The sequence below is a fragment of the Dama dama genome, chromosome 5 (assembly GCF_033118175.1).
Source record: "Dama dama isolate Ldn47 chromosome 5, ASM3311817v1, whole genome shotgun sequence".
NCBI classification, from domain to species: Eukaryota; Metazoa; Chordata; class Mammalia; order Artiodactyla; family Cervidae; genus Dama; species Dama dama.
The window spans coordinates 85,895,664-85,967,752 of record NC_083685.1 but is presented as its reverse complement, the minus strand read 5'-3'; the positions used below and the strand labels follow the sequence as shown (position 1 = coordinate 85,967,752).

General features: G+C 49.2%; 1 protein-coding gene and 1 non-coding gene across 2 annotated transcripts; one reads left to right on the top strand and one right to left on the bottom strand.

The window, feature by feature from the left end:
- Window positions 1-38,641: 38,641 nt before the first annotated feature.
- LOC133055591 (ribosomal protein eL22-like 1) lies at window positions 38,642-63,484 on the top strand. Its single transcript, XM_061140739.1, has 2 exons — window positions 38,642-38,646; window positions 62,947-63,484. Exons 1-2 carry the CDS (start codon window positions 38,642-38,644, stop codon window positions 63,482-63,484), a joined length of 543 nt encoding a protein of 180 aa, XP_060996722.1.
- TRNAC-ACA (transfer RNA cysteine (anticodon ACA)) lies at window positions 48,595-48,666 on the bottom strand. The gene has a single exon. It is a non-coding gene; the product is annotated as a tRNA-Cys (tRNA).
- Window positions 63,485-72,089: the final 8,605 nt, after the last annotated feature.

Here is a 72,089-nt window from a genome sequence, read left to right as displayed (position 1 = left end):
TGGGGGCTGGAGAGCATCACCCTTGTGCATCACGGGCTCCTATGAACGCCAGTGGGAGTAGGGAGAAGTGCTAGAAGTTTCCTCCCAGGTTGAGGATAATGAGGCTGGAGGAGGACCCGGGGGTGGGGAGACGTGACTTCAGGCCCAGCCGCTCTCACTAGAGCCACCCATTAGCTCTTCTCATCTGCAGTCTCAGGCCTGAAGGACAAGCTGGTATCAAGTATGAAGAGAAGTTTAGGGAGAAGCAGGCAGACCTGGGTCCGAGCCGCACCTACGACACATCACCTCTGAGGTTTTGGGCAAATAAAGTCACCTGTCTGAACCCGTTTTCTTCCTGGGCCTCCTGGGAAAGGAATACCTCTGTGCCAACTTCCAGGACTCCTGGGAGGCCCAAGTGAGAGAGTGCTGAGAATACACATTGTAAAACGTGAACCTTGGTGTCTGGTGCGGAGACGCTGCGATGGTTGTTCTGGAAGAGGCAGCATGGAATGCCCCCGCCCCCAGGAGACCAGAGGAAGGTGGAGACCCAGACATCGGGGAGCAGGAGGAGGTGGAGGGGGGCCACGAGGCCAGTGTCCTTCCCAGGCTGGGACAAGGGCAACCTCAAGGAGGGCCAGAGGTCCCGTTTCCAGCAGACAGAGTCCGCAGACTTGACTCACTGCTCTGTGGGCAGGTCCTGATGGAGGCCACCAGCCTGGGGCGAGCCAGTTCTGTGTGCCTGCCCATCCCCATTTACCTCTCCACCTTCCACGCTCATCCCCTTTGCCCTTCCCAGCGCTGAGCTCCACTTCTGGTCCTGATGACCCAGGCTCGGTGGTTGGACCAGCCTCTGGGAAGCCCTAGCAATGGTTATGGAGCTGCCAGGAGTGGTGGTGGTGAGGGGTGGGAAGGAACTGAGCCTCCTTCCTGCCCTTCCTCCCCTCGCCCACCTTCCCGAAACCTGTCATGAGGACTACACTCTGTTTCCTCACTACTTTGCTGGATAATTAAGTGTCCTTGTCCTTAGTCCCCTTCCTAATCTGTTCGTTGTGAGTCATTAGTGGATAATTGGACAGAACTGAAGAACCTTGACAGCTCCAAGGTGGACTCCAAGGCCCCCTCCCCAGGGGCTCAAGAGCCTCCTGCACCATTGCTCCCAGCCAAGGAGGCAGCCCATCTCATTCTCCTCCTGCTGCGTCTCCTCTTTCTCTGGGTCACTGTTCAAAGCTGGATGCTCCCCTCCATGCGCTCTGTTCCATGGCAAGGCTATGAGCCAGCACCTTGCATTGCACAGCTCAGCATCCCAGAATCCCGTTCCCCAGGCAGACACTAGGTGCTCAAGAAACATTTGCTGAATGAGTGAATGATGACATTTCACAGGTGAGCACTTCCCATTTCATCCAAAGGTTTCAATCAAAGTGTTTGCTGGCATCTATGACCAGGGAAAGTGTTAGTCACTCAGTTGAGTCTGACTCTTTTCAACCCCATGGACTGTTGCCTGCCAGGCTCCTCTGTTCATGGAATTTTCCAGGCAAGACTACTGGAGTGGGTAACCATTCCCATCTCCAGGGGACCTTCTCTACCCGAGGATCAAACCTGGGTCTCCCACATTGCGGTCAGATTCTTTACTGTCAGGGTGACCAGCGGGCACTAGTCAAAATATTTAAGAATCAGTACTGGGGCAGGGGTCCTGGGGTCCTGGCGGGCCAGGCATGAACCTTTTAGTTTCTGGATGCTAGGAGGATATTGGAGACCCTAAAAGAGGGTCCTTGGCACCTGTGATGCTACAGAGCTCTGGGAGGAAATGACTTAGCAGCGAATGGAAGAATCTTAGCATCTTCACGAATTACTGGTGCATCTGGGCTGAATGTCAGATTTGGATGAAAGAACAAGTGAATGAATCACTCTGTCTCTCGGTGGCTCTCCATCTTGTCTCTCTTTGCTTTGACTCCCTTCTTCCATTCTGCCTCTCTCCCCTTCTGCAATGGGGGTGGGAGGGTTATTTCCCTCAGCAAAACCCCAAGGAGCTGCTCCTGGAGTCAGGAGAACAGGGCAGGACAACCCACCTGCGGCATGGCCAGGCCGCCCCCATGGAGCCCAGGCAGTCTCATTACCACACATCCTGTGCCCAGCATCAGGATACAGAGGGGCCTGCGGGCTGGCAGCAGCACGCATGACCCGAACCCTCTACCTGGGAGTCAGGACTCTGGGAACCTGTCCCACCCAGACCCTGGCCTGCTGTGTGGCCTTGAACCAGCGGTTTGCCCTCCAGGCATCAGTTTTGCCAAAAGGTAAATGGATTCTCTGCTCCAACTCTGAAATATCAGTCAAGATCAACAAGCCAGAAGCCAAGAAGGCTGATTCTACACATGGCTGCCCAGGACAGGCAAGGAGTCTGCCTTCCCAATCAGGAGGGACAATCTGATGTTCAACGCTGTGGTCCAGGGTCTCCACCACCCCGATTCTTAGACCGGTTGGCCAGCAGAGCTTTTGTTTTTCTCAAAGTTTCCCTTGCTTCTTTAATGAGAATAGGTCACCTAGGGGAAGAAAGGTCTTTGTAGACATTATCTTGTGTCGTTATTCTCCATAAGCAGATGAGGCAACCATCAGCACCCCCACTTCACAGATGGAGAAACAAAGGTTCAGAAGGGCTCTAGATTTCACACGCACCAGTGATGACCCCAGGTCTGCCTGACTCTGCCCATGATGCAGAAGCCAGCACAAAAGAGAAGAGAGTTGACTGTCTGCGTGCCTCCTCCTTTGCTCCCCTCCCCACCCCCGGCCCCTGGCCCATCCCTGCCTACAAGAGAGCTTCAGTGGGTCCCTCTGCTGGGCTCCGGGCATCTAGGAGCACATATGGTGCTGACTTCCTGGGGGCAGAAGAGCTGCTGAAGCAGCCCTCTAGGCTTGGGGGCTCCAGCTGGTGCCAGGCCAGCTCAGTCGGGGGATGAACCAACCTGTGGAGGCTTGAGGCCAGCAGATAAACACTGGAAAAGCATCAGTGGGAAGAGCAGAGGTACGGTTCTCAGAACAGGAGTGAAGGCATGCTCTGATCCCTATGGAGGCTCTCTCAGCTTCCGTGGACCAGGATTTAGGAGCAGGAGGTGTCAGCAGGAGGTTAGGAGAGCGTTGAGCAGGCAGCAAGCAGCTGGACCAGCCATGGGCAGGATGTCAATCCTTGACTGACAGGTGCCCATCTGGGGTGCAGGTATGGGAGAGCCACACCTCTCCCGAACTCTGAGGTGATGGGCAGGAGGCGCAGGAGGTCTGAACTGAGCAGGACTCCAGCTCCTCTATCTAGCCTCAACCTCCTCTGGGTGCCCCTGGTTTGAGACGAGACTGCTCTAGAATGAGATCGAGTTGACCCCCGGTTAGAAGGGTTGGCATACTGGCAAGTCATGGCGAGCATAGAAAGATGGTTAGGTCACATCAGAAAGAATAAGCACATCCTCACCTGGCTTCCCAGGTGGTGCTAGTGGTAAAGAACCCACCTGCCAATGCAGACTTAAGAGATGCAAGTTCGATCCCTGGGCCAGGAAGATCCCCTGGAGCAAGGCAAGGCAACCACTTCAGTATCTTGCTTGGAAAATCCCATGGACAGAGACGCCTACAGCCCACAGGGTCCCAAAGAGTCAGACACAACTGAAGTGACTACACATCACGAACCTGGACCACACGAATTGTGATTGGAAGGACACCCCAGAGATGTTTCAACTCAGAGCACCACCCTGCTGCTCTGTGACACTGCCTGGAATCACACCCAGTCCAGGCACTCCTTGGGAAGACTTTTCCCCATTCCCTCTTAGGGAGGGTCCACGCCTTAAACCCTAATTATGATCAGATTAGCTGAACTGCAAACTTTAGGACAAAGCCTTGCAAACACTAGATGGGTGAATGCAGTCATGGCAAAAAGAGGAGAATCATGGAGAGGTAAACAAAAAATAGGAACAGCACTATACATGGCTTCATTTGTTTCCTTAAGAACTCTTCACAGTGGGAGTTATTTAACTTATTTTATTTATTGGCCACCCTTCATGACTTGGGGAATCTTAGTTCCCTGACCAGGGGTCAAACCCAGGCCTCCTGCAGTGGAAACAGGGAGTCCTAACAGCAGGATCACCGGGGAATTCCCTACTTAACTTAATTTAAAAAAAATATTTATTTATTTGGCTACCCTGGGTCTTAGTTGCAGCATGTGGGATCTAGCTAACTGGTGAGGGATCAAACTCAAGACCACCTGCATTAAGAGCATGGGGTCTTAACCACTGGACCACCAGGGAAGTCCCCTTAACTGATTTTAAAGCCAAGAAAAGCAAGTTCAGAAAGGTGACTTGGCTTCTCTGGATCACATGTAATGGAGACCATGTAAATATCACCTAAGAGATTTCTGGTTTTGATTCCCTGCAAGGCTAGTCAATGTACACAGACCTCCTTGTAAGGGGTTGATTTTTCTTCAAATCTTGTAGAGTCTTGTCCACACCTAACTCAACAGCAATTTTTAAAATTAATAACATTCTTCCCAAAGCATTAAATTAATTACCACAAAAGCATAGCTCCTTTCTCCACTTGTATTTAATTGACTTGGGTTACAGTTGATTCAATTATCTGCTCATGGTAACAAGCGCAACTGACATGAACAAGTTTGGGAACATGCGTAACACAGGCAAACAAGAAAGGAGTTGTCTGACAGCCAGGCATCCCAAGTGCTGCCCGCTGTAGTCAGCAGGTTTCACAGAGGGGATAGTAGTAGTTCACCCAGACAGCAGTTAAGTAGGGTTAGTTGGGAGAGGTTCCTCGTGGCACATTGAACCCTGGTCTGTTTAGCTCCAAAGTTCAGTTTCTTTTCACTACATCACGCAGACCCACATGGGCAGCTTTACATTTTTGTTCAGGGCCTGTCCTCTGTGGATCGAACTCTTGGGAGTTAGTTTTGTCAGTTACATGTAGGAGTTTTACCCCAGTCCTTGGCTTTCCTTGTCTTAACCCCTGCGTGCATGCTAAGTCACTTCAGCGGTGTCTGACTCTTCGCAACCCTATGGACGGTAGCCTGCCAAACTTCTGTCCATAGGGATTCTCCAGGCAAAAATACTGAGGTGGGTTGCCATGTCTTCCTCCAGCGGATCTTCCAGACCCAGGGATCGAACCCACATCTCTTATGTCTCCTGCATTAGCAGGTGGGTTCTTTACCACTAGCGCCACTTAGGAAAGCCCTTTCAACCTCTAACACTGTCCAACAACCTCTTCCAAGAAAAGGGTGGGGCAGGGAGCGACCCAGATGGAGGCTGGAAAGAGTCTGAGACTGCCAGGAAAGAAGCCTGGACCTCCAGGTCACATCAAGAAAGATTTTCTGACCTTCCTGCAGGCAGCAAGACCAAGGAAGCCTCCCCCTTCTCCCTGGAGCCAGTTCAGGCCTCTCTGCCCTGATCTGATGGGGGAGAACTTACACCCACACCATGGTGTGATGTGGCTGGGGGTGGGGAGGTGAGGGGGCGGGTGACATGATGCAGAACTGGGCACATGGGAAGAGCTTTCAAATGTCATTTCCTCTCTCCTCCCCACCCCTCCTACTTGCTTTAGAGAAGCAAACAGACTTTTAGAACTGGAGGGGATCTTGCAAAGGAGCGTTTATTCCACTGTTTTCTAAACTACGTCACATGTCCTTCCTTGGGATAAAAATGGGTGAGAAAACAAGGCCTGTCTGGGAAACACAGTGTCAGACAAAGTTGAACAGGTTTCTACACTCGATCTTAGCCAAAAGGCCGAAAAGCAATTGCTGAACAGGTTTCTGTGCTATGGAGCATTTCTGAGTCTGTCATGCATATTGGAGGATGGAAAGGACGCTCTCCCAAAGTGCTTTTCCCCTCGACACCTTACAGGAATAGGCTTCTAAGGGACCCTTTCTGTAAACCCTCGATCCATTCCTCGGTCCATTCCTCTCATCTTACAGAAGAGTCAAATGAGGCTATGAAGATACAAGGCTGCTTCCCCAAGGTCCCCAGATGGAACCTCATCCTCCGGGCCCTCATTTCATCACAGCTCCCCTCCTCCCGAGTCCCCGGCCTTGTCAGACCCTGATGATGAGCAAAGAGGAGTGCCAGGAGGGGTGAACGGGATGGATGGCTCTCCTGCCCGAGGAGCCTCTGCGAATGTTCAGGACCCGCCAGCTGAGGGGTCCCCAGGAACCTTCAGGATTGGGGCACTGCTGGAGGGGAGTTTGCTCCTGCTGGTTTAGCATAACCACACAGGACACCCACCTGACTCCCAGGCAGATGACCTGGAGCCTCAGAGCTTTGTCAGTCTTGCCCAAAGCTGTCCACCCCCTGGGCTCTTCTCTGCCCAGCCACAAGCAATGGAAGTAGACAGTGTCAGTGCCTGCGGCTCCTCTCTGTTGCAGGAGAGTTTTGCTCTCTTGCTGGTGGCGTGGAGGGGAGCTGTCTGTTTTCCACTAGTATTCGTGACATTCTGGTTGGGGAGCAGAGAGGAGGGTGAGGGTTAAGGTCCTGCTCATGGAGGCTTCCTGGCAAAGTTGGTCCAGTCCTGTCTGTCTGACTCCCTGACCCGGGGCTCCCCATGGTGGCGGCCACAGGTGACCCCAGGGTAGCGCAGGATGTCATGGTGGCAAAGCCAGCATCACTGCCTGCTCATCTCCGCACTCTGAGGCTGCTCCCACCTCAGCCGGGATCCCTCTGTTTCTGTCCCCGAGCCCCGAGCATCTCCGGTGTCCCCTCTGCACTGGGTGGGGCCTCTTAGCACCCTGGTTCCGCTTCCCGGGCCTCTCTGCCTGTGACCGACGGTGTCAGGTCCAAATCGGCCTCACTGATGGGCTCCCCATGCACCTCCCTGCCCACGCGCAGCACTGTGTCCCTCTGGCATTGTCTACTGGGGTTCCTTTTACCCTTTTCCCACTCATCCGTGTCACACCCTCCCTTTCTGGAGGCTGTCACCACTGCTAACACCGGCGTTACGACTCATGTCAAAGGCATTGCTATCATGGTGACATCCCAGCCATCACTGACCTGTGATGGAAGGAACTCAGTGGTCTGCCCTCTGAGTGTCCTTCAGAAGGCCCCCCCTCTGCCCTCGCCCCTCCACCTCCCTCTCCCCGCTCCCCAGCCCAGAGGCCCCTCCTCGGTGCTCCCAGGGCACCCCCCGCCCCCGATCAAAGCACTCGCCACATCACTGGAATTGTTGACTCTCATCTGCCTCTCCCATATGGCCGGCATCTCAAGAGAGAGGGGCTAAGCCTTTCTCCCCCTCTCATCTCGTCACTTTGGGAGGAGAGCTGGCGCCCCCGTGAGCCATCGCTCTTGAAACATCTTGATCAAACCAGAGCGTTTGTCTTTTTTTCAAATAACCTTACGGACAGCTGGGAAGGGTAGAACTAAGTCTCCTGAAAGTGCACAGAGGATGAGACATGTTCACAGGAAGGGCCTGGAGGCCTGGGAGGGGATGACACTGGCCGAACAAGCGGGTTGGAGACTCTGAAACTCAATGTTCCAATGCACTTTGGCAACCAAGGGCTGCTTGTCGTGCCAAGGAAGTTATTGACATTGAAATTGAAATTGAGATTGAGTTAGAAGAAAGGAGGGAGGCCTGTGGGAGCCATGCAAATCAGGGTGAGGGAGATGAAGACACTCTATTCTGGGAAGCCCTGTGTTATCCCAGGTTCCCAGCCCTGGATATTCATAACTTGTTGCCCCTAACTGGCCTTTTGTCTTTCTCTAGCTCGGTGGCTGTCGGGTCGGGCCTTGAGGTCACTTAGTCCAACCTCCATCCTGGTAACAGTTCTGGTTTTGAGCACCTGCTACAAGCCAGGCGCTGGTGTAACATGCTTGCCTTGGATTCATGATGGAGGTGGTCTTAAAGGCCGACCCATCTCCTTCACCCCAGCCTGACTCCCCTCACTTCTTACTCAGGAATCTCCATCATAGCAGCCCTGACAGGTGCAGGGGGCCAGCCCATAACCAAACTTCAGCCCGTTTTCCTAACTAACAGCCCATTTTCTTTGCTGAATAGCTCCATTGTGACAAAGGTTCTCCTTGAGCTGAAAAGGGCCTCTCCATTGGTTGCCATGGGGACTGTCCTTCCTCCTTCTCCTCCTCCTGGAGCCTGTGGGTGGGGGATGGGTCCCTCCTGTTTGCGGTCAGGGAGACCGACAGACGGTGCTTCAAGGTAGGGTGGGTGGTGTCCCCGGCTCCCCTCCAGGGCTGGGGAGACCTTGAGCGACCCTGTCTCAAGGAGGACAACCCAACTCTCAGTCCTCTGCATGCGCACGTGTTCCATCCCCCTTATGTGTGCTCCCGTCTGTCACTCTCTGTCACCCTCATTTATCACCTCTCTGTCACTCAGACATCATAAAAAGGAGCCCAGGTGCAGACGAGTCAGCCGCAATCAGAGCCACCGGGAGGCGGAGCGCAGGAAGACTGACAGATGGACAGATGCAGGCGGTCTTCTGCAGAAACGCGTGTGGCCGACAGGGACTAGTCTAACAGTCACCACCCCATCCCCTGGCCAGATGGACAGACAGTGGGGACAGAAAGACAGAGAGCCAGGCGTCAAGCAGGGTGGGCACCAGGCAGACATGGGAACTGGTGACAGAAGGGCAGGTCCCTCTGCCTAGGAGGTGGGCCTTGTGCCGTAGAGCTCCCAAGATGCCCTCCTGGCCTCTGAGCCTTGCTTGTCCCGAAGTTCCCAAGGGGAAGTCTGATATCTGCAGGGAGAGAGCTTTGCCGCTCACACCCCAGGTCCCCCACCCAGGAGAACCAGCCCCACCCTGCCAGAGGCAGCCCACTCCACTCCCATATCCTGTGAGCCTCGCAAAGTCGAGGAAGGGGTTAAAAAGGGAGTCAACCTCTTCTGGAAGCTTCCACTGATTGACCACTGTTCTCTAAAGTGACCACTGTCCTCTAAAGACCGTGTTCTCCAAAGTGAGCAAAACAACACAAAAAGGGGATGCGCAAGCGTTGGTGTTGCAGTGAGCATGCCCTGGCCTGGCCCCTCCCACTTACCGTCTCACTGAGTCACCCTTTCAGCTCTCCCAGGTATTTTTAGCCCATTCGAGGGAACGGAGTGTCAGAGAAGACAAATGAGTCACTCAAAGCCTTTCAGCTAACAAGGGGCAGAGGCGAGATTTGAACCCGCGTCGGCATAACGTCAGGAAGGCTGCACTCTCCTCTCCGCACCCAGCACCCTCTCCAAGGATGCCCATGTGCAGTGGATTCCCTCCCTCTTCTTGGGGAAATGAGGCAGTCATGAGAAGACCATGGTGATTTATGTGCTGAAGGAAGTTCCCACTGAAGGAAGCTGTGAATCGGTCCAGAAATAGCAGATGATGTCAGCCAGGGCATCCCTCCTCCCCGGGCCCTTGGCATCACCCTTCGGGGATCGTCACCAGAATTGATGCGCCAACAATTACGGAATTGGATTTGCCCTTTCCTGCTCGGTCTGCTCAGACGTCATCCCTGGAGCTCAGGAAACACCAGCCTATTTTCTCAGCTCCCTCATCTTCACGTACAGCCTGCTCCCTCTCCCAGGCCTCAGAAAGGCAGGAGGCAATATTGTATTCTGGCCATGTTGGGCTGGCCATGTGTCACTGGGCACAATGCAGTTTCCCTCCTGAACCACTTTCCCTGGCACCTCCCTGGCCATCAGACTTTCCAACCTGTTTCTCATCCTCCTGGAGTCGAACTTTCTGACTCTTTACAGCCTCACCTCTCACTCAAACCCAGTGCTTGGCATTGGGCTTTTTTTTTTTTTTTTTTTAAGATTTATTTATTTACCTACTTGGCTGTACTGGGTCTTCGTTGAGGTAAAGAGGGATCATGTATCTTCATCATAGCCCACAGCATCCTTTAGTTGTGGCATGTGGGATCTCGATCCCCCTGGGGACTGAACCTGGAAATGTGAAGTCTTAGCTACTGAACCACCAGGGAAGTCCGTAGCTGGACTTTTTTTCCCCTGGACTTTTGCTTCCTGCCTACCCTTGATTTCAATTCTTCCTCTTGCTGGGCTAACACTGGCTGTTTAGGATAAAGGCAGGGGTGTGCTGGACCAGCTCACAAGAGCCAACTGTGCACATCTCTTCTTGACTTCCTGTTCCGTGGCTCCACGTTAGTGGATAGAAATCAGTCATGGTGGCAATATTTACACCAGAGAAACTGGCAAACACTGCAAATTGGGTGTTTTTGTTTGTTTTTTCTTTCAGGGAACTAGTAGCTAAACTTACCATCACAAATCTGGATAAAGGATTTGCACAGGACTCCATATTGCTGCATCGTGGATAACAACTCCACAACAGGGATTCCAATGAGATGGCCTGGGCCCATTCTACACAGGGAAAAACTGAGGCTAAAAGAAGGTCCAGCCCCAGGTCATCTTGTGAGTCAAGAGGACCTACTAGATGGACTGGGGTCTTGCAGCCTAGGTGAGGCCTCTTAACCCCTGTAAAGCCTGCCTGCAGAGTAAGCCATGCCTCTTGGCTCAGGTCTCAGGAATGGCAGGATCAATGTGGCCTTGACCCAGGTGAGAACACTCAGGAGACCCTGTGTACGCTGTGGGGTGAGCCTTGCATGGTGGGAAGGGGACCTCACTTGTCCTTCAACCAAGAACTTCACCCACAGCTCCCATCCCTCTGCTAAAGAAAGTATTAGGGGACTTCCTGGTGGTCCTATGGTTAACAGTCCATCTGCTAATGCAGGGGACACGGGTTCAATCCCTGGTCAGGGAAGGTCTGGCCTGCCTCGGAGAAACTAAGCCCTTGCACCACAATTACTGAAACCCACACCCTTAGAGCCCATGCTCCATAACAGAGAATCCAGCTCAACGAGAAGCCCGTGCACCACAACTACAGAAATCCCGAGTGCAGCAACAAAGAGCCAGGGCGGCCAGAAATAAAGAAACAACAAAAAAGAAACAGGAAGGGTCGGCATTGCCCCTCCAGGTCCAGGCAGTTCCTGTGTCATCTAAGGGCCCACGGGCAGGAGTAAGGGATGGTAAAGCGGTCCAGCATGGGGGATGGGGACGCCCTTGGAAACGGGTGCACCCCTTCCATGGGTCCTCCGTGGAGGGCCCATGCTACTCTGAGAGGTGGTGGCAGGAGATCAGAGAGGGGATTCAGGTGGAAGGAGCCCAGTCCATCCTGGGGCTGTGGCAAGGTTTGCTTGCTTGCCTCATTTCCAAAGACCGAAAGCAGGGTTTATCAGCATTGCCTCTCCTCCTGGGTAAGATGTGTGTGTGAGGGCACACTCACACACACACACGTGTGCACACACACACACAAACACACACACATATACACGCAGAATCAAAGCCTCCGGATTCTTGGAGCAGGCATGCACACCCCTCCACAGCAAGACAAAAAGCTCACATACCCTTAGGCTTGCTGGCCAGCAGACACACAATAAACATATTCCCACCCGAATGTGTGCAAAGAAACAGACATTCATTTCGAGGTGTGCTCGCACACGTATGGAGCCTTCTGCTCTTAACCAGCACCTCTAGGCCTAACCCCCCTGGGGCTGCCAATATCCCTGGATCCTGCAGTGACTCCCTCCCTGGCCTCCAGCCTCATCCACTCCATCCGGCCTCCACGTGGCGGCCACATTGTTCTCACCTTGATCCTTTCCCACGTAGAAAGTTTCGGTGGCCCCTCGCTGCCTCCAGCATCAAGAACGGAGCTTGGCATTCAAAGCCCTACAAAATCTGGCCCCTTCTGGCTTCCCGGCTCTCTCCCCATCTCCCCATCCCTCACTTTTCCCCGTTCACATTTTGTCTTTCCTCCACCTCCCTCCAGCCAAATCCTCTTCAGTGCCACGTAATCCGAGATTCATAAACAGAGATAACCTAGAATGCATGGTGTCCTGTGGTTCTGAGTAAACCCATCTCCTTGCCTGCTCCCTTTTTGGGGTATCCTGGCTCCGTCCAGCTTGTACGAGAGGAGGATGACCATGCCTCATTTTACCCACAGCACTCCAGCTTCCCACAGCTCATTTTTGTCTGTCTGGGGCTCTGGCACTCACTAGGACTTCAGGAAATGTTTGTAGGCTGGTGGCTTGGGCCATTGTCCCATCTCAGGCACCTCTTCCCTTACCTTGGCTCTTCTCTCTTACTTTTAATATATATATTAAAATATTAAATGGCTGCACCAGATCTTAGTTGTGACCTGCAAACTCTTAGCTGTGGCACGGGGGGTTTAGTTCCCTACCTGGAATTGAACCTGGGTCCTCTGCATTGGGGGCTCAAAGACTTAGCCACTGGACCACCGGGGAAGTCTCCCTCTCCTCTCTTATTTTTGATGGGCTGGTTCTCACTGCTAGAAAAGGTTCTCTGGAAGTTCCTGCCCTCCCCCATACTCACCCTATGCTGGGAGGATTTGGGAAGGCCCATCAGTCACCCCACTGTCCAGAAGTGGTCCTTAGACTAGAGGGCGTCTCCAGGGGTCACTAAATGCCTCCCCTCCACGTTCAGGCACATGGTTGGTCACTCGCAGATCTCAGAGACAATTACAGACTCTCCCATTCCACTGCCAGATTTCTGCAGGAATCTCTGGAGAGTTTTGCTGTTGGAATAGTCTTCCTCGAGCTTGAGTTTGAAGACAGAGAATTGTAGTGCTGGGCAGGGCTTTAGCCAATCAAAAGGTTGATCTTACCCAGAGTCAGACTTTCCTGCCAAGTTATGTCAGCCCCTGGAATGTCTCCAGTGACAGGGAGCTCTCCCTACAGGGCTGGGTAACCCCCATCCTTAAAAAGCTCTCCTGGCTTTTTTGTGGGACACCAGTGACCCAGCCCAACCTGCTGAGACCACAGCAGTCACCAGCATCCCTCGGAACAGGCTTGTGAATATTCTGAGCAAGGGACAGAGCACTTAACTGTTTCCCACCTGACCCAGATTCCATGCCCCTTCATTTCTCTGAACACACGTCTATTCATCACATCTTTCTAAAAGCAGAAATTACAATCAGCTTTGCTCCTGGGGGCCAGCCTCCTCTCCTATCCTGGACTCAGCTCTCCTGCCTGACTCCAGCTTTTGTCTCTCATCCGACTGGTTTCTCACGTGCCTTTGCTCCATTTCAACGTTAACCCAGAGGGAGGTCTTCATTTACCCCCGGGGCAAGAGTCCTGAGTTTGGACTCAGGCAGATGGAGATTTGGCCTTGAGCTCTGCCACTAACTCTGTGAGCTGAGATAGGTCCCATCACCCTTCTGAGCCCATCTTTCCTGCTGAAATGAGGAAATTCATCTTTCCTTGAGTGTTGCCGAGATTGAATGGGTCAGTGGACCTAAAGGCCCCAAGACAATACCCTGCCCAGATGTTCATGACACATCAATCCCACCCATTCCTCCCACTGGGGATTCAGGGGTGCCAGCTTTGCCTTTAAGCCCGAATGGAAGGAATTTAGCAAGCATCTGCACAACCCTCTATCAAGGGCTCCGCTAGCAGCAAGATTCATAATGCCTAATGTGTTTCCTTCATCTGCTAATTTAATAATTCTGCTAAAAAAATGAGCACGTTTGGCCCACAATTTGCTTCCCAGAGGCCTAAAGCCTCCTACTGCTCATGACTTCATTAGCTGCCAGACACACACATTTCTCCCCCCACTCCCCCAATCCACCCTTGGTTTTTAAGGAGGCAAGGCTGGTGGATTTGAGGGATTGCAGTGGTCCTGGCCCCTTCTCTGTGCCCCTTCCCAAAGTCCTCTGGGAAGATCAGGATGGGCAGCCTCTGCTTGGTCTTCCAGTTTCTTCCAGTCTCACCTCAGCAGCTGAAAAAATGAGCTTTTTCACACTGGGCCAGAGCCTTCACAGCCCAGAGGACCAGTGGGCTCCCGTTATAACAGCTCAGCTGAGTGCGAAGACGGGCTTCCTTACAAACTGGACATTTCTGTGATAGCATCAGAGGATGCCCCGCAGTAAGTTTCTTGAGGCTGAAGATACAGTACACAAGGTGGCCAGCTATACGTCAGAGATGCTTGAGGGCGAGGCAGTCTCTCTCTCTTTCTTAAGTTTTGATTTTTAAGACCCCCAGCCACCTTGCACCACATTCTCCATCACTTTCTCAGCTCCAGTTTCACTAGCCTTGGGCAACTAAATTTTGAATCTGGTGTCACTGGATCTCTCAGGGATTGATGGATGGGATTCAAGGAGTCATTGGTTCTCACGAAACTAAATGCAAAGTGTCCTGTGTATGTGCATATATATAATCTCAAAGCTTTTTATCAAGGTCTCAAACATGTCTCTAGTCCAAAAATGATTGCGTCAATGCTAAAGAACAGAGGTAAGCAAACTTCTCTCTAAAGAGTCTGACAGGCTTTAAGAATCATATGGTCCCAGCTACTTAACTCTGTTGCTATGTTGCAAAAGTAGCCATGAGCAATAAGTAAACAGATGTGGCTGTGTTTCAATAAAACTTTATTCACACAAATAGGCATCGGACCAGATTCAGTCCATGGGCCATAGTCTGCTGAGTCCTGCCATAGAAGGAATCCTGGTTTTGAGTGGGAGCTTACATCAAGTTCCCCTTAAGAATCTCTCCAATTCATTCATTCATTTACTCATTCATTCATTCCACGTATTGTATAAATGTCCACCAAGCCCCTGCTAGGTGCTAGACCTTACACTTAGTGAAACAGATAAAAACAGAAATAAGATACTATTACTGCCCTCAAGGATTCTGCAGCCTAGTTGGAGAGATATGCCAGGAAACAATTGCCAGTCAGTGTGATAACGACTGTAGTGGAGATTTGTACCAGGGACAGCAGAGACCACACAGGGAATGGGTGGTGGGCATTCGAGCCAGGGTTACAAGGAGGAGGAGGAAGTTTCCAAGTAGCTGATGGAAAGGTATCCCAGGCCAAGGGAACAGCAGAAGAAGCAGCACTGAGGCATAAGCATGTTGGGGTAAGTATAAGATGCAGCCTAGAGTTAGAGGACATCAAAGGAAAGGGGAGGCTAGAGGGAAACATGGGGTGAAAACACATCATGAAGTGTCTTTAGATCCAAGCCAAGGACTTTGGTCTTGATTCTGAAGGGAACGGGGGCATAAAAGGATTTGACTTTTGACAACTATGATTCTTTAATGAAGTTACTGCTCACAAGTGAGCACACATATGTAAGTTCTTCTGACACTATTATATTTGATACTCATTCCAAGTATTACTCTAAGATCTCTGATTTTCCTAATTCAAGACAAATTATGCAAAGTCAAACTTTGTTGAGAGAGGGAATTTTCCTCCAGGTGATTGAAAAGCAAACCCATCTTGCCAAAATGAAGGGATCCAATCTTCCCCAGTCTTTCTCTCCTTTCTCTCTCTCTCTTATTCTAGTCTTTTTATTGATTGGATCAGGGAGCACAAGGATAGCACAATGTCCCCAGGAAAATGTCTGTAAAAATGTAATCAAAAGAAAACATTTCCATTAACAAGAGAGTATAACGTACTGAGACAACTTCGGTGCACCTTTGAGACTTCAGGGTGAATCTTTGGTTTTCTCCCAGGAATGTCTTCATTTACAGAGGCTTCTAGTCTTGGAGGGCATGGGTGAGCATAGAGGCAGGAACCAGAAGCCACATAATCTCACTGGACTGTGACTTCATTTGGGCAGCACCAGCCTTATGGCAACAGAAGAAAAGGCAGCAACTATCAGTGCAATTCTAGACCATACTGCCTCCTCTTTCCTTGGCTGGTCACTTTTCACCTTGAATCTAGGATATAAATCTTTATGTTATTTCATGCTTTACTGTTTTTTATATAATTGTTGCCTCCATCAGGGCAGGAGCTGTGTTCAACATATATTCCCAGAGCTCAGTACAGCTAGGCAGAGAGCTGTTACTCAATTTAATTTATATGCAACCTGTCTTCTCCCTTTCTCTTCCACAGGTCAGTTTATGATCTCAAATGAGTGCCATCCACAGGCTTGGAGCTCTGGAATGTGAGTCAGTAAAGATCTAGAATGTCAGTTGCTCCCCTCCCCCTTTGGTTCTCCATAACTAATTCTTTAATGACCCTCATTAGGGATATCATTAAGTATTTCCATCTATCTTCCAGGCACATGGTAGAATTGTATTTCCTGGTCCCCTGCTATTGGAGGTATCACATGACTAGTTCTGGCCAATGGGGTATGAGCAAAAGTAACCATGTGACTAGTTCAGGCCAATGAAGTATAAATGAAAGTGCCACTTTTCAAGCTATTTAATTGCTAGTGAGAGACCTCTGCATTCTCTTCTCTCAGCACAGTGACTGGTGATATCCAAGATAATAGCTGCTCCATCATCCTAGGTGCTTGAGTGACTACAGTGAGAAAAGTCTATACAGGAACTGCCAGTCTATATAGATAAGTGGTGTGAATGAGAAATAAACCTTTGATTTTCAAGCCACTGAGATTTAGGGCTTGTTTGTCATCTCAACATAACTTAGTCTTATCCTAACTTATCACTTTCCCCCTAATTCTTCTTCTTCCTTCCACTTGACCTAGCAACCCAAGATCTCTTTCGTTGGCTAGCTAACCACCTTTAACTTCTGTTCTCTGTCCAGTTATTCATTTCTTTAACAAACATTGGCCAAGCATCAGTTCTGAGGAGACATCTGGAGAGACAAAGATGAATCAGACATGCCCTCAGGGGCTCACAGTCTGATTGGCCCTGCCTGGCCTGGGCAGTCTCCTCATTCCTGAGAAGTTCTGTCTCAGTCACTCCAGTGTTCCCACCACTGCCATCTGGCTTGTCCTTGGAGATGGAGGTCAAGTTTGAGAAGCCATCTCCTCCTCCCACCGTGGCTCCTGCCACCACCAGGGCCTCTGATTACCCCTGAGCCTCCCTTGGAAGAAGTTCCATCACTGTGAGGTTGGATAGTCTAGGGGGCCTGAGTATCTGCATAGGAGAACCCCAGAACCCCACGGTCATGCATGATGATGGAGCATGGGTGGGGGCTGGTATGAAGTCGTTAGTTCTTTTATCAGTAAAGAAACCAAAGTGCAGAGAAGAGCGATGGTGAGCCCAGGGTTACACAGCAACATGGCCACAGGGTCAGAACTAGAGTTCAGATGGTGTGCCCTTGAAAGGAAGAATTCTTGCCTTGGGACTCAGTTCACTCAGATGGTAAAGAATCTGCCTGCAATGTGGGAGTCCTGGGTTAGACCCCTGGGTTGGGAAAATCCCCTGGAGAAGGGAATGGCAGCCCACTTCCAGTATTCTTGCCTGAAGAATCCTATGGACATAGAAGCCTGTTGAGCTACAAGTTGGACACTACTGAGTGACTTACACTTTTCACACTTTTCACAAGCCCCCCAACCCCTGCCTTCCAGGCTCCATAAGAGAATGGCCAGGGATACTGGAAAAAAACACTTTTTATCCTCAGATAAAAAGCCTGAAGATGCCAGCAATAGGCATGTGAGTAGATTGGGGAGAGTTTGAGGACACAATATCATCTCATTTGAGAGAGGTGACATACAGCCTGATGTCCTTATTGAGAGGTAATGCCAGGGAGACCTTGTCCCACCATTCCCCTGCTTCCAGACAGGTGAGTCTATGCTGCTCTGTGCCAACCCCCCAACCTTCCCATTGCATGCCATCTTCTGGAAAAGACTCTCCTCTGATCTGAAACAGGCTTGGCACATCCCCTGAAAGTCCAGGGCAAACTGGGAGTCATTCCTTTTGAAGGACCTTCAGATCCTGAGATGAGTCCTCTGTGCTTGTAGATACAGGAAAGGAAGAAGGCAGAGGGAGGTGGAGGCCGGATTTGGGTGTTCAGCCTTCCTTACCTAATTAAAGTCTTCCTGTGGCGGCCACAGTCCTGGTCGAGACCCACCCCCAACCCGCTCCCCACTCCTGGATGTGTGCCCCTCCCTCCTCCCCCTGGAGTAAAGTTTCATGGCAAGGTGACCCTGCAGTGGATGGGAGGCTAGAGACTAAGCAATTAACAGGCGGTGGGGAGTAAAGACGCCCAGGGAAATTTCCCACCGAGGCCGAGCCTGGCAGAAGGAAAGGCTCAGCAGGCGCAGGGCAGGGAAGGGGGATGGTGGGCTGGGGAGCCACAGGCAGCCTCCTCTGCACATCAGTGCTTTCCTGGAAAGACATCCCCGGTGCGTGGGTAGGGAGAGTGGGGCCAGGGAGCAGGAAGGTGCTGGTGCTGGACAGACAGGGGTCGCCACGGGGGCGCCGGAGCCCAGGCCACCCTTCTCGGCCCCTCCCCCAGGGGAAGGCACTCCCCTCTGTGACCTTTCTTGGGGAGGGGCGGTCACTGAGTCTCTGAACTTTGGGGGTGGTGGGACTCTCGATGGTGGGGGGAGCAGGCTGTGAGGCGCTCGAGAGGCCTCCAGTGTCAAAGCACATGGTGCCCTGCACACAGCAGATGTGTGTGTCCAGACACACGCTACACACGTGGGGGGGTGCACTGCACAGTCACATGTGTGTTCCAGGCACAGAGTGGTACACACACACACACACACACACACACACACACACACACACAAACATACACATACTCACACATGTACATGCACATATAAACACACACACATATAAACACACATATAAACATACACATAAACATACACACACACACATAGACAGACACGTACACACACATATACATACACTTACATACACATGCGCATAGACACACACGGACACACACATATAAACACACACATGTACACACACACAAACACACACATACACACGTGTATGCATATAAACACACATATACATATACACACATACAATGTACACACAGATACACATGTACGCACACATACACATGCACACACATAGACACACATGCATGTACACACATGTACATACATACACATATACACAGACACACACATATAAACACACAGAGAGACACACATACACACACATATACATACACACACGCACACATACATACACATACACATAGACACACACATGTACATACACATACACATAGACACACGCACACACATATAAACACATACACATAGATACACACACATATAAACATGCACATACACAGACACACACATACACACACATATACATACACACACATACACATACACATAGATGCACACACATATACATACACATACACATAGACACACATGTACACACACATATACATACACATAGACACACACACACACACACATATAAACACACACATAGACACACACACAGACACACACATGTAAACATACACATAGACATACACACACGTACACACATATACATACAAATACATACACATACACATAGACACACATGGACACATACATATACACACATATAAACACACACATATACATATACACACATACAATGTACACACACATATACACACGTACACACACATAAACATACACATAGACACACACATGTACACACACATATACACGCACATACATACACATACACATAGACACACATGCACACACATAAACACACATATAGACATACACATACATATACATACACATATAACACACATGCACACATATAAACACACATACATATACACATGTATGCATATAAACACACATGCACATATACAATGTACACACATATACACATAAACATACACACATGTATGCATATAAAATACACATACTTATACACACATACAATGTACACACACATATACACACACATACACACACATATACACATAGAAGTTCCACCACTGCTGACGCTTCCCCAAGGGCCCCTCCTGCAAGTCCCCAAGAAGGACCACGGTCCTGAAACCCACTTCTCAGAGAGGTGCCCACTCCTCGACCTGCTCCCCTATATGACTCACTCCCAGAAGGCAGCACAGGTGACTCAGAGCCTCACTCCAAAAACGCTGACCACGCAGGACCAGGTGTCAGGAGACACAAGGTCCAGGGCCTGATTTTGCAGCTCTCTGATGGGACATCCCTGAGTAGGAAGTCACGCCATCTCTGGGCCACAGTTTCCTCATCTGTCCCATGGGATCACTAGGAAGAAGAAGGAAGCACCCATTCACGGGATGGCAATGAGGTCTAATGAAAGTCTGTTGTGAGGCCATAATAAGCGCGACCCTAGACCTGGGCACAGAACCCCACCAACATGCAAACACAGGCTTCCAGGCTGTTGCACCTACCAGCCCACCAGGTCTGATCTTGATGAACCTCAATGCAAAATCCACGTCTACAAACACTCTCTCGTTCTGACTTGGACTTTGCTTCTCAACAGTCCTACGTTCATTCACCCAGCTGTGGAATCCTGGATGCAAGGTGCCCGCTCTGACGGCAGGATTCTGCACCCAGTTCCCAGCGACTCTCCAGCTCAACTTCCAACACTGTCTACCTGCGAGAGAATCAGATCCCTCAGGTTGTTGCTGGCCAAAATCATGACTTTCTCTGCCTACCAAAGCCAAATAAAACATATGGAGACAGAGTTTGGAGAAATAGATTTAATTTTTTTTTTTGTCCTCAGGCGGCAGAGAAGAGAACATAGTAGACTCACGCCTCGGGAACTGCACCTCCCTCCATGAGGGGCTTATATAAAACGAGGGCGGGCAATCAGGAGTTGGTGATGAGGAATGAAGGTGCGAGGATCTTGATTTCTTTCTTTTGCACATTGTTTCAAAGGCAGTCATAGACTGGCATCAGTAACCCGGTAATTGAGTCTGGCAGTTCTGTGGTCTGTGGCCTTCTTTGTGATAGACAACTACAAGGGGAAGGCAGTTATAAGGGTAAACACCAGATACAGGATGTATTTAGAGTCAAAGGAAAAATAGCTGTGAAGCGTAGCTCCCGCAGAGCTAGGGTGCAGAAAAGCAAACTTAGTTACAGACATTCAGAGTTAGGAGCAGTTAAAGTTAAAAAAAAAAAAAAAAAAAACTAGGAGGGTTCAGGCCTGCTCACTGTTCCCTTTATCTTCTTTGTTCTCAGGGAAGGGAAAGAGAAAAAGTCATTCCTCTTTTTTTCCTTTTCACTGCAACAAGGTGAAGGGCTTGGTCTTACAGGACTATCTCCCCCCAACACCCTGTTGGTTGTCACTTGTGTTTCTGATTTGACCAGCTGTCAATCAGAGGTTCCAAACACCCCACTCTTTGGGTTTCATTGGCAAGAGTGGCTCACCGCAATCAAGGAGACATTTTCCTTGCTAGATTACTGGTTTATTACGAATGGGTATAACTCAGGAACAGATGGAAGAGATGCATAGGGCAGGGTGCAGCGAGAGGGCAGGGAACGTCCATGCTCTCTGAACAAGCCGTTCTCTGTAAATCTCCACCTGCTCCCCAACCCGGAAGCTCTCTGGACCCTGTCCTTTTCAGCTGGAGCTTCATTACATGAGTACGATTAATGAAATCATTGGTGATTAAGTTCGGTCTCTGGCCCCTCTCTCCTCCCCGGAGGTCTGGGATGGGACTGAAAGTTGTGACCCTCTAATAATATGATTGGCTGCTCCAGTGGCCAGCCCCCTTCCTTAGGTGACCTAGTAGTAGTAGTGCTAAGTTGCCCAGTCCTGTCCCACTCTTTGTGACCCCGTGGACTGTAACCCTCCAGGCTCCTCTGTCTGTGGGATTCTCCAGGCAAGAACACTGGAATGGGTAGCCATTCCCTTCTCCAGGGGAATCTTCCCTAACCAGGGATCGAACCAGCGTCCCCTGCATTGCAGGTGGATTCTTTAGCATCTGAGCCACCAGGGACCTAGGGGCTTTCCATAAACCCCTCATTAGCATAACAAAAGACGTCTTTGTGTTCTCAACATTTAGGAAATGCCAAGAGTTTTAGGAGCTCTGAGCCAGAAATGGGACAAAAACCAAATATATATATTTCTTATTATAAATCACAGTGTCACAGATTAAAAAAAAAAAAGTGAACAGTGCCGAGTCTTTGCTCTCAGTCAGCTCATGGGCCAACTCTGCATTCTCAGCAGTGGTTATCTGATAGAATCCGTGGCCTGGGAGGCTTTGAAAAAACCACCTCCTGGGCTTTGTCCCCAAAGATGCACAGTCAATTGATCTGAAGTGGGGCCCAGACAGCCATGTTTTTTCAAAAGCCCCCCAGCTGATTCTAATGCGCCTTTAGAGCAGAGATCCACCCGTCTAGCGGAGACATTAGACATACACCAGAAGACAGAATGGGACATTTTTACAACAGGTGCACACACAGTAATCACTAACATTTACTGAGTCTCTTTTTGTGTGAGGCCAGCACAGTGCCAAGTCTTATGTCAACATATTTAATCTTGCCCCAAACCCTGGTGGTTCAGATGGTAAAGAATCTGCTGCAATGCGGGAGACCCAGGTTTGATCCCTGGGTCAGGAACATTCCCCTGAAGAAGTATTCCACTGCAGTATTCTTGCCTGGAGAATTCCATGGACAGAGGAGCCTGGCAGGCTACAGTGCATACAGTCTCAAAGAGTCGGAAACGACTGAGCGACTAACACCTTCACACCATCAAATCCCAGGAAGGCAGCCTCCACACCACCCATTCTACAGCTGAATCAATGAAGCTCAAGAGATCAAGTAACTTACTCAAAGCAAGACTTCTCTGAAAAGGGGACATTTGTGCCAAACATTGAAAGAAGACAGAATTTGACCCTGGAGAGATACTTTCTTGGTGCTCCAGTGGTTAAGACTCCAGGCTTCCAATGTAGGGGGCATGGGTTTGATCCCTAGTAGGGGAACTAAGATCCCACACGCCGTGCAGCGTGGCCAAAAATTTAAAATATAAAATAAAGCTAAAAAAATTTTTCAAAATAAATTTTGACCTGGAGAGACTGAAATGAAAGGATGCTAGTCTTTTCCACCCTGGTTGGTTGTTAGAATACAACCCATGACCTGGGGGGTCTGTTTAGAGTGTGTTTGGGGAGGGTGCAGGTTAGGGGAGTAGAGCCTTGCCAACTGGGACAGGGGTTTCTGAAAGGGAGGGAAGGGAGCTCAGATCACAGAGGGTGGCAGCGGCCAAATTATGGGAAGAGAATATTTTAGGACACACCCCAGGTAGAGCTACTTTTCCCAGCAGATAGCAATTATGTGCCTCTTGTCATTATCCCCAGAGGTGGCGGGAATGAAAATAGAATATCAAGATAGAGTCAGAGAAGCTAGACCCAGAAGAGTCTGTGCAGGGAGGAAGTTGGGACTTTAACTTTTTATAAAGAGGGAAATGGATGTCAACCACTTGCCTTCTGTGTGTGGGGGTGTGTGTTAGTCCCTCAGTCTGACTGACTCTGTGAGACCCCATGGACAGGCTGCTCTGTCCATGGGATTCTCCAGGCAGGAATACTAGAGTGGGTTGCCATGCCCTCCTCTAGGGGATCTTCCCAACCCAGGGATGGAACCAGGGTCTCCTGCATTGTAGGGGGACTCTTTACCATCTGAGCCATCAGGGAAGCCCCCAGTATGCCTTCTGTTTGGAGACAAAAAGGATGGAAGACTGTTGAACCTGGGGTGGGAGGCCAAGTTCTGGCCAATTTCCTCTCTTAGGCTGGGACTGGTCATTTGTGAAATGAAGGCAGGGATGGTTGCATCTCAAGGTTTTCAAACTGAGTGCTGGAGAATCAACATCTCAGAGGGAGGCTGGTCAGGGGAGTTAAGTGGGGACCCTCACCCCACCCCAACGAGGGCAGTTCTGCTTCCCTGGGCTGTACACATTGGCTTCCAAGGAAAGTTTGAACGAGACTTTTTGCAGCTCAAGAGGTTTTCAGGTGCGGCTCTGACTTCTAGATAAAGATGGCATTGTCACCCTTCTCTCCTAGAAGCCGTTTGGATAGCAAACCCTGAGCTCAGGCAACAGCCACACAAGAATGAGTGATGAGTGATGCCTGGGCTGGAAACTTGGGGAAAAAGTGGAAGTCTAAACAGAAATCACTGGGAGCCCCAGGCTTCTCACCCCGCAAAGTCATAAGACTCCTCCCTGCCATCTTTACTAGAAGAATGCACAGAGATTAAAAAAAAAAAAAAAAAGCCTACAATGCCAGTATGATCTCCAATTGTAAGAGCAAGCTCCGCAGCCCTTCACTCTATGATGAAACCCACATTTCCTCAAGCTTCGTCACTAACCACCCACTTTGTTGAGAAGAGGTGTCCGCATGAGAATCTGATAACAAGGGCTCTGCACCATGTGCTGGGGATGCGTGAGGTGTTTTGCCTGCGGTAACTTCTTTTAATCCTCCCAAAAAGTTTATGTGATAGGTTACTACCTCTGTTCCCATTTTGCAGATGATGACTCTGAGGAAGAAAGAGGTCAGGTTCAAAGGCCGTCATCTGATTAGTAAGCCATCGGATTGAGGCATGGCCCCAGGCAGTCTGCCTCCAACTCCATACCCCAGACCTGTGCTATGTGATGTACCACCAAGATGGGAGAGACCAGGCACAACAAAAATGGGTGGACAGCCCCCTGGGAGAAAAGAGATAATGTAAAGAATTTTTTAAAAAAATCTTACAGAGAAACTATAATAAATTTCTAATAGAGATAGAAAATACATTGCATTCATAAAATGGGAATTAGATACCTTGAAAAGAATTAATTAAAGAACAATAAAGAGCTCTAGAAAATTAACAATGTGAAATAAAATCCACAACACATAGTGTAAAACAGCATTAACAAAACCTTCTGAGATATGGACCAATGTGGCAAATGTGGAAAATAAGAAAAAACATTTAAAAGATGGTAGTAGTTTCCACTGGTTGTCCTAATTCTTTGTTGTTTAGTTGCTAAATCCTGTCCAGCTCTTCATGGACTGGAGCCCCTCAGGCTCCTCCGTCCATGGAATTTTCCAGGCAAGAATACTGGAGTGGGCTGCCATTTCCTTCTCCAGGGGATCTTCCCAACCCAGGGATGGAACCCATGTCTCCTGCATTGGCAGGTGGATTCTTTACCACTGAGCCACTATCAAACCTTCTCTCAAGTGATTTTGCAGCTTTCCCTCTAAAGAGGCATCTTGACTTTGAGTTCTGCTGTGTTGGTTGCTTTGGGCCCCTGGATGTTAGTTGGGAGGATGTGACCAAAAGCTTGAAAGCTCTTACATGATCAGGCTCTGCTTTCTCTTCCATCTCCCTGAAAAGAACATGCTTATGCTACCTACTGGTCCCACAATGAATATAAGAGCCATCTAGAACCAAGCTAAACTCCTCCACCCCATCCCATCCCAGGTTAACTATCCCCTACCCTACTTCCAGTTCTATGGGTAAGCCCAATCAACATAAGCCACTTAGTCAATTTCAGCCTAAATCAGTGATGAGAATAAGTAACTACGTCTTAAGCCACCAAGTTTTAGGTTGGTTCATTATGTAGCATTTTTGTAGTCATGGTTCATGCAAGTATCAACCCAGGAGCTAGTATCCAATTAAAAGGGGAAATAAATGGAAGAGAGTGATCAAAGCAATAGTTCAAGAATATCTCCTAGCACTGAAAGACATGAGCCTCCAGATCAAAGAGCTACCAGGTGCCCAGAACAACAGACAGATTCACTCCCAAGATATATTATTGTAAAATGTCCAGACACACAAAAGGATAATCCTAAAAGCCTCCTGCAAGAAAAACACTGGTTTCCTACAAAGGAGCAAGAATCAGGATGGTTATAAGACTTCTTAAGAGCAATGCTGGATATTAGGTAACTAGTGAAGCAGTGCCTTTTAAATTCCTGGGAGGAACTGTTTTCAAAATAGAATTCTACACTTGGACACCCAATTAAAATATAAGTTGAGAATACAATACATTTTTAGATGTGTAAGGATTCAGAAAATTCATTTCAAATGCTTTTTTACTTAGTAAGCTATCAGAGGATTGCTCTAGCAAAAGTGGGAAGTAAACTAAGAAAATGGGCTTCCCAAGTGGCGCCAGTGTTAAAGAACCTGCCTGCCAATGCAGGAGATGAAGAGATTCAGGTTTGATCCCTGGGTCAAGAAAATCCCTTGGAGAAAGGGAAAGGCAACCCATTCCAGTATTCTTGCCTGGAGAATCCCATGGACAGAGGAGTCTGGCAAGCTACAGTCCATGGGATTGCAAAGAGTTGAACATGACTGAAGTGACTTAGCATGCAAACCAAGAAAATAAAATCCAGGAAATAGGAGATTCAACATATATAACAATAGGAACGGCTAGAGGAAATTCCCAGAACAAACCTTTGCAGCAGCCCTAGAGAGCAATAGGCCAGATTGAAATAAGAAATTCGAGAATCCCAGAAGGAAGAATCCAGAGAAACAAGAATTGATAGATGAACTGATGTGCGATAACACCAGTGAACAAAATACTAATAAAAATGGTACAGCAAAAGTGACACACCATTTGGAAAAATTTAAGAAAATAATGCAGTTCCTCATGTTCATAGCAGAACTATTTACAATAGCTAAGACATTAAAGTAACCTAAATATCCATCAACACATGAAAGGATAAAGAAGACATGGTACATATCTACAATGGAGTATTACTCAGCTATAAAAAGTAATGAAATAATGCCACTTGCAACAACATGGATGGATGTAGAGATTATCATACTAAGCCAGACAGAGACAAATATCATATGCTATCACTTATATGTGGAATCTAAAAAATGATGCAGAGGAACATATTTACAAAACAGAAACAGACACACAAACAGAGGAAATAAACTTTAAGTTACCAAAGGAAAAAGGAGAGTAGGAGGGATAAATTAGGAATTTGGGGTTAGCGGATGCAAACTATTATATGTAAAATAAAAAACAAGATCCTACTGTATAACACAAGGAATATTATTTGATATCTTGTAATAAACTATAATGGAAAAGAATCTGGGGAATTCCCTGATGGCCCAGTGGTTAGAGTTCAGTGCTTTCATTGCCATGAGCCTGGGATTCAATTCTGGTTGGGGAACTAAGATCCCACAAGCCCTGTGGTATGGGGGAGAAAAAGAATTAAAAAAATATATATATATATATGTAACTGAATCACTTTGCTATACACCAGAAATTAATACAACATTGTAAATCAACTATACTTCAGTTTAAAAAATGAAAATGATGCAATTAAAAGTGTTGAGTGATTTTTATTATTTCTGTGTGTATTTTCCCAGATAGATGTCATGACAGACAGTAAGAGTTTATTTCTCACTCACATCACATTGTCATACTGGCCAAGCAGTCTTTTCCTTGGTATTTGCAGACATGGAACCCATCGCTTGCAGTCTCCTCACTGGGGAAGAGGGATGGAAGAGACATACAGGCTCTTAACTGCCTTAGCCCAATGGGATATCTCCAGTAACATGTCTCCTCCCTAACTGTAAGGGATGTTGAGAAATACAGAGGAACAGATGGATGGCGGAAGAGTCCTTACTGTCTTGACCACACCAGAAAAAAAAAAAAAAGTATAGAAAAGAAAATAAAGTCATAGTCCATATCTGGACTCTGAAATGAGTCATATTTACAACATCATAATAATGTTCTAGGGTTTCCCGGGTGGCTCAGAGGTAAAAGAATGCACAAGGCATGGGTTCAATCCCCAGTCAGTAAGATCCTCTGGAGAAAGATATGACAACCCACTGCACTATTCTTGCCTGGGAAATCCCATGAACAGAGGAGCCTGGCAGGCTACAGTCCACGGGGTCACAAAAGAGTTGGACATAACTTAGCAACTAAATAGTGTTCTAGATTTGACTAAAAAGTACAGTATAGCTATATAAGGAGGAGGGGACAGAAGTAACATAGGTAACAGAAAGAAACCTTGGTCTACCATAACAGGAAATCAATAGGTGATGTCAGAAACTGATAAAGCAAGACATAGCATCGTACACATATTATTTAGAAGCATGAAGGCAAACAGCAAAAATAGCAGCCAAAAGAGTTAAAAAATGCATCATCCCTAAAAAGCTAGAGTGGAGGTAAGAAGGGTGGGGGGAAAGTGTGCTTCTATATTAGAAGCCTTTCAGTATTCTTTTTGTTTTCAATTTGCATACATCTGATCTGGCCAATTTTTAAGGCAAATCAAAAACTAAAGCTAAAAAAGAGAAGCAAACCCTGCGTTTGCTGTTCGCTTCTGACCTTCTAAGGTTCTTGAATTCTAAGCATCCAAGGGAGAAAGCTCGTGCCACAGTTGAGATTTGTCTGAACACAAACTGGATAGGGAAGTCAAAACAAAGAAAGATCGCCACATTGTTCTGAGTGTGAGAGGTCCTTGTGAGATCTTTTACTCCATCTGCAGTCACCGGGATCCGGAATGGACAAGACCTGATTCTGGCACCGTTGAAGCCTCCAGAGTCCCCAGGGACCCCGCCAGACCAGGCACCAACCTCCCCGGGGCTCTGGGAGGGAATGCGGCCAGTTATGCCCCATGGCCCCCTGGCAGGTACCGGGTGCATCAGCTGTAATGAGAAGTGACAGGTACAATTGCTAGGAGAACATCCTGGCTTAGAGCTAGAGCTGCCCAGAGTGACTGGGGGTGCTTCTCAAGCTGTCAGGAGAGTCCCTAAACACTTTGATGCTGCGGCCAATCTGGTCTTCAGTATTAGCATCTCATTAGCATGGACCAAGACCAACCTGGGGCCCGGCCACCAGCCCAGCTTTGGGTGGAGGGGAATCTGGGAGCCCTGATGGACAGAGCCGGGAGTGGGGGCGGCCAGCAAGCCACCCCACTCTGATCCGTAGCGCCGTCTCAGCTGGACACAGGCACACAAAGGCTGCCTCTAGCATCCTCCCGAGTGCTTTTCCTAGTAAGCTAGGAAAATTAGCTGAAGCCCCCAAAGGCAAAAGGTCTCACCTAAGCAGTTTAATCATTCCTGGCATGGGCTGAAGATGACATCAAAAGTGGTCTTCCAGAGCCTGGCCCCTGCCTCCTGCTCCAGCCTCATGGCTCCCTCTTCGATGCCCCAGAGTTTTAAGTCTGGAACATTCCTAGCCCCCGGTCCTAGTTCTGCTGTCTCTTCCAGGTCAGTTGAGTCTAAGTCACGCCCACTTCTGGACACCAGGATGCCAGTATCACCCGGCAGAGAGGAAGAACATGATGCTGTGGAGAGACGGTTTTACATTCATGTAGGAGGGATTCCCAACTACGCCCACCAATCCCCTTTGTTTTTCAGCTTTTTCCCAACTCTCCCCCCACTGGCAGGAAAGGCCTGGTTAGGGTGGTCTGGTCTCCAACCCTCAGGGGAGGAAGGGGCTTCAGTGTTCATCCTCTGTCTCCATCAAGATGAATTTGGACCACTTCCCACCAAGTGCCCAGGGAAAGAGGCATGAAGGTTGAGTGAGCTGGCATGGAGGAGGGATGTATTGAAGGGCTGAACCAGGGACAGGCAGATGCAGGTTCTAGAATGGGGTCTGTGATGAGTACATAACCCAAAGTCAATCCCTGCCTGTCTCTAGCCTCAGTTTCCCTCACTGGGGAGGGAGAGTTCTAACATTTCCTCTGGACCTTCCTGCCTTGATAAGCTGGCCCCAGGCTTCCTCTGATACCCATTTCCAAGGAAACCAAGATGAAGGGCCACTGGCTCCAAACTCTGTTCCCAGGCAAACAGTCCTTGAGAGATGCCAGAAAGTCACCCTACCCCATGGGTTTGGGAGACTTCCCATGGAGGGCCTCTCCTGGGTCCCTCTCCCCTCGGGGAAATTCTCCCAGCAGCGCGTTCCCATAGACAGCGGGAGAGACGCTCCATGCTGAGTACCAGACACCGGATGGATGAGATAATCATAAATTCACAAATTGCAACAAGATAAAATTATCATTATATGAAGTTAAATTATTAATTAGCACTTCCAAAAAAAGACCAGCACCACCTGGCCTTGAATCTTGGAAGCTGTCTTTCTGAAAGCAACAGAAATATCAAAATAGTTTATCAGCGGTCCATGGTGTGGGTGTGGTACCCTCATGTCTGTGGTTGCCAGAATCCTGGTGACAGGGCTCCACCCTGGCAGGTCTGGTGTGGCCAGGACTAGCCAGTCTGGATGAGGTTACCAGAGGGGAAGGAAAGTGAGCCACGTGACCTATTTTTATGGCTGGATAAACTGAGACAAAGGACAAGGTAGAAGGGCCACTGGAGCTGGCTTGAGGCAGACTGAGGAGTTGATACACTGGATTGGAAAGAGATGATTCCTAAGCCTGTCTGACTGTCTTAGGACTAAGGACATCTATTCATTCATTCAGTCAATTTCTCTTGCTTGTTTACTGAACACCGAGATCCAGAAATACTGAAAGTGAAGCCACTCAGTCATGTTAAGACTCTTTGCAACCCCGTGGACTGTAGTCTACCAGGTTCCTCTGTCCATGGGATTTTCCAGGCAAGAATACTGGTGTGGGTTGCTATTTCTTTCTCCAGGAGATCTTCCCGACCCAGGCATTGAACCTGGGTCTCCCTCATTGTAAGCAGAGGCTTTACCGTCTAAGCCACCAAGGAGTACGGAGAAGTCCCATAATTCCTTGACCTTTCGGAGCACAATGTATGATAGGCTGGATCAGCAGATCTGCTGTTTCTTCTATCTACCTCATCCCACCTCCCATCACAGGATTTATCTCCCTCATCACCATCATCATCATCCACTACCCACCAAATCCTACAACCCATATGTATTCATTGAATCCTAGAAACACAGACGTTTAATGAGAGGGGAGGAGCTTTAAAGAGCATCTTTCTAACCAGGGCATCAATTCTCGCTCTGGAATGCCTGCTAAATTGTGACCCAGTGGGACACTCCCAGCAATAAGGAGCTTACTCACTGCCTCATAAATCAGCCCATTGCATCTCCAGAGAGCCATTTCTCACTCATTCATTTATTCATTCATTCAACAAGTATTTACCACGCATCTACAAGGAGCCACCTCAGGACTAGTTCTTGGAGAAAAGAGATATTTTCCCTTGCTGGGGAAAAAGCGACCCGATACCTTCTTATACAAGGCTCTCAGGACAACGGGAAAGGCAAATAAACCAGCAGGGACAACAGAATACAGGGTGGCATGCAGGTGGAACAAGGAATACATTCTGGCGCGTTAGGGGGATGACTTTGTTCACTCTGCACAAGGAGGGAAACATAGCTATCCCCACTTTACAGATGAAAAATTACTGAGCACAGAGAGGTTGAGTGACTGGCCCAAGGTTACTCAGCTGCAGAGAAGAAGGGTTGGGACTTACACCCAGGCCTGTCTGATTCCTGAGTCACGTTGTTGGCCCTGCTGATAGGATGTCTCATCCCCTTTCTGAAGGTTGTAAGCCTGGTGAGCGACCTGCAGCCCTGAGCGCTGAAGGCAAGCTGTGTGCGGGTCTCTGTGTTTTAAGTCTGGGGACCTCTCATTCTGCTCCCTGGGCCCACAACTGGCAGATGACTCTGGATCCATCAGGACTTGGGTTTCAGCTCAAATGCAGGCGGAGACACCTCTGTCCCTGCCATGCTCCTTCCACAGGCCCCAAATGGGGCAGACCCCACGGCCCAGACTCTCCTCCAGCCTCCCTATCCACCCGGCTCCAGCCAAACAGGTCCTGAATAATTCATGGCCAGTGTACACAGCCCAGTCCTGGAGCAGCTTTCTGGTGGCCAAACTGGAGAGGCAGTGGAGGCCAGGGCAGCTGGACCTGGGAGGGGGTTTTGAGAGCCACTAACAGTAGGAAGAGTAAACAAGTTCTGATGAATTATTCAGCCAGGCAGCTGCTGATGCATCCCGGGGGTGGCGGTGGCATGACAATGGGCTCGGTCTGACGTCACCACTCACCAGGGGCAGCCTGAGTGCCCGGTGTGGCCGGAGCCCGGCCAGAGCCCCGAGGGCAAAAGGAACCTGGTACGAGGCTCAGCCCAGCCTCTACCCAGGAGAGTGCAGGGGGCCATGTGCCTGAACTTGCACAGGGCAAGTCACCAGGTCCAGGGAGGAGGGTGTGGACTCTGAAAGCCAGGAGAGTTGTGTTCAAAGCAGAATCAAAGCAGTGCAGCCCGAGAAGGCCATGTAACCTCACCAAGCCTTGGTTTTCTCATCCAGAAAATAGCAACCATGACCCACAAGCTGAATACTCCGACTCATGGCTTGTCCCTGAGCCCAATCCTGGGCGCCTGATTGAACGGCCATCCCTGGGGCAGCAAGGCCAGCTCTCTGGGCCCACAGAGGCCTCATCATCACTGCCCCACTCCCCATCTCCCCATCCCATGTCAGGGGTATCCCAGGAGAGGGAACACTGCCTGTGACCCCTGATGCAAGCGTTAGCTCAAGGAGAAAGTTGAGGTGTCTGCAGGTGCCCCCCTCAGCCAGGCCCCACACCCCGACTGCCAGCAGCATAGGATGGGGGGCGTGCAGCCAGCAGACTGGGACCACACGTTGCTCCTCTGATCGCTGTGTGTCCTGGGGCCAGCCGCTTTCCCTCTCCAAAGCTCAGGGGCTAGACAAGACGGTCCCTCAGGCTCCTGTGGCTCTGACCTCAATGATAGTTGACACAGAGTAGAAGAGACGGGCTGGTTGACTGTCCTCTCTGGCTGGGTTTCCTGGGGTTGGAGGTGTTAAGGGCTAAGCTGTTCTAGAATTTCTTGTTGGAGGAGGCAGGTCTTCCTTTAGAAAATTCCGGCTCTTGAGTTTCTTCCCCTGAGCATACCATACTTAAACTCATGATCAGGGTAAGACAGTAACCACGGGCTCTAAGGGCTCCCCGACCCACACCGTCATTGCACAAGGCTCATAGCCTCACAAGGAAGGGTAGCTCCCTGCGTGAGGATTCTCAGTTACAATCCCAGGTGTAAAGTTGGGCAGCAGCAGCTCAGAGAAGCCAGTGCTTGGTCCAAAGCCACACAGCCACCATCTACACCAGAAAGCCAGGAGCAGACTTGTGCCTCCGTCATCTATGAGCGAGGCCGGCTTCTAAAGCCAAATCACTCACTGAGTCGCTGACCTTGGCAAAACCGGGCTTCTCTGGTGCCTCAGCGGTAAAGAATCTGCCTGCAATGCAAGAGACCTAGGTTTGATCCCTGGGTCAGGAAGACTCCCCTGGAGGAGGGCATGGCAACCCACTCCAATATTCTTGCCTGGAGAATTCCATGGTCGGAGGAGTCTGGCAGGCTACAGACCATAGGGTCACACAGAATCGGACACCACTGAAGCAGGTAAGCAGTAGCAGCCTGGCAAAACCAGGTTCCTCTTGCCTGCTCTCAGGGCAACTCCAAGCCGGCTGGGAGGCTGTGTAAGAACTCAGCAGGTCAGTCGATGAACTTGACTGAGGTCTTGTCCTGGCTTTGTCACTTATCAACTGTCTGCCTTTAAGTGAGTCTCTGACTCTCGGAGAGGCAGTTTCCTTACCTGGAATGCCGGGGTCATTACGACAAGACCCATCCCACGTGGTACTGAGAGACGGTGTTTGACCCCAGGCAGCCCGGGTTGTTCAGGACAGATGGAAGCAGAAAGGAGGCAGTCTGGGTAAAGAGAGGGGCCTGGACGATGCCAAGAGGGAGGAGGGTGCTCTGGGCAGAAGCCCAGAACAGCTGCCTAAGTGCTCAGTAATAAATGATACTGGCCACCACCTAAGGTTTCCATGGCGCTGGCCAGCCCAGGGCGGGAGGTGGACCTTTATTGCAGACCCAGCTGCCTCTTGGTCTCAACTCACAGACTGAAATTCATGCATCTTTAATGAGCTAAGGGCACAGGGCCTCCCCACAAGCTGGTGGGTGAAGGTCTTCAGGGCGGCTGTTCCCGCTGGTCCCTGGCAGTGTTGACCCTGGGGAGGCTGCTGGGAACAAACAGCAAAGCATCAGCAGGGGCTGGGCCACCCGTCTGAACACGGTCACGATGAGGAGGGAGCCCGGATTGCCTGGGTCCTCACCCGCCCTCCCTGCAGTGCTCCTGTTCCCAGAGACCTGGTGTGCATGTGTGCATGCATGCAGTCACTCAGTCGTGTCCGGCTCTTTGAAACCCCATGGACTGTAGCCCACCAGGCTCCTCTGACCGTGGAATTTTCCAGGCAAGAATACTGGAGTAGGTTGCCATTTCCTACTCCAGGGGATCTTCCCAACCAGGGGATCAATCCTGAGTCTCCTGCATTGGCAGGCGGATTCTTTACCGCTGTGCCACTTGGGAAGCTCCAAGGCCTTGGTTTGCTCATCTGTAAGACAAAGAGAAAACGCGGAGCTTAGGGAGCGATGGTCCAAATGAAGGGATGCTGGTTGTCTCCACCAGAGGGTGCTGGTCAGCACGCCCCAGAGCCAGGCTTCCTTGGATGGGCAACAGCAAAGCAGCCAGGGACCCACAGGCGGTCTGCCCCATCACCCTCTGTATAGGAGGGTAAACTGAGGCTCACGAGGAGAGTGACTCATGTGGAGCCACACATAGGTCTAGCGTCTCCGTGCTCTGCTCCTTCATCAACAGCCAACAGCATCTTTGTCAGCCTGTGGGGGCTTTGGGTATCCAAAGGGGAGGCTCTGTCTTCTGAAGTAAAGCTCGGAAGGGGAAGGGCCCCTGGAGCCCTGGGCGCAGAAGGCACTGGGTGGAGAGGCTGCCTGCTCGTCCGCCCGGCGGCTGTGTGATTTCAGGAGCCCCTGCCTCTCTGGCCTCTGGTGTCCCCATCAGCAGATCAGCATGCCTTCGCAGGGTGCTCCACAGCCATCTGTAGAGGCACAAGAGGCATGTACTGAGAACACCGAATCCCACGCTCTAGTCCTGACTGGGCCACCCACTCACAAGAGAGGCAGAAAGAAGGTCTTTGCCAGGGTGCCCATTTCCCTGTCCCTAAGCAGGCATGTGTGATTTCTGAAGTTCCTCCTATATCTAAGAGTCTATGATCAGAAACAGCATAGCAGTTCCTTAAAAAAATCAAATACAGAATTACCATTGGATCTAGCCCTTTCTGAGTGTATACCTGAAAGGCTGGCAAAGCAGAAATGTGAACAGGTATTTGTATACCCATGTTCATAGCAGCATTATTCACAATAGTCAAGAGATAGAAGCAATTCAGGTATCCATTGATGGATGAATAGATAAATAAAATGTACTATAGTCAGATATAGAATATTATATTCTTAACATAATATTCAATCTTAACACAGAGAAGGAAAAGACCTACAAAAAATAAACCCAAAACTATTAGGAAAACAGGAACAGGATCATACATACATTAATTACCATAAATGTAAATGGATTAAATGCACCAACAAAAAGACATAGACTGGCTGCGTGATGAAAACATGAGCATATGTGCACTTCCACTCATCTTGCTTGACTCCATGAATTAAATGCAATTTTTTTAAATTGTTAGGTCATGTTCCCACTATGACTTGCAATTTTAAGTATCTTTTATCTTTTGTCTGGCTATTGATTGTGAAAACTGATAAAAATATTTTACTATTGCAAAAGGAAGGAAATTCTGACACATGCTACAACATGTATGAACCTTGAAAACATCATGCTAAGTGAAATAAGCTAGTCACCAAAAAAAAAAAAAAACAACTCTGCATGATTCCACTTTTATGAGGACTGAAAGGAGACAAATTCATGGAGACAAAAAGAAGCATAGTGGTTGCCAGGGGATGGGAGGAGGAGAGGGAAAGGGGGAGTTCTTTCTTTAATGGATACAGTGTTTCGGTTTTACGAGGTACAAAAGTTCTGAAGATGAGCTGCACAGTAATGTGAATGTGCTTAACACTCTACATATACACTTGAAGATGGCGAAGACAATACATTTTATGTTATATGTATTTAATCACAACATTTAAAGTTATTTCTTAAAGAAAGAAGGAAATTATGGCTGTAGCTCAATGCAGAGATCTGCCACATCTCACATACCAAGTATATTTCCTTTAAAAAAAAGAAAAGAAAAAGACACCAAGGAGATTTGTTGTTTAAAGGGAATTGTAGCAGGCTTTTGTGGAAGGGAGAGTCCTGTCTGAGTATAGAAAGCTGCCTGTCCCAGCAGGTCTGTGTCAGCTCTAGGCTATCAAGTTCCGCAAAACCAGGCACGTTTTCTTCTCCTAATGCACTGTGCTTGGAGCCAGCTCCTACCTACTGGTATGAGGCTGGAGCATCAGACATCCTTTATCTGCTGCTGGGGTAATAACAGCCTGGGTCCTAGGTTCTGCATCCAAGGCCCTCTGTGGTCCAGCACCAGGAAAGCTGCAGACTTCAGGTCCTCTAAACTCCAGGATCACTCCCCACCACTTTGGGCTTCTCCTCACCCCATCCCCTGGCTGCATGTCACCCCTCAGAAGCTGCCGTAGACCATCAGAGCCGGATTCTTCTTCGCTCTGCCCTTCCATGCCCTGCTCCCTTGCTTTCTTGGTTATTCCTCATGGTTCCACACCGCCCACCAACCAAGGGTCAGGGAAGAGCTCCTTGAGGAAGGGGCTTGTGTCCTGGTCAAGTCGTCTCAACCTGGTTTCAATGCCAGCCTTCAGCCTGGCACACAGCAGGTGCTCAGAAACATTTGTGAACACAGAGTGAGCACAGTCTTCTAACCCGTCTCTGTATTATCCACCCAGATGGAAAAATGAAGTCCCACAGAATCTGGGACACCCAACCTGGGCCACTTTGGACACGGGAATTTCATCTATAAACACTATTTCTTTTTAAATTGAAGTATAGTTGCTTTACAATGTTGTGTTATTAACAGTTTATGCTGTGAAACAAAGCGAATCAGCTATGTGTATACATATATCAGGGCTTCCCCAGTGGCTCAGTGGTAGAATCCGCCTGCAATGCAGGAGCCACAGGAGATGTGGGTTGGATCACTGGGTCCAAAAGATCCTCTGGATGAGGGCATGGCAACCCACTCCAGTATTCTTGCCTGGAGAATCGCATGGACAGAGGAGCCTGGCAGGCTCCCTGGGGTCACAAAGAGTCAGACACCACTGAGCAACTAACACCTTCACTTTTTCATAGTTGCTTTATAAGGTTGTGTTAGCTTCTGCTGTACAAAGAAGTGAATCAGCTACGTGATACATGTTCCCCTCCCCCTGGCCTCCCTCACACACCCCCATCCCCCCTCTGGGTCATCACAGAGCACTGGGCTGAGCTCCATGTGCTACACAGCAGCTTCCCACTAGCTATCTGTTTCACACATGGTAGCATATATATGGAGAAGGCACTGGTACCCCACTCCAGTACGCTTGCCTGGAAAATCCCATGGACGGAGGAGCCTGGTGGGCTGCAGTCCATGAGGTCGCTAAGAGTTGGACATGACTGAGTGACTTCACTTTCACTTTTCACTTTCATGCATTGGAGAAGGAAATGGCAACCCATTCCAGGGTTCTTGCCTGGAGAATCCCAGGGACAGGGGAGCCTGCTGGGCTGCCTCTATGGGGTCGCACAGAGTCGGACACGACTGAAGCGACTTAGCCACAGCAGCAGTGTATATATGCTAATGCAACTCTCCCAATTCATACTAACCTCCCCTTCTCCCCCTGTGTCCATATGTCCATCCTCTACATCTGTGTCTATTCTTGCTCTGCAAATATGTTCATCGCTACCATTTTTCTAGATTCCACATATATGTGTTGATAAACGATATTTGTCTTTTAATCATAATAACAGGCATGGGGAGGATTCTCTGTGACCCTCACACTGGCTAGGTCCTTTCCAGCTGGTCTAAAATCCTGCCAGGAGCCTGAAAAAGCAGGCAGTGTTACTGTGCCCACGATACCAACAAAGACGTTGAGGCTCAGAGAGGTTAAGGAGCTCCTTCTGGGCCTCCCAGCTAGTGAATGCCAGCTGGGATGTGAAGCCAGATGTGCCCAGCAGCACCAGGTGCTATGAGCGCAGTGGCCTCCCGTCCGGCTCCTTGGGGTGTCTGATCGGCTGGGCCACCAGGAGCTGGTGGGGGAGCCAGGCATGGGGTGAGGATGGTGGCAGCAGCTTCACTGAGCGGCGCCGCCTTCCGCTGTCCCTGGTGAGGAGCAGGCGGCGCTGCCTGTCCTGGTTAGCGCCCTGATGGCTGACTGATCAGCTGGGCCCTGGGCACAGCTGCAGCTGCTGCCTCGGCAATTCTCGGAATTAACTCGGCCGCGCACTTACCTGTTGGAAAAGTAAATTCAAACTGCAGAAGAGGGGAGAACCCTCTCTCCCTCGCCTGCCACTGGTCCTGCTGATTCAGCGAAGGGCCCACCACACCGCACCCCCCTGCCCCCGGCCAGGTGTCCCCACCAGAGCCCCAGGCTGGAAGGAGTGGAATACAGGGGCATCTCTGGAACTTCCAGAGGCTGGCTTCCTGGAAAGTCAGAGCAGGAAGGGTCTTAAGAGGTCTGCCTCCTGCCTCCCTCCAGGCAGGCCTCGCCCCTGCAGTGGACTCGCCCCTGCGGTGGACCCTGGGTCAGGATGGAGCACTGCAGGCAGCCTCAGAGATGCTGACCAGGGCTCTGCAGGAAGTGCTGACCAGGAGCCCCAAGCAGCAGGCTGGGGCCATGCCAGGAGGCCAGCCGATCAGCTCCCAGTGTGGCCGCAGCTGGGGTCCTCGGGGAAACTGAGGCAGGGCTGCTTGCTCAAGCAGGGCACCTGAATCCTGTGTACAGAACATGGGGCTTGGGGCAGAGCCTCTGGAGGGACCCAGATGGTGGGGCTTGAGCCCTGCCCCTTGAGGAGAATGAGGCCAGGCACAAATGGCCCAGGTCCAAGGCAGAAGGAGAACAATCAATACTGCGTGTGGGTCCAGAGCTTGGAAATTTACAAAGTACTTTTACAGTCTCCATTAATCCCCAAGCAAGCCTCAGAAATCACAGCAACTGAGGCTTACTGTGCGCTTACTAAGTGCCGGGCACAGTTCTAAATGTCCCCATGCATTATCTCATTTAATCCTCACAACGGCATGATGCGGTAGGTATCATTACAGCATCTCCATGCCACAGATGGAAAAACTGAGGCACTGAAAGGTTAAGTAACTTTGCCAAGTTCACATGGATACCGAGTGACCAAGCTGGGCTTTGAGCCCAAGCACTCTGGTGCTGGGATCCAGGCACCGTTTGTCCCAGTGCTGAGCACACGCCATCTCCACTCGTAACAACAGAGAGAAACAGAGACTCACTCAAACCGCCCAGGGCCACACAGCCAAGGCAAAGGCGAGGGCAGCATTCGAACCAGTGACCCATGGTCACTCCCTGTAGTTAAGTAGCAGAAGTAGAGCTTGAGCCCAAATCCTTGCATTTATTTTTTGAGTTATTTATTTGTTTATTTGTACATTTGTCTGGGTCAGGCCTTAGTCGTGGCATGCAGCATTTTTGTTGTAGCCTGCAGGATCTTCCGTCACAGCACACAGACTCTCTAGTTACGGCACTCGGGCTTAGTGGCTTTGTGGCCTATGGGATCTTAGTTCCCCACATTCATGAGTGCGTTGTAGTCACTCAGTCGTGTCTGACTCTTCGAGACCCCATGAACTGTAGCCCACCAGGCTCCTCTGTCCATGGAATTCTTCAGGCAGGAATACTGGAGTGGGTTGCCATTCCCTTCTCCAGGGGATCTTCCCAACCCACGGGTGGTACACGGGTCTCCTGCATTGTGAGCAGATTCTTTACCATCTGAGCCACCAGGGAAGCCCCTTAGCTCCCCCAACTAGGGATCAAACCCACGCGCCCTGCATTTCAAGGCAGGTTCTTAACCCCTGGACTACGAGGAAAGTCCCATTCCTTACATTTAAAATCCAGGAAAGACACAAGTTCAGCGCAGGGAGAGAAATTCCGTTTTAGTCACAAATCCGGAAAGGCTTTGTGAAGGGAGCAGCAGCAGAGACAGACCTGAAAGCGTGGAGCCGGGGACTGAAAGTGTGGACCATGTACGTGAAGGCAGAGCTCCTCGAAATGGAAGCCGCCACCGGTGTAGTCTGAACGAGGGCAGGGTGTGTGCGGAAGGACACCCCACCTAGGAGAGGCTACTGCCCCGCAGACCGGGGCTGCTCAACCTCTGCTACTCGGCCTTAGACAAGTAACTTCACTCAGCGCCTCGGTTTCCTCCTCTGGAAGATGGGCGTGATAACACTTCCTACCTCACAGGGGCCTGGGGAGGATGATAGAAAACACAGACAGGGACCTCCCTGGCAGGACTTCCCATTGTACTTCCAATGCAGAGGGCATGCGTTCGACCCCTGGCTGGGGAACTAAGATTTCACAAGATGTGTGGCCTGGCCAAAATAAATAAATACATAAATAAAAGTCATCTTCCAAAAAAAAAAAAAGTGGAGAAAGTGCTTAAGCATCTACTGTGTGCCGACCGGAGGTTAGAGACTTAGAGAAAATCATTTACATCATATTAATTCTGAAAGATATCATCAACCACACACATTTTACAGATGAAGAAACTGAGGTTCTATGAAGTTAAGTATCTTTTATTTTTTGGTTGCCCTGGGTCTTTGATGCTGCGCTTGGGCTTTCTCTACTTGCGGTGAGCAGGGGCTACTCTTTACTGCAGTGCACAGGCTTCTCATTGTGGGGACTTCTCTTGTTTCGCAGCACGGGCTCTAGGGCGTCTGGGTTTTAATAGCTGCAGCACGCGGGCTCAGCAGTTGGGGCACACAGGCTTAGCTGCTCTACCGCATGTGGGATCTTAGTTCGCTGACCAAGGATCAAACCCATGTCTCCTGCGTTGGCAGGCTGATTTTTAACCACTGGACCACCAAGGGAGTCCCCAGATTAAGTATCTTAACCCAGGTATCAGAACCACTAAATCACGGAGGTGGTTGAAATCAAGGAGAAGCTTGAGGGGCACCTTGGGGAATGTGGACCTTCTTGGCCAGTACAGGTAGGCGGTGGAGCACCCCTGAAAGTTGCAGGGTTGTGGGGTGTACCTGTCAGTGGCCAAGGCTCTCCCTGGCTCAAAGAGCAAGACTTTGCAAGCATGGGCCCCACCCCTTCACCTGCCACTCCTCATTCGTTCACTGGAGATCCTCTTCCCAGGCTGGTGCTAAGTAAACAAGAACAGAAATGTGGATTAATCAAGACCCTGGAAAGCAGGTGCTGTCTCCTGCCAGTAGGGAGCAGATGGGAGTAATCAGATCAAAACAGAGGCAGATGCTCCCCCAAACCAGGCTCCCAACTGCCATCCCTCACCTGTCTACCTGAGAGGGTAGGTGAGAGGTGATGGGTGGTCCAGACAGGGAGGGCCTCCCAGATAGGGAGGAGGCCCACCTGCTGAGGAAAACCTTGGCCTGGGGCAGCCAGGACCCTTTGGAGGCTGCATTTCACTGCCCTCCTTGGGGTTTTGGAAGACAGGCTGTGAAGCTCGACTAACTGGATTTGAATCCTTGTCACTTTCAGCTGTGTATCCTCAGGCAAGTAACTTCTCCATGCCTCAGTTTTCTCATCTGGAAAATGGGGATGCTGATGGGGTATACCTCATAGGGATTGACGGAGGATAAAACAGAACATGTACTGAAGGCTTAGAACAGCCTCTGAAACAGAATGAATGCTGTGTATTGGCTATTATTATTACCATTAGTGTTAATAGATAAACTGTTTATTAAAAAAAAGTGGATACAGTTCTAAGTCCTCCCTAATCTGGCCCAGCTCCTCCTTTCTGACTCATTGATAGTTCAGCTTTTCACACTCAGTCTTGCTGGACACCACCTACCCTCCAACCACCTAGAACTGCCTTCCCTAAATGTACTTCCCATCCTTAGACCTCCCTGCTTTGATGGTCATCATCACGTCCAGGAGGCCCTCATGCTTCCATGTCTGCAGGGAGTGTCGTGAGCATCCTTCAAGATCCAGTTATGTTGTCTCTTCCGTAGAGTCCCAGTGGCCTCTGCAGGTCTCCCTCATCCCCCTCAAGACCTCAAGACTTCTTCCATGGCCTCCCGTCTCCAGTTTACCTCCCACCTCTGGATCAGAGCCTTCCCCAGCATGAGCGCCTCTGCAGAGAGAACTGTGTCCACCTCCATACACAGCCTGCACTCCCAGGGCCTAACTCAGCGCCTTCCATGCAGGTGCTCACAGACACGAGAGGATGGGAAAGGAGGAAAGGGGAGGGAGGGCAAAGGGTAATGCTTTGATTCTGCAGAGAAGGATCTTGGGATCCAGGAGGAGGAATGGGTCTTCGGGCAGTGGGGAACCAGGCATCCCTACCATGGCCACAGCCTGAGGCCCCTGAGAAACGCAGAGACAGATGAATACAGCTGAGAGTCCATCAGGAGTCATCAAGCCCTGCTAACCCATTTCTTTGATGAGGAAACTGAGTCCCAGAGAGTGACTCTTCCGGGGTCATCCAGGGAATTCGTGCCAGAGCTGGGACCAGAATCTGGTCTCCACTGGGAGCTTTCCCCACTCTTCAGCATGGCTACTCCTGATATCCAGGCCCTGTGCCCTGCTGTCTCCACCCAAACATCTGATGGCCTTGTTGAGTATGCTTTGGTGAATGTCAGTCCATAACAGAGTTTGCAAGAAGTACTGGATTATGAGGCTGGGGGCTTTGGGGTGGTGAGGCCTGGGACGAAGTAGGAAGAGAGGATGTTGAAGGAGTCAGGCCATAGATCACCAGGCTGTAGGACCCATGGGTGCCACTCCTGGGATCTCAGAGGTCTTCCGGTCCTGTCTGTCCATCTCTGGGAACAGGGAAGCAGAGGCAACGCTCCCAGCCACCCAGGTCCCGGACCCCAGAGTGGGCCGGCCAGCCCCGCCCATGACCTCTTCTCCTTTACCAGCCCCTACGCCTGGACCTTTTCCTGGGCTAGACTGACTGGTCTTCTAAGCGCATCTATGCTAGTTTCTCCTTGGCCGTCCTCCTTCCCCTTCCTAGGGACTCAGAGGCAGACAGTCCTTCTGATCTTGCCCCAGGAAATGGGGTTGGCAGAGATCAAAGTATGAGGTGGGCAAAATCCAACGATGGTTGGAAAGTGAGACAGAGCAGAACCAGAGGCCTGACTGCTTCTTCCAGGAGAACAGAAGAGGGTCTGGTGACCGATTTGTCTGCCCTCTTCCGGGGCTGCCTCTGTCCTGCTCCCCCACGGAGACAGTGGTGATGGTGAGAAAGAAGGAGAAGAGGGTCAAGGGGCTGAAGAAACATCAGCCCAGGCTTCTCTGAGGACTCACCCTGCACCAGGCCTGTAATCGGGCATGTTCTGTGATTATATGCATTATCTCATTTAATCCTCGTGACAACCCATAAGGAGGGTATTACTTTACAGATGAGGAAATTGAGGCTTAAAGAGGTTAATAACTTGCCTGACGTCACAGAGCCAGAAAGTGGTGGAGCCAGGACTCACAAATCCTGTGTGATTGACTCTGCCCAGTCGTAGGGAGAGGCAAGGAAATGCAGATCAGAAGCAAAAGGCAGGGAAAGACCTAGGAAGCTGCCAAGTCCTTCCCTGAACCCACATCACTTTACAGAATTGGAAATCTGTAAAGTATACAGCCAGAATCTGGCTCCAGAAGTGGGCAGAGCTTGTCTAAGATCACACAGCAAGACAGCCAGACAGGATGCCCGCCAGGGCTTGAGGTGGGTGGACCCAGAGCCATGGAATCCTCACCACACCTCGGAGCCTCCACCAGGCCCTCTCCTGCTTCTCCATGCCAGTCATCTTAGCCCCTCAGGAGATGGATGTGGCATCAAAAATGACACCGCGGCACAATCACAGAAGTGGAAGATTGGAATGAGGGGTGCTGAAGATGAAGAATGGACTCTAGAGGGCTCCCCAGAAGAACTGGGCAAATGATGGGACTCAGGCTTTTGCAGGCAGTGGGTGCTTTTCTGGGGACATCATGTGTTGCATCCCCCATGTTGGAGGCTTACATGTCCTACTTTGACAAAAGTCCAGACTACCTGAGATAAGGTACCTGAGATAATGAGATAATGTACTACCTGAGAATGGATGGACATGCCTGACAAAGAGGAGATGCTCCATAAACACCCACTCGTTTCCTTTTATGCAAGAAGAATGATAAATCTTCAAGAGGGAGCCCATTTGTTGTTTTTTATAAATATTTATTTATTTATTTGGCTGCGCCAGGTCCTAGTCGCAGGATGCAAGATCTTCATTTCAGCAAATGGGATCTAATTCCCTAACCAGGGGTCGAACCCTGACCCCCCTGCATTGAGAGCCTGCAGTCTTAGCCACTGGACCACTAGGGAATTCCCAGAGAACATTTGTTCTTGATCCAAGTATTTATTGAGCACCTATTATATACAAGGGCTACCCAGATGACTCAGATGGTAAAGAATCTGCCTGCTAGTGCAGCAGACTCAGGAGACACAGGTTTGATTCCGAGTCAGGAAGATGCCCTGGAGGAGGAAATGGCAACCCACTCCAGTATTCTTGCCTGGGCAATCCTGTGGACAGAGGAGCCGGGAGGGCCACAGTCCATGAGGTTACAAAGAGTCGGAGACATGACTGAGCAACTGAACAGCATTATATGCAAAGAGCTTTCAAGTGGCCATTCTGGCCCATGTGAAGTAGCAAGCTAGGCCGAGCTAGTCCCTGGCTCCCTGCAGGACTGCACCGCCCCATTCCTCTTCCGGGCTCCAGCTGGCTTCAGAACTTCCATTGGCCACTTCCAAGGCCATGTCCAACCTCATCTCATCTCACCAATGGGCGTATCACTGGGTCTTCCCAGAGCTGGATTTCTTGAGCCCAACACAGGTGATCAACCCATGCAAGGTTAGAATCAGTCACACAACGTGTGCAGAGTGACCATGCACGTGTGTGCGCCTAGTCAGTCATGTCTGGCCCTTTGCAGTCCTATGGATTGTAGCCCGTCAGGCTCTTCTGTCCATGGGATTTCCCAGACAAGAACACTGGAGTGGGTTGCCATTTCCTCCTCCAGGGGATCTTCCATATCAGGGATTGAACCTTTGTTTCCTGTATTGGCAGGCAGATTCTTCACCACTTGAGCCATCAGGGAAACCCATAGTGTGACCATAGGAAAAGGTAAGAGTGACTTGAATGACAGTTCAAAAGGTAGGACACACATTCCTGAGTTCCTGTGTAAGGCCGGGGTATACCATCAACCAGGATTCCAACAGTCTCTCGGGCTCCCTTGGAAACTCCCTCTCTCACCGCCCCCCGGCTGCCTGTTTTTCTTCCCTTCCAAGGTGGTATGCAGCCCTGTGCAACAGGAGTTAGAGCACCTCTGTACCCTCTCGGAACCCCTCCGCATCCCCAGGAAAGAACTTCGGAGTCAAGCAGTCCCGGTTCAGATCCCAGCTGCCACTCTCTAGCTGTGTGACTCTTGGACAAGTACTTCACCTCTCTGAGCGTCAGTTGCCACAAAGGAAGAGCGTTAACAATTCTGACTCTGTCTCCCGGGATTGAGGATTAAATGAGATAATGCAACTAGAACGACCTGTGTTTTGCCTGACTCACAAGAGGCGCTCAGTAGATGGAAGTTAGAACGATTACGCTCAAGTCTCCACCTTGCAATCGATCGCTCTGCTTCTCCACGCTCCCTGCCTGATGTCAGCTCTGTGCCCTGTGGGAAATGAACCCAACATAGCCCTTTCCTCGTCAGCTGGTCTCCACCCTCAGTCTCCAAGGGTCAGGGCAGCCACATGTGGCTGGGGACAGCTGCTGGTTCCATTAGCAGCCAGGGGAAGGAGCCGAGACACACATTCCCCTAAGAGCTGGGTTATTTCCCACTTCACCTGCCAGCAGAGCCAGCAAGGGGCAGAGGGGGAGGGAGGCGGGGAAGGACCAGGACTGCTTGCTACCCTTTGCCCTTGTCCCCAAAACGAGCAGCTCAGAGACTCCAGCCTGACTCCAGACCCCGAGACACTGCCAGTTTGCCCCACCAGCTCCCGGGGAGGGATCAAGCCATCAGAAGATGTGTGTGACCGCTCACCAGGGTGACCACCCGCTGGGCCTCAGCTCACAGGAAGGAAAGGATTCCCTGGACTCCTGAAACATCAGTTCATGTCTTCCTGCTGCCTCACCCTGGGACTTAGACGTGCAGACATGCATGAAGCTTCCTGGGGATTCGGCTTTGCTGCACTGGCTCTGGGTCAGAGTATTGTAGGCCAGGCCATAGATGGCTGTGATGAGATGGCAAACATCATCACAGCCTCTGTGGGAGGAGGAGCCCAAGCAGAACAGAAGGAGCAGGAACAACAAGATGAGGAGTCTTAGGCAGGTGAGGATAGAGCTCCACGGCAGCAAGAAGTAGGGGGACAGCTGTGGGAACAAGACCCCTTCCCAGAGGAACCTTTATCCCAGAGGAAGTGGCTTCCCAAATGGAGATACCAGGCAGGCCCTTGATCACGAGTGGGTAAGAGCCAGGGTCAGACATCACAGCCTGGCCAGCAGCTCGGCTGAGTCCCCACAGTCCCCCCTCCCTGGAGACAGAGTTCATCCTGTTCTACGCGCAGCAGAGGACACAGGAAGCATAGAGGCTCCAGACGATCCGGGGATGGCCAGGCAACCTGGCCAGGGGCCCCCTCTTGGCATCACTAGGTGGTGGGGAAGAGGGGCGTGCACACACTTTCTGCAGAGTTAGGGAAAAGGGCCTGGGCTCTGTGTATGGCTCTGGGACGGGCCGGATAAGAAGTGCTGCCCACCAAGGCTCAGGAGAGGGCCTTCTGTTTGATGAGAGAGAGGCAGCAACATCATCCAGAGGGCTGGTGGGATCCTCCAAGGGCAAGGCCCGGGAGGCAGAGCCAAGATGGGGGACCAGCAGCAGCTGACCTGGACTAGAGCGAGACCATCAGCCTCTTTCCTACAAGGACTCCGTGTAGTCAACTTTCTGTGCTCGGCATAGAGACAGTGCTTCTTACATATTCATGGAGAGAATAAATGAATGAATGAAGGAACAAATGAAGGGACAGACCATGAAAGAGCGAAGGCTACCAATGCTGGGGTTGTGCCTTCCTTTTCTGCATCCTCAGAGCACTTCCTGTTGGACTCAAGTACCCATCTATGCCAGTCCAGCTTGGTCCTGAGTTCACGTGTCTTGGGTCCAGGAACTCTTTGGCAACCTACTGTTACCGAGGGAGTGCCCGGCTGGGGGTCTTTCACGCTGTTTGCCTCCTAACTCTGTTTCAGATGCTTATGAGGCCCAGAACCAGCACCTGTGGGCTTTGGGCACTTAATCGGTAAACAGTGGGATCAGACAAGATGATTCTCCAAGAGCCCTTAGAGGGTGAGTGCCCTTGGCTTCTGGAAGACACGAGAACGGTGCTCATCCATGCATGGCCCCTGCACTCTCACTTGTTACTTCACTTCCTCCTCACTGCAGCCTTGTGAGGTGGGCACCCCGAGACAGAGTTGCTGCCTGAAACACCCTCTGCTCCCAGGGGAGCCCAGCATGGGAGCCAGGCATGCTGGGGATGCATGACAGCATTTATCAGACCCCTAGCCCATTGGGCTGGAAGGGACCTCAAGTGATCTGGTCCAGCCTCATGCCAACTATAGATAATTCAGTTCAGAACCACAAACACTTATTAAGTTCCTGCTGTGTGCCAAGCACCATGCTGGGCAACTTGGGGCCCAGGAAAGGATCTGCAAAGAATGCCCTGGGTGCCTTTCCTTCCTCTTCCTCCTGCTGGGCTGATACTGAGAGCTGACCCTCCACCCCAGTGGGCAAGGCACCCCCCCCAGGCTGGAGAAGAATGCCCAGGGCCAGGATGGGTGCTGAGCCCTCCCCAGCAGAAGGGAGCTGGGCGTCCTCTCGGCAGGAGAAGGCAGCTGACACCAGCCGTGCCGCGCATCACCGGGCAGACAGGCTCGGAGGGGAAGACAACAGCTTCCTAACAACAAGTATTAGGAGATAAGCTATTAGAGGCATCCTATTGGGCTCTCTCTCTGTGGGCATCGCCAAGGCGCCCGCCAGCCACCAGCATGCCTCCACAGCCAATTATGCGTCCTCATATATTCTGTTCCCCCAGCCCAAGCTGGCTTGTGACTGCCAGCAGCACTGAGCTCTGGCAGTTAGGTAGGGACCCAATGACAACAGAGCAGGGGATGGCAAAAAACACCCTTCTGCAGGGAGCAAAGGGGCAGGGGAGGGGTGTCCTTCTCCTCCTCTGAGAAAGCACTTTGCCAAATCCGCTCTCAGAATAATGGGGAAAGAGACGATGGGGAAGGGAGAGGGGTGCGAGGGCTGGCTCCTGCTTGGAGATGAAATCGTCCTTGGTCTCCTCTCCAGACTCCATTAAGCATTCTGGAAGAGATGGGAAGTGATTATGGAGAGAGAGAGAAGGGGAGAGAGCGTGCCTGTGGGAGAGAAAGAGAGAGGGAAAAGCAGGGGGAGGAGATCTGAATGAGCCCGGGCACACGTGCGCATGCGTGCTTGCACACACACACACGCGCACACACACACACATACACACACACAAACACATGCACAGATCCCCTTATCTGATTAAGGATCCAAGTCGAAAAGCTTCTGGAAAATTAAAATGACCCATGAGGTTAACCAGGCAAGATCTGCAGGCAGATTACTGAAACCAAGTTGAGTGGGGATTTCCTTTGCTCAGGGTGAGCTCCCTAGGTTCTGTTCCTTAGGCCAGAAGGACGGCAAGTCAGCCAGAGAAGTAGTGCTTAGGGCAGTATCTGCCTTCACCAGGCCTCCCATTTTCATCCTGGCTGGCCCTGGGGCTGCGTCTGGGACCCACACCCTTTGCTCTGGAAGGCAGGATACCAGGTGGAGAATGGGAACAAGGATGGGGATGCTTTGCTCCACCCAGAGTCACAAGAAATGGATGCTGGCTCCTCCTTCATTCCCTGACGGCTGCTCTGAGAATGCTGGTTTCTCAGTCATGTCTGCCTGTAGCCTGCCAGACCCCTCTGTCCATGGCGATTCTCCAGGCAAGAAGACTGGAGTGGGTTGCCATTTCCTTCTCCAGGGGATCTTCCCAACCCAGGGATCGAACCTGGGTCTCCTGCATTGTAGGCAGATTCTTTACCGACTGAGCCACCAAGGAAGTCCAACTGCTGCTCTGGCCTCTGTCAAAAAACGCAGCAGTTCTGAAGACACATACAGCCTCTTCCCTAAACGCTAGGCACCACGCAAAATGTCCAGGAATGCTGCGGATGGCCTGGATCCAGTCCTCCCACTGCTATCATCTTGCACCATTGCCTTCAGTCAAGGGCCTTTCTTATCTGGACCTCAATTTGCTCTGCTGTATAATGGGCGCTAGGACTTGAAGCTTCATTTTTATTTTTTTTTAAGATTTTTTTTATATAAACCACTTTTTAAAAGCCTTTATTGAATTTGTTACAATATTGCTTCTGTTGTTTGTGTTTTAGTTTTTTGGCTGTGAGTCATATAGAATCTTAGCTCCCTAACCAGGGAGTGAATCCTCACCCCTTGCACTGGAAGGGGAAGTCTTAACCTTTGGACAGCAGGGAAAGTTCCTAGGACTAGAAGCTTCAGAAAGGCCCCTTTAGCCCTGGCACTCCAGGGTTTTAGGACAGCCCAAGTGTGGGACTGAAACCCTCCATAGGAAGCTGAGTTGGTGGATCCACTGATTTTCTGTCCCAAAAGAATGGAGAGGATGACAATGCGGTGAGTTGCTCTGGGGGCCACCAACCCAGGCCTGGGTTAACTGGGGCAGGAGAGAGTTTAAGAGCCACAGATGACATCAGCTTCAAATAAGAGCAGCCTCTCCATGGTGCCTGTGGAGCTGTTTGCCAAGCTCTGTAACATATTTGCAAACACTCCAGAATACACATATTAGAAAGCTAACAAGTCGCCTGGCATTGAAACCGTATTATACACAGTGTCAGATATACTTAATATGCATTTGCAACGGTTCTTTTTTTCTCCCCCGACTTGCAGCAGCAAATTTTGCTTACTTTTTTGAAGAGTTTATTTCCCAGGATGCTACAATCAGCCAGTAGTTATGAACTCTGCAACTTGGCCAGGCTTGGAGCAGTACCGTGTACACCATTAGCACGCAATGGATGCTTCTGGGGGCAAATTACACTCTCAGCAGGGCTGACCTTGGGCTCCCTGGTCACCTGGAGCCGCCAAGGACTACAGCTGCACTTTAAATTTCTCTCCCTTGGAGGATGCAGTAAGAACCTTGGCTTTATTAGCTCTGGAAACATGACTTCATCCACTCAGAGAACTTCTTGTTTCTTGGCAAGTCACTCCTGGAACGGTCCGAGCCCAGCCTGAAGCCCTAAGTGTTGGATTTCTCAAATCCAGAGAAATAGGAACGCTGCAGCTCTGGCTTTCCCCCTTATTATCTGCAGAAATGTCTTTCATGCTTCTAAGCCCCAGATTTCTGAGTTGTGAAAGGAAGGTGTTATCGGCCATTTTCGGAGTTGCTGTGAGGATTTCATGAGCTTGTAGACAGGGAAGGCGTGTGTATTCCCTTATTTAGACATGCACACGTTCCTGCAGCACACCCTAAGTGGCTGACCCTTGTATGCCAAGCGCTGTGCTTGAATGTAGTGGATGGACATGGCAGATGAGGTGGTTGTGGGGGTCCACGGAAGTGATGAGATGAGGTAGTGGTTGGGGGCGGGGGGAACGGGAGGAACCAGCTTAGGAGATAGGTCTCAGGAAGACGGGAAGTAGGGGGACATATAAGATAAAGACCAGGAGTCCAGCATGCACACGTGGGAATACTGGGGACCACACGGAGCCTGGGAATACATGAAACGGAGCACAGTGGGGGCAGGGGAGAGAATATTCAGTGAAGGATATTCTGTGGCCCAAAGGGGCTTCAGGCAAGATACCCAGGTGGAAGAGTCAAGAGGCAGCTGGATAAATACATCTGCAGCATGAAATCAACGCCTAGGTTGGGTCTTTGGATTCAAGAGTCCTTCAAATTCAGGCAGCTGAAGCCAGGCAGTCGATGAGGTCTTTCTGGAGTGAATGAGGGGGCATCCGGACCGAGGACAGAGCTGGTGGGCGGATCAGCCTCCACAGGTGAGAAAAAGTGGGGGACAGGGAGTGCTCTCAGATAAGACCAAGAAGACTTGGTCTGGGAGACACACAATCGAGACACAGAGAGAGAGAAATTCAAGAGCTGCTGTACTTTTTAATTGATCTCATCTGTCACCCCAAACCACTGGAATGTAAGTTCCATGATGGCAGGGATTTGTTTTTCTTTCTTTTCTTTCATTCAATGCTTTATTTCTAGTATCTAGAATTATGCCTGTCACAGAGTAGGGACTCAACAAAATTTCTTGAATGAATGAAGCTGAAGATGGTTCCTGTTGAAAGTGGTGAGGTCATTACTGGCCTTCACTGGACAAGGCTTGATGAGGACAGAAGGCCGGCAGCAGTAGGTGAGAAGATGGAGTAGGGTAAGAAAGAGTGGTGATGGGTAGAGAAAGCAAGGTTGAGAAAGCACATGATTCGAGGACTCAGGAGACTTACACACATTCTTATGTAGAAGAGAAGGAGACAAGGAAGAGAGCAAGTTTGAAGATGCAGGAGAGACAGTAAGAAGAATAATTGATGGACCCAAGTCCCAGAAGATGCAGAAAGAAATATAAATTGCCGAGCCAGTAAAACAGAGTATGGTCTCCTTCTGTTAATCCTGGTATTATGGGAAGAGAGAAGGCTATACAGGCAGGACTGGGTTTGAGTTGTCCCTCAACTACCCCATCCTTTACTGGCTGGACATTGCATGGGCTGTTTAAACTTTCAAAGCCTCAGTTTCCTCACCTGAAAAATAGGGGTAAAAAATTCCCACCTCCTATGTTGCTGGGAGATTAAATGAGAGAATTCATTTAAGCACCTAGCTCATGGAGATCTCACAACAAATGCCAGCTCCCCTTTCCTTTATTATCTGTTTGATTAAGAAGGAAATTTGACCATACTTCTCTTGACCTCATCAGCCAACACCAGGGCATCCTTTTCCTGAATACTGCTCTTGAAAGGAATTGATGGTTCAGCCCCTCTAACACTGTCCCTGCAGTGGGAGGAAGAAGGATGCGAACTGCTTCCCTTCTGCCAGCATCTGAGCAATGAGTGCACGACACCAAAGCCAGTATTCTTGCCGGGAGAATCCCATGGACAGAGGAGACTGGCAGGCTGCAGTCTGCAAAGAGTCCGAAATGACTGAGCGACTAAGCACCGCAAGCCAAGGCCAAGCTGGCCAGGAGGATCCTGTGAGGCTGAAGGGGGTCACTGAGTCCACTAATGTGACCCTCCATTGCCATTTATCCCAGAATGGCCACTCCCTAGGGCCCCAGATGCTAGGAGGCTGGGTTTTGGCTCAGATATTTCTGGTTTTGCCTCCCAGCCCTGCCCCTTAACCAGCTGCACAAACTTGGGTAAGCCCTTTATCTCCCCTGAGCCTTACAACAATCCTGCAGGGCAGAATTTATAGTCTCATTTTACCTATGGAGGAATTGAGATTTGAAGAGGTAAAAAAAAAAATTTACTCAGGATCACATAGTATATTAGTCTAGGTCCCAGCAGGAAACTGATGGCCAACTGAAACTGAAATAACTTGAGGAAAGTTTAATGAAAAGGTTATTTAAAAAGGCATGGTCAGGGCATAGGAAAACCGTAAGGGATATGGAAGTAACTTGGGGCAGGTAAATACTGGTGCTCTTACCTGAAAGGGAGAGTCCCACAACCCAAAGATGGAAAGGGTTGTGTGAAGAGGGCTACATAGCTTTAGCTGAGGGACCCCAGAGGGAGGAAAATACTCCAGGTTTGCTCTCCTCCTTCCCTCTCATCTCCTGCTCATCCTTTCCATGAGATGAGCCCACACAGAAGTCAGGAGGCATGGGAGCTCCTGAGGCCATCTGCACAGGTCCACACAGTGAATCTGGAGGGCAAATGGAAGACATCCAGCACGCAAAGATAACTCTGAAATGGCAGAGCAAGAATTTGAATCAGAGTTATCCAACCCTTCCCACTACAATGCTATTTCCTATAGATCCTCAATAAATGGTCATTGAATGATTGAAAAGGGATGAATAGATACATGGATACATGGATGGTTAGATAAATGGATGGATGGATGGATGGACAGATGGACAGAATGATGGATACTTGAGTGAATAGGTGTGTGGGTGGGTGAGTGGATGGTTGGGTGTATGTATGGATGGATGGACAGCCTGATGGATACTTGAGTGGATAGGTGGGTAGATGGATGAGTGAATAGCTGGGTGGTTGAATGGATGGATGGGTGGAAGGATGGATGGTTGGGTGGATGGATAGATGGATGGATGGAAGGAAGGATGGATGATTGGATGAGTGGTTGAATGGATGGATGGGTAAATGGATAGATGACTCCGATAGCCTTCTTTCATGTGACTCTGACTTATCTTATCATCTGACTAGCAATAAAAGGCTTGACAGAAGGTTTATTTCTAAGCCATAAATGGATTCTAAGAATAAAAGCCCTCTTACCAGTTTCTAAGTCGCTGTAGGAGTTGCTTGTCTCTCTCTCTCTGGCCTCTGGCTCCTTTTTTCTGCTGCTGCTGCCATCACTGAAGCTGCTGCTCTAGCTGGAGCTGTTCCTTTCTCTAAGATCTGAGCCTCGAGTCAGGCCAAGCAGCTTGTAAACAAAGTGAAGAGAAGGCAGAGGTCAGAGGGGCTGCAGCCCTTGCTCCCCTGGGGCTGGAGCACAAAGCCAAGTGAGCCAGCCCCTCGCTTAGTCCAAGGGAGCTGTGGGGATGGAAGAAGGAGGGAAGTGGGAAGGCAGGATGTTTGCTATAATTATTTTCATTGATTTGTCTACTTGGATCCCAAGTGCTGTGAAGCTGTTGTGACATTTAATAAAAATAATTCAAGGTAAAAAACCTCTTTCTCTGTGGTCCCTCCTCCTTTATCAACACCACCTCAGCTTTCATCTCCCGTTTCACTCAGGCCACTGCCTCCCACCTCAGCTGGTCTGGGTTACCTAAAACAAGAAGCAAGTGAAGGTAGGACCCTACCTTTGGCAAAAGGCCTGATATCCTGGAGTCTGCAGCCCTGGATCTGAGACTCCCCTGCTCCCAGCTGGCTGGCTGGTGACCCCAGGCAGGTCACTGGCCCTCTCCGAGTTTTGGTTGCCCGACCTGGAAAATTAGGAAATAAACTAAACATGGAATGTCCTAATTTGGAACCAGCAGTCCTGGACTGGATTCTTCTAAGAGAAAGGAGCATGCCTTCGACGCCATTTCCTGAAGACCTCGTTCCTGAGTTCATTTCTGATCTCTGGCATTTGAGCACAAAAGGAACCCCCATACTACTGTTTCTTGTTGTTTTCATCCTTCCTCTTCTTAATTCATTGTGAAACAACATTCAACCCATTATGCAGAGAGGAAAAACTGAGGTGCTAAATGGTAAATATTGCTTCCTTGCCTTTCCCACCAAGTATCTGCCTGACACTTTAAATCCATAGGTTTGTGTCCTGACAATGATTCTTCCCTAGAGGATTCTTGAGGAAATTGAAGTGCAGAGAGGTTAAGCTGCTGCCTAAAGATGTTCAAGTAGAAAGTGGGAAAGTTGGGTGCTATCTCAGGTGGCAATGACTTTGGAGCCCAGGGCTCTCACCACAGGCTCTTGTTGCCTGTCCATGGTGGGTTGTTGTTTAGTCGCTGAATCATGTCCAACTCTTTTGCAACCCCATAGACTGCAGCCTGTCCATAGCACTTCCAGCAAGAATACTGGAGTGGGTTGCCATTTCCTTCTCCAGGGAATCTCTATGAGCCAGGGATCAAACCCAAGTCTCTAGGCGGATTCTTTACCGCGGAGCCACCAGAGATGCCCCATGGTGGGTTAGGCTGAGCCTAAACTCATGCCCCCTGACTTCCAGGGAGAAAAGCTCTAAGACGTACATACCCTGACTCAGCAGAGCAAAGGGCGAGAGCTGGGTTGGGAAAACCTCCTCATTGAGGAAGTCTTCTGAGTGCTGCTGCTGAGCCATCCCGGGCTGTCAGGGGAAGATGTAATCAGGGTGACCTCGTATGTTTCACAGATTCATTAAAGCCCGTGTTCTGGGGTAAATGATTGCTTCCCCCCCAGTTCTGCTGAAAAGAAAATCAATCGCCTCCTTGTAGCTTTAGGATGGGACAGCTGGCAATTAGAAAACACTCCCCCAAGCAGGCACTGGGGAAAGGGGTCTCCTCCCATTCATTCTGTCAGTGACACCCTGGCTGGGCCTCCCGGCTTGCAGGAGGCCGGGCATGTCCTGGGCTGGGTCCAGGGACGTGGCTGAGTTCTCATTGGGTGCCCTGGGCTCTCAGCCCCTTCTCTGCTGCTGAGGCTGCATCTGGGGGCCTCCGCTCTCTTTCTCCCCACACCCCCACCACCCCCATCCCTGCCCCGTCAGCTAATGGATTTTTCTCTGTACAGAGAGATTTACTAAACAACGGAACTAGGACGCATTAAGTCTGCGGGTTTGGAGGTTTGTTTTAGAGCAATTCTCGCCCGGAGAGCTGGCCGCTGAAATTAAGATGCATTCTTCTCAGCAAATATTGATTTCAACTAGAAGCAAATCCGAGAACTCACTGCTCACTGGATTTAAGTGCTGGCAGCTGTAGTTTGGACTGTGGGAGGGGTCACCAAAGGCTCCCCACCTGAGGTCTCAGAGATGAGGGTGATGAAGAACATTCAGAGTGTAGCAAGACCTCAAATACACCAAACAGATGCTAACTTTGAGCTTCACAGTTACTCATGTTTATTACCAAATGAGGAAAATTATTATCGTCCCATATATACTGTGAGCATACCCAATACACACAATTCCATAAAAGATGAAACTCATACATACAGGCTCAGTGACAGAGACAAGACTTTATGCCTTCATCCCAAACTGGGGCCCAAAGCTCCCTTTCTCCAGGAAGCTTGGCTCGGCTAATTCCGTCTTTCCTCTCCTTTTCCACCAGAATTTTTAGCAACTCAGAAATGCATGTCCATGTATTTCTTCTCTTCCCAGCATTGTTCTGCATTGCTTCCGTTCCTCCAAAAAACTTCCCAGGGTCTGGGGCCACTTACATATCTTCAGCATCTCATGCAGCACCTAAGGTCTATAGTGGAAGGAGTTTGGGGCTTTTTTAGAAATGAAGTTAGTCAAGCTAAGATCTTGATCCAGCTTAGGAACCTTCTCTCTGTGGGAGGTGGGCAAAAGGCTTTCCTCTCTGGGTCTCGGTCTTCTTATTTCTGAAAAGCAGAGAAATAGGATTAGGCTAGACAGCCTTGGAGAATTTTCTCAGCTACCAAAAATAGAATGTAGCTACTGTGGTTCTTAGTTCTAGAAAATATATGCACCCCCACCCCCAATCAACCTTCTCAATATTTGGCAGAGGTTCTTGGATGGAGTAACCTTAAAACAACCATTTCCCCTCAGTTCCTCTGACAGGGGAGCAAAGTTCTTAGGATGCATGCACATTTTTTTTTAAGAGTTATGTTTTATTCAGTGGGAAGTTTTAGGAATTCAAACCCAGGAGGCAGCATCGTAAGCAACCCCTGAGAGGACCGTCCTGAGGAAGCAAGAGGGGAATAAAAACAAAAGAGGCAACAATTTTGATATAAAGACATTTGAACTCTTCACTAAAGAAAATAGAGGGATGACAATGTCTGAGAGGAAAAAAAATTTTCCCTTGACCCTTCTCTGTTCTTGTGGTTGGTCTAAGAATTAAACTGACATAAGACAGGTTAATAGGAGAAAATCAGATTTAATGATGTACATACAGGGAATCCACACATGAGAGATTCTAAAGATAGTCAGATCAAACGGAGTATTTATGTCATTCTAGACTAAGGGAGAGGGCTGAGGCGTCTGAGACCTCAAAGGGAGGAATTCATAGGTGATTCATAGGAAGATGGAAAAAAAGCAAATATTGGTAAATAGATGTCTGCCATGCCAAGCAGAGATAATGCAACATAGAGAGGACTTTGATCAAACACACCTTGCTAAGTTTCCCCTGGTCTACCTAGCTCATATTTTTTCTACTGAGTTGACCAAAAATTCACTTGGGTTTTCCATAAGATGTTAGATGTGATGGAAAAAGAAAGCCTGAACAAATTTTTTGGCCAACCTAATAGCTGTCTCTGGCAGCAGCTCACTTCCTGAGGCAGGCAGTTTAACTAGAGTTTTTTCAGGCAGTTGAGAAGGGAAAAGTAAGTAAACAGAAAGACGTCCTGAGTCTTCTGTTTCTTTAAAGTAGTCAGTCTGAAATAATCCTTATACTAAAAAGATACATTTTGGGGTGGCCAGTTTTACTCCTTGAGAGCCAATAAGCACATACAAAGATGTTTTTTGTATCATTAGTCTTACATCACCATATACCTGCTAGCCCGGCTGTAGAATCTTTTTAAACTGACGATATGAAATGCTGGTGGCGAACATGCACCACAACTTTTGAACCGGTGCTCTAGAGCCTGAGAACCTCAACTACTGAAGCCCATGCGCCCTAAAGCTTGTGCTCTGCAACAAGACACCACTGCAAGGCGAAGCCACCGCAGCGCGAAGCCTGCACTCTGTGACTAGAGAAAAGCCCATGCGGTAGCAAAGACCCAGCAAAGCCATAAATAAGGAAATAAAATTTTTTTCTTAAAAAGAAATACAGGTGAGGAACGGAACTTTCATACACTGCTGATAAGAAAACAAAACGTCCAGCCACTGTGAGAAAGAATTTGGCGATTTCTTATAAAGTTAAGGGCTTCTCTGGTAGCTCAGCTGATAAAGAATCCGCCTGCAGTGCAAGAGACCCTGGTTCAATTCCTGGGTCGGGAAGATCTGCTGGAGAAGGGAACAGCTACCCATTCCAATATTCAGGCCAGGAGAAACTCCATGAACTGTATAGTCCGTGGGGTCACAAGGGCTTATCTCATGATCTAGTAATCCTAGTCCTAGGTATTTACCCAAGAAAAATGAGAACTTATATTCACAAAAAAACCTGCACTTAGCATATGGAGTAGTCAAAACTTGGGAACAATCTGAATATCCTTCAATGGTGAATGGATAATATAAATGTGTTATATTCATACAGTGGAATAGTACTTGATGATAAAAAAGAATACACAATCAACACATGCAACATTATCAGGGATGCATCACAGATTTGTTAAGTGAAAGAATCCTAACTCAAAAGGCTATACACCATATGCTTCCACTGATATGACTTCCTAGAAAAGGGAAAACTACAAGGATGGATAACATACCAATGAGGGGGAAGGGGAGGGAGTGTTCATGGGAGGAGGACAGAAAAGAAGAGAATTTAGTAGTGACAGAACTAGTCTGTGTCAGGATCATGGTGGTGGGTGCATGACACTAGGAATTTGTCAAAAATCCATAGAATTGTATGCTACAAAAGGAAAACTTCTCTGAGTATAAACTTAATAATTTTTTTAATGAAAACAAAAACCCAAAGGGAATTGCTAACATGGCTCTTTTGACATAGCTCTATTAAAGTGATGACATCAAATTGACACTATCAGACAGATGAATGGATAAAGAAGATGCATATATATACAGTGGAATACTACTCAGCCATAAAAAAGAATAAAATCATGCCATTTGCAGCAACATGGATACAACTAGAGATTATCATACTAAATGAGGTAAGTCAGAAAGAGAAAGACAAATGCCATATGATGTCACTTACATGTGGAATCTAAAATAGGACAGGGATGAACCTATCTATGAAACAAGCAGAGTCACAATGTAGAGAGCAGACTGGTGGTTGCCAAGGGGGTGGGGGGGAGATGGGAGAGGGAAGGAGCAGGAAGTTGGGATTAACAGATGTAAGCTTTTATACATAGAACGGATAAACAACCAGGTCCTACTGTACAACACAGGTAACTATATTCAATATCCTATGATAAACCATAATGGAAGAGAATCTTCAAAAAAAGAATGTGTATACATGTAAGGGCTTCGCTGGTGGTTCAGACTGTAAAGAACCTGCGTGCAATGCAGAAGACCCACGTTAGATCCCTGGGTTGGGAAGATCCCCTGGAGAAGGGAATAGCAATCCACTCCAGTATTCTCGCCTGGAGAATTCCATGGATAGGAGCCTAGCAGGCTATACAGTTCATAGAGTTGCAGAGAGTCAGACACAACTGAACCACTAACACTTTTAACATACACATGTGTGACTGAATCATTTTGCTGTACAACAGAAATGAGGCAACACTGTGAATCAATGATATTTCAACTAAAAAATAAAATAAAAATTTAAAAAACGGGTCCCATCAAACCATCAAGCTTCAGACCACCTTTTCCTTCATCCTTGTGTATCAGGGATAGAGATGGGAAATATTTCAAGGGAGCAAAGAAATGATCAAAGTTGCCTCCTCTCTCCAGCAGCTTCTCTCATCCCCCCTTTATGTAATCTCTGATGGTCAGACAGAAGCAGGTGCATCTGCAGGTATGGAGAATCCTTCTGCTGGGGTAGCCCAGGCACCCTTGGGGCAGTCAGGGAGGCAGCATATCTGGAGCTGGCCAAGTAGACCAGGAGGGCAAGGGGACCTCTGGGTTCCCTTCTACTTTGTTCAGCCTTAAATTCAGGCCAGACAGGCATACAGGGGCCAGGGCAGAAGCCCAGGTGGGTAGAAAGGAAAATAAATCCCCTGTACATTCCCAGAGTGAAAGAGGAGGAATAGAAAGAGGTGAAGGAGATGCTGGGCAATGATCTCCATTTGCCATCCTGATCAGCCAGTTCCATCTTTCCACTAACTTGTTATGAGATGTTAAGCAAATAGCTGGTTGCCAGTTAAAGTGGCAACTTAATAGTTTTGCTTCACCTTCTTCATCTATAAAGATGGAAAAATAATTGTACCTAGCACAGAAGATTATTGAGTTAATATTCGATCATTCACTCAATGGATATTCATTGCTCATCTATTATGTACCTGTCACTGCCTTAGGTGCTTAGAATAGAGATTAAAAATTCCTATTTTCATGGGCTTTGCACTGTAGGGAGCAGAGACAGATAGTCACAAAGAGTGAATGTGTAATACAGTAGGTGGTGGAAGTGCTATGAAGAAATGAGGCTAGAAACTGACAAGAAGAGAGGGCCGGTTTATGCAGAATCATCGGGGAAGGGAAGACCTGCTGAGGAGATCCTATTTGTGCAGAAACCTGGAAGAAGTGAAAGGGTGGAGGGGTGGGGAGGGGAACCTTCCATGCAGAAGGAACAGCATGGGCGAAGACTCTGGGGCAGGGCTCTGCTTGTCAAAAGCCAGGGTGGCTGCAGCAAGGGGAGAAGGGTAATGAGATCTGAGAAGCAGTGAGAGACCAGGGAATGAGGGGCTTGATGACCACCGTGCATGCTTTATCTTTTATTCATAGTGAGATGAAAAGACATTGACAGCCTTTGAGGAGTAACATGATCTGACCTGTGTTTTAAAAGGATCTCTCTGGACAGCCTGTGAAAAATAGATGGAGGGCAGCAGGGGTGAAGGTCAGTTGGGAAGTTATTGCATAACCTAGAGGAGAGATGATGGTAGCTTGAACAAATGGAAACACACATATAATACCTCAAACAGAACCCAGAACAAAGAAAGTGCTCCGTCAGTGTTACCTAAAATTATTAATATTACTGCTGGTATCATCAATTTCACCATCATCATCATCATCATCATGGGTATGGAGTCAATAGGGACTTCCCTGGTGGTCCAGTGGTTAATATTCCCACTCCCAATGCAGGGGGAAAGGTTCAAGCCTGGTCAGAGAGCTAGATCCTGCGTGCTGCAACTGAGCTCACACATTGCAGCTAAGACCTCACATGCCGAGATGAATATCGAAGATCCCACATGCTTCAACTAAGACTTGGCTGCTGCAGTTGTTGTTCTCACTCTTTGTGAACCCATGGACTTCATGGTTCCCCGTCCTTCACTATCTCCCAGAGTTGGCGTAAACTCACGCCCATTGAGTTGATGATACCATCCAACCATCTCTTCCTCTGTCACCCCCTTCTCCTCCTGCCCTCAATCTTTCCCAGAATCAGGGTCTTGATCAGTAGTTAACTGACTCTTCACATTAGATGGTCAAAGTATTGGAGTATTGGCACATAGACTTGGCACAACCAAATAAATAAATTAAAATAATTATTTAAAAAGTAGGGAGTCAGGGAGACCCTGAAACAGCCCATGACCTCAGAGAGAATCAACACCAGACCCCTCTGAGCCCTACATGGTCCACCTGGTGGGCCCAGAGCCTCTGGGTAATGGTCTTCCACTGCCTCTGTGTTTCCCTCCCAATATGTCCCCTAAGAGAAATGACAGAGCTTTTTGACACTACATTAGTTTGGAGAAGGAACCGAATGGAGAAAGTCTAGGGGCATGGATCTCTAGAAGAAGGGGAAAGAAAATGAGACAAACTCAAGTCAAGAAGTGCAAGTTGGTCCTGTCTCCATCTGATCATCTCATTTCATCCTCAAAGTGTGTCCAGGAGGGGTGAGTTTACCTTCAGTTCTCAGATGAGAAAAACAGACCTTAGAAAAGCTAACTGCCCAGGATCAGTAATAGAAGGGGCATCTGACATAGGGGTGGTTGGTCTCCCAGGCACCCTTGCTCCTCGGGGTATAGCTCAGCCTCCGCAGGTTGGTTGTGTCCACGCTCTGATGTAGGTCTAAGAGTCCCATTCAAGACTCAGACCACAGGTCATATTTCCATGTGCTTCTCCATCTTCAAACTCCAACCCATGGAATCAACCAACTGTGAGATCACTCTTTCTTCTACACCTTTGTTTACAAAGCTTTCTTCTTCTTCATTGAGGGAAAAGAATAATATGCTCTTACCTGGTAGACCTTTCCAAACTCATCTCAGGGAATGCCAGCTGTCTGTGCCAAGCAATGTGACCTCCTTGAACATTTCTGGCCTTTCTGTTCTCACCAAAAAAAAAAAAGGGTGGGAGGCGGGGAGGAAATCTCATCAAAGCTTTTTCTCCCTGTGAAACATCATGTATAACTATGTCAAAAAAAATTAAGTATCCTTGGAGGAAAGGCTAATGCTCAGCTCAAGACAGGAAAAAGTACAAGATAAGCCAGAACATCTTCATACCAGAAACAACGAAACTATCAAACATTATCAACGATTATGGGATTTGTGTCAAAATGACTCAGGAGCCGACTTGAATAGGCTCCCACTGGTCAAAGCTGGTGCAATTTCAGCATCAATATAAGGACAATTCTCTGTATTAAAAACATATAAAAATGTTTAAATTCATGAGTTTATAATGATACTCAGAAAATAAAAAAAACATTGTTGGTCATCTCCAAAGGATGCTAAGGAACAAGCTCATTCTTTTGAAAATTGGCAAATAAAGGGAAAGAATCAAACACTTATCCTGCCTTTGCTATGGCATGGTGGCATTGGTAACCAAATATTTTATAAGAAGAAATTTATATTAATAGAACTGTTATGGTTGACAAATGAAGAGTGAATAACTGCCATATCATTTTGTAAAAACTAATGGATTATTCAATCTAAGAAAGGGCAGCCACATGACCAAAAAGCAACTAGATATTGATACCTCCTGTTGGAAGAACACAGCACCAAAATAAATCAAACCTTGACCCCAAAAAGCCTCCAGACCTAACTGACTGCCAGTTTACAGGTAATCTAGGGACAAAGAAACACACAAAATGACACCATGAACTGTTAGTCGCTCAGTCATATCTGACTCTTTGCGACCCCATGGACTGTATGTAGCCCACCAGTCTCCTCTGTCCATGGAATTCTCCAGGCAAGAGTATTGGAGTGGGTAGCTAGCTATTCCCTTCTCTGGATCTTCCCAACTGAGGGATCAAACCCAGGTCTCCTGCATTGCAGGTGGATTCTTTACCCTATGAGCCACCAGGGAAGCCCCAGATGGCACCATAGCACCCAGCAAAATCAGATCATGGAAAAGTCTACAGGGTCAAGGACACAGGGTCTTTGAAAAATAAATTCCAGGAGGGAAAAAAAAGATTGGAAATGGAAACTCTAGATTAAAGGATACATGAGACTTCTCCATCAATCAAAATATATACACCTTAGTGGAACCTGATAAAAATAAGCAAAGTGTAGCAAAAACACTTATGAGATAATCAACGAAATTTTGCTACTAATTAGATGTTTAATGAAATTGAGGAATTAACACTCACTTTGGGGTATGCACCAATTAGCTATCACTGAGTAACAAAGCACTCCAAAATTTAGTGACTTGAATCAACAGCTGTTTTGTAGGCTCGTGATTTTGGGAGTCACCAGTTTGGGCAGGTATCATCTGCGATGGCTCAGACCTATCCTGCCCAGTGTAATCAGATCACTCATAGGTATGCTGTCAGCTATGCCTCTACCTCTCTCTCTGCAGGAGGCTTGTCACTTTCAAGAGGATCAGCCTGGGCTTTAGGTGTCTCCGTGTGCTGGCAAAACGTTTGCAGCAACAACAAGTAAGTCAGCGCCATTCTCTAATCACACAGCTGGCCTTCAAGACGGCACCAAAGAAAGACGAGAAGCTTAAGAAGTCAACCTGGAAGCTCAGTGTGGAGCTTACTCATCCAGCAGAAGATGGAAGTTTTGATTCTGGAAATTCTGAACAGTTTCTACAGGAGAAAGTTACAATGAATGGAAAGACTGGAAACCCTGGCAAGGCTGTCCACACTGAATACTTCAAGAGTAAAATCACCGCTCTTTCTGATAAACAGTTCTCTAAAAGGCATTTGACATACCTCACCAAGAAATTCCATGAAAAGAACAATCTTTGTGATTGGCTTGGTGTGGCTGCATCTGACAAGAAGACTTCCAAACTTCATTACTTACAGATTAATCAAGATAAAGATGGATCTGACTCTGAGGACTCGATGAAGCCATCCCATATAGGGATGCTAATGGGATGCTTTATTCGCTAATAAAACAAATAAAACATACAAGAGGAACTTCTTGAAGTGGACCTTTATTTTAAAAGCTTTCTAATGAATAAAAAATTACTCTGTTAAAAAAAAAGAGCATTTATCATCTAGCAATAAATATTCAATATATTTATATGTGTATAAATATATTTTTAATATGGCATATTATAATATTGCCATACAAATGATATGCTTCAAAGTAATCGAGAGTGGGTAGGCATGGAGATGAAAGAAGATTGTGATTTTATTGAGGTTGATGGATAAGTGTATGATGGGTGATTATATGATTGTCTCTACTTTTGCATGTGGCTGAAGTTTTTAATGATAACAAGTTCTCTTTTTAATGACTGGTCAACTTCCAAATTCCATTGAGTCCAATGACAGGACCCAAGGGAAAGAAGGGCACCCTCATCATTGTAGCTGCTTCCAAATATCGTGTCCTGCTTCCCAAGGTAAGGAGGACTGAGGCGACACCAGGGGAGCTTTTCCACGCCCTCTGCTTTCTTCCCGTCTCTGGAGAGTCACGTGAAACTGAACAGCTTGAATAAGCCACATGACGGGTGAGTAGCTCGGTCAGCCCGGGCGTACACCATACCTCTGATTTTATTTATTAGCATTCACTTTTCTTCCCAGGTTATTTTGAAACTTGGAACACGGACCTCTTCTGGATGATAAATTGCAAACTATTGTAATTATTAACATAAAGAAGAATGAGAAAATGGGGACTCGGGAGCTGTAAAGAGGGTGGGGGAAAGAGGCAGGGGCCTCCACGAACAGGAAGTTAATAGAGGAGGAGGAAGAGCAAAGGAGATGAATCACATCCAACGGGAATCAATCAACATTCACCGCATGCATAATGTGTATTGAACATTTGTCTGAATAGAAAAGGGGAAAATGTTGAAGTAAATGAGACGTTATTCGTCCTCTTAAAGTGCCCACTGCCATTTATTCATTCAAAACATGTATCGGAGTGCCTACTGCATGCCAGGCTCTGTTGGAGGCTAGATGATAATAAAAAGATGATTTAACACACTTTTCCAATTGGCATTAATAAGGGCTGTTCCAGTTGTAATAATACATTACAATTCAAATCAGCTTTAAGCAGAAACGAGAACTTACTGGCTTGTGTAACTAGAAAGTCTAGGGGTGGCTTCAGGCGCATCTGGATCCAGGTGCCGCAGCGATGTTGCCAGGAACCTGTCTCTCTCCATCTCTTGGACCAGCTTCCTTCTGTGTGGGCATCATTCCCAGACAGACTTTCCCACTGGCAGCAACAAGTTTACATCCTACAATGTTGGCAGCAAATGTCCTGGGATTGGGGCTCCCTGGAACAGCGTGGCCCAGGGCCGGTTCCCAGTCAGGGAGAAGGAATGCTCGGATGGGCCAAGCCTAGATGGCAGGCCTGGCTTTGCGACTGGGGAAGAGGCTGGACCTACTCAGCCTCAGCACAGACAGAGAGAGGAGAAGGTTCCCCAAAGGATACTCACAGCATGGCCTCTGGAGGGAGGGAGGATGGATATTGGCTGGACAAAGCAATCAAAGCTCTCCCAGGGCCTTAGAGTCATTCATTCACCCACTCCTTTCAATAAATCCATCAAGTGTGTGTTGTGTTCCAGACTCTATTCTAGGTGCTGGAGATACCAAAAAGACAAAGGCACTGGGATTGTATTCCAGAAGTGAGGACAGAAAACAAAGACATCAACAACATGTTTTTATTTAAGTTACAGATCATGATGTCCCATGAAGCAAATAACACTGGAGACACTTCAGAAGATGAGCTAGAGGGGAAAGCTCACTGCGATGGCTTGTTCAAGCTGAGACGGGGAGGCCGAAAGGAGCCTTGAGCATCCCATGTGCATAGCAGGCGAGCAGACAGAAACCCTGCCCAGCAGCACAGCAAGTGTTCAGTAAAATGGACAGGATCCCTCCCTTGGGACATCGGGGAGGAGGCGATGAAGTCCTCTGGAGGGGCTGAGGGAGGGCAAGAACAGGGTGGGGTCAGAAGTCTGCACAGACTTTTTTGTTGCTGTTGTTATTTAGAGTTGGACACGACTTAGCAATTGAACAACAACAACAATTCTTTTTTTTCTTTTGTCCTCGCCACAAGGCATGGGGCATCCTAGTTCTCCCACCAGGGATTGAACCTGCAGCCCCCTTGCAGTGGAAGGATGGAATCTTAACCACTGGACAGCCAGGGAAGTCCCCGCACAGCCATTTAAACTAAGTCTTCAAGGATGAGTAGATACGAGGTAGGACATGAATGAGAGAGTTACAGGCAAGGGGATCAGGCACGTTTGGGGGAGAGTGAAGCTCAGCCTAGTGGACGCCCTGGGGTGACAAGAAGGGTGCGGCTGGGCTCACCGGCCCGGGGGGCTTAACAAGGCCTTGGTTGCTTTGTTAACCGCCCCCATCTGGTTTGAATGAATGAGTCTCTCTCCTTTTTAACCCCCAACAACTAACACATCTTGATGAAGCTAGATAGAGGGCGAGGGGACTCACCAAACAGAGTGAAGCATGACCTCTGACCTCAGCTTGCTGGCTGTGGAGTCGGCTAATGGACCGTGAGTGAGACTCACCTTGACTCTGCACTGGAAAAAGGCTTGAAAACAATCTAGGGCACCTCGCAATTTTCTAACTGGGGCACTGAGGTTCAGAGAGGGCAGGCATCTCAAACAAGGTCACACAGAACAGAGACCAGAATCAGCCACTCCCCCTGCTTCTGGGCAAATGAGGGCTTTACCCCTGGGACCCCCACCTTGAGGTCCTATTTCTACCCTCAGGACTCCTGGTGCAAGTCCAGTTGTTAACATGTGAAGAAGAGGTGGAAACTCCTCAGCCTTTACTTCCCCAAGTCCAGTTCCTCCAACTTGACCCCGATGTCTCAGGGTCAGACTCTCCCCCCGACCCCACCTCGAGTTTGTCAATAGTCTCACAGTCCAGTGCTGGGGACTGGACCCTAACTTCCCACAGAGAGAATCATTGCCTCCTTTACTCTGAGCAGCCCAACCTCTCCGCCCAGGGCGCTGTCCAGAGAAGCAGGAGTTGAACTCAGCTCCCCCAGGGTCATTTTCAGCAACCGAAGATTCTTCCAGGAAGCCCTCCAGGGAGGATGTTTGTGGACTGCATGGGGTTTGTCCCGGGCAGGGGACTTAGCAGTGGGCTGGCTGGAGGCGGGAAGCCACCATGGCCAGAAACGTGAGCTGGGTCCTTCCCTCTCTCTCAGCCCTGACCACCATGCCCACCTCCACCCTTCCTCAAGTGACTGCTTCGAGTGGAGCATGGGGTGAGCAGAGCGCTTCACAAAAAGCCCGGAGGCCTTTTTGCCTTGCTCTGCCTTGGGCCGCTTGGTCTGCCTCTCCAGGCCTCCCTTCCGTCATCTCTGATAGGGATGCTTACATGTTTACATGCGTGCCTTTCTCTTAGGCAGTGCTGACAACAATCACTGATTGCTGGAGGCCACCCCGAAGCTTCCCGAAGGCCATCAGTCATCACGGTCTCTGTGTTATTGTGAAATGGGGCCTTTGTCTTTAATTAAAAATGGTTTTGGTTAAGAGTTGGGACTGTGCCCTCCCAGCCAGGGAGATGCTCCCGGACCATCCCAGAGGCAGTAGGAAGGAGCCCTCAAGACTTGGCATGGCCAGATCAAACACAGACCCCCGGTTAATCTAGATTTTGGAAAAACAATAAATACATTTTTTAGAGTAAGTACATCTCAAATCTTCTATGGGGCATACTTATACCAAAAACATTTATATACTGTTGATCTGAAATTTAAATTAACTGATCATCCTGTGCTGTATTTTCAATGGATAACCTACAAAGGCCTACTGTATACATATACACACATATACACTACATGGAACTCCACGCAATGTTATGTGGCAGTCTGGATGGGAGGGAGATTTGGGGAGGATGGATACACATGTACGTACGGCTGAGTTCCTTCGCTGTTAACCATCACCTTAAACCATCACGACATTGTTAATCGGCTATGTGTGCTGTGCTTCGTCGCTCAGTCGTGTCTGACTGTTTGCAACCTCAGGGACTGTAGCCCACCAGGATCCTCTGTCCATGGGGATTCTGCAGGCAAGAATACTGAGTGGGTTGCCATGCCCTCCTCTCTGTTAACCAGTTATACCCCAGTAAAAATGTAAACATTTAAAAATTAATGAATTACCTGACCGTCCTGTGTTTTTATCTGCTCAATCAGAACCAGGCCCAGGTGATGGAGGAGGGGTTGCAGGACACTAGCCTTAGGGGACTTCCCTGGCGGCCCAGTGGTTAAGACTCCACGCTTCCACTGCAGGGTGTGTGGGTTCAATCCCTGGTCCGAGCACTAAGATCCCACATGTAGCAACACCAAAAAAATAAGAAAAAAAAAGGCACCTGAATGCACTCCCGCATCTTCCCACCCCTCCCCTCCCAGTCCTTGACCTGCCCCCGTGTGGTCCTCCCTGCCATGGGGCTGGGAGCAGAGAGCAGGGAAGGAGACATGGGGAATCCCTGCCTCCCCCCACCACCACCAAGAGCAACGGCAGGGGTGAGAAAGTGTGGGAAAATAAGGCAGAGAGACAGGGCCTTCCTGGAGGCCGCCTGCCACTGCAGGAGTGGGCCGGCAAGGGTGGACGAGGGGCCACAGAGCCCCAAGTTCAGACCGTGGGCCCTGTGTGCTGGCCCCTGAGATGGCAAAGCTTCTTAGAGGTAAATTATCTCCCTGCGAAGCAGCGCGGGAACCCCAGCAGAGACAGAGCAGAACAAAAGCCGATTACTGCTGACAAGCTGGGTTTTTTTTTAAGCCTTTCTAGTTCTCACTCTCTTAAAGACCCATCCCTGCCATCAGTCGGCGCGGCCTCCAAGGGGGTGCTCAGGATGCCAGAACACCCACGATAATCGCCTTGTTTTTATTCCGTCTGAGGATGAGTGCCACGGCTGAGAGGGCAGCAGGCTCCAGACTGAGCCCTGGACCCGGAGAGATGGTGCTGGGCAGATGCGTCTCCCCCTCCCCCGTGCCCCACCCGCAAAGCTCATTCTGTCTTCTTTCAGGATCCCTGCACCCTCATCCACACTCCTGCCCTGGCCCCTGCCTTTCCCCACATGGGCCCAATCCTCACTGACCTCGCCCTCCTCAGCAACCAGCTCCCCAGGCCTGGTGGGGGGCTGTTTAATCCTGCCCCATCCAGGGGCTGTTTTGTAAAACAAGCCCCTTTGGGTTTCCCAGGGGCCTTCCCTGCACAGAGCCTCGCATGACAGTTCAGAGCTGGGAGGGTCCTCAACCATGAGCCTGCAGCCAAGGCAGGGATCCCTGGGATGCTTGTGACCCGAGGGAAGAATGACAAGGGGCATGGCCCATCCCACTCCTAGAGCCTGGAAAGGACATCGTGGAGAGCCAGGAAAGGGGGGAATCAAGGGAACTTGAGCTTCAGTGTGTAGGTGGTATGGGGGGATGAAGGGGCCAGAAACTATTTCAGAGAACTGGCGGCAGAGATTAACCAGTTCTCTTCCTGTTGCAATTAAATTTTTCCCTGGTACCTTGATCCATCTGTCCTGTTTCTGCCCCCTGGGGCCTCCTAGAGCAAGTCCAGATTCTTTTTAATAGGTGAAGACTCTGCTGAGACTTCCAAGTCTTTTCTTCCTCAAGTCTGTTTCCCTCAACTTTGTCCCAGAGGGCTCAGGGTTCACCCACCTGCAGTTTGTCAAAGTCCATCTCAAAGCGCCGTACCTAGGACTAGACATGGGCTTCCCACACAGAAAGGAGTTTTCACCTCCTTGAGTCTGAGCACCATACTTCTATTAATGCAGCCCAAGATTTTACTAATTTTTAGCTGAAGCTTAGACTGAGTCCCAGACACTAACTCAGTCACAGTGAGGGGAGAAAACTCCCTCAGGAGTCATATATTTGAGGAACCACAAACAGGAGAAACTTCAAAGCTCTGAGTTTGACAAATATTCGTTTCATTTTTGCACTTATTTTCCACTATTTTTTTAATTGGAGTATAATTGCTTTGCAATGGTGTGTTAGCTTCTACTGTAGAACAAAGTGAATCAGCTCTGTGTATACATACATCCCCTCCCTTGGAGCCTCCTTCCCCTCCCACCCTCATCCCACCCTCTAGGTCACCTCAGAGCGCCGAGCTGAGCTCCCTGTGCTAAAGGGCATCTTCCCAGTAGCTCTGTTTCACACACGGTGGTATGCATATGCCAATGCTACTCTCTCAACTCGTCCTGCCCTCCCCTTCCCTTACTGCAAAATTTCTACTTCATCTTTTCACTTTCTGACACCTAGAGCTCTTCACCGCCACCCTTCCCCCCTCTTCCTTTCCTTTTCAGCCTCTTTTTCGCCTCTTCTCATCCCAACACCAAATACCTACATGACCTTGGGCAAGTCACTCTGCCTCTCCAAAGCTCTCATTCCCCATCTGAAAATAGCAGTAATAATCGCTGGGTGGCTTACTTCCCAGAGCCTGCGTGATGACTCCATTGAGATCATTAATGGATGAGAAAGTACTTTGCGAACTATTCAACACTGTGCAAATGAAAGGCATTATTTATTTATTTATCCATTTATTTATTAATCTTGCACATGACCCTGTGCTGAGCATTCCACAAAGGGAGAGAAACAAGCAGAGCTCAAGACTGCCCAAACAGAGCTTGAACCCTGCAATGTCAGAGCCAGAGAGGGATCTCTTAGGGAGCAGAGAGCACACCCCCTTTATTTTACAGATGGGGAAACTGAGGCTTCTCTAGTATAAATACCTGATGTATGGCAAATTGTTTCTAAGCACTTGGGGGCATTTACTTATTCAGTCCTCCAAAATCCTATGAAGTAGGTACTATCATGAATCCATCTTAAAAGATGGGTGAACGGGGACATAGAGAAGTAGCATAGCTTGTCCCAGGTCATGTAGCTAAGGTGAGCAAAATGAGAATTCCAGTCTGGACAGGCTTGCTCCAGAACACTTGCCCTTCAGCACCATGCAGGGTCACCCGGTGTGTTAGGAGCAGAGGCTGCAGGCCAAGCTTTTGTTTGCACTCCAGGCTGTTCCCATGGAACTGGGACTGGCCACGGAACATAGATGGGGCCGGAGGGCAGCTTGGACTAACGTCACCCCATGATACCCACCATTACCTTGGATTCCTAGGTATCTAGGATTTATGGCTCTGAGTCAAAAAGGGAAGGCTTGGGGGAAAGGGAAGCCTTGAGGCTGGGTATAGGCATGCCAAGAGGATAAGGGGCTTCTAGAAATGGAGAAGAAAGAGAGCAGAAAGCAGTCTCTCCAGAAGGTGGGGGCAGAGGAGGAGCACCCACAAGGATGGTGGCAGGTGGGTGACAAGGACAGATGTGGAGATAGGTAGTGTTTATTCAATATCATCCCCATTTTACAGAGGAGAAGATGGTGGCCAATAAAAGTCAAGTGTCTTGCCCAGTATCATAGGCTCAGAGCCAAGGCCACAACCCATGGCTCTTGACTTTTAGTCCATAGTTTCTTGTGGCTCAGCTGGTAAAGAATCCACCTGCAGTGCTGGAGACCTGGATTTGATCCCTGGGTTGAGAAGATCCCCTGGAGAAGGGAAAGGTTTACCCACTCCAGTATTCTGGCCTCGAGAACTCCATGGACTGTATAGTCCACGGAGTCGCAAGGAGTCAGACATGACTGAGCGACTTTCACGTTCCTTCTGCTTTAAAACCCTGAAAGCTATTTCTGGTCTATTTTAGGGAACTTTCCAGAATATGAGATGCTGAGGCCAGGATATGTGACTGGTAACACCTAGGGCATTCATATTCTAGAAAGTTCCCCAAAGCAACTAGAAAGAGTGTTCAGGTTTTTGAAGTGGAAGGAGCTATGGACTAAAAGTCAAGAGCCTTGGGTTGTGGCCTTGGCTCTGAGCCTGTGATACTGGGCAAGTCACTTGACTTTTATTGGCCACCACCTTCCCATCTGTAAAATGGGGATGATAAATCTTACCTATCTCATCAGGTTGTCCTAGGAGCACCTGAGTGTCTGGTTCTGTAAGTTTGGTGATGTAGGAAGTGCCATCAGCACCAACCAGCATAGTGAGGGGAACAGGGATGGGACGACTAGGAAAAGGGGAGGCAGGGGGAGCGGCCGTGTGTCTGAGCGGACCCATGGGACAGGCACCTTAGACTTGGAAACCTGCTACTGCTTCCACTGCACTGGCAACCCTGCTCCTTGCCCTGAGCTCGCTGTCAAAAATGCTATAATGGGCTGCACTAGATAGAGAACTCCAGGGCACAGGGAGATGGAACCCCTGGTCCTTGTCCATTCTGAGCCCGGGTTTTGGGCAGAGCAGTGGCACACAGGAGCAGGAGATGGCTCAAGCTGGCACAGGAGCAGAAGCCCTCGAGACCCAGATGGAGGAAGTGCAGGTGTTTCTGCCAGAGAGGAGATGACACGGGGCACGTGAATCCTCCTTCCCATCCAGGGCTCCTCCCACTGCTCCCACCCCCGACTCCCTGCGGTCCAAGCCCCCAGCGGCCTGCCCATCTGACCCTGAGCTCCACACTGGGCTGGATAATTCAGACCGGCAGCCAGTTATGAGGTCAGACGTGTAGCCAGAGTCCTCAAAGAAGGGTCAAGAACAGCTC